The sequence below is a fragment of the Artemia sp. Qi Xiang Cuo genome, chromosome 10 (genome assembly GCF_049724085.1).
Source record: "Artemia sp. Qi Xiang Cuo chromosome 10, ASM4972408v1, whole genome shotgun sequence".
In the NCBI taxonomy this organism is placed as follows: domain Eukaryota; kingdom Metazoa; phylum Arthropoda; class Branchiopoda; order Anostraca; family Artemiidae; genus Artemia; species Artemia sp. Qi Xiang Cuo.
In genome coordinates this window covers 75,176,664-75,248,752 of record NC_142803.1, presented here as the reverse complement: position 1 = coordinate 75,248,752, position 72,089 = coordinate 75,176,664, and the positions used below count along the sequence as shown (strand labels likewise).

Genomic DNA, 72,089 nt, shown 5'->3' with positions numbered 1-72,089 from the left:
CCTCCCCCCCACGCCTATCATTCGCCCAAACACATCCAATAAAAATTTTGAGATATCCATTTTGTTCAGCGTATTTTGTTTCCAGATAGAAAATATGTTTTTGAGGAAGATAGTCCCCCAGAGCCCTAAGGGCAAGGGTTTTAAGTTATGCCCTGGGGGCATATAAGGTTTTTATAGAAGGGGTGTTGTAGAAACTTCAAAAAAATGCTCATTCGATTTGAAATACAAAGGGCTAGTGCCCTTTATAATAGTCGAACGTGATTAGTGATATTTTTTGTTGTTGTTGTTGTTTAGACTAGGGCACTTCGTATCGAAGGAGTTGTCGTGGGGACTTCGAAAGGGGTTCAGTTGATTGAAAATAGAAAGGGCTGATGCCCTTTTAATAGTCGAAAGTGATTGGAGGGCAACTAATCCCTCTTCCCCTCCCACCCTCCCACGCCCACCCTCCCATTTGCCCATTATGTTTAAAAAGTAAATGTTGCCTTATGATTAAATCAAAATGCACTGTGATAATGTTAATTCCCAATGAGGCATCTCAGCAGTATTCCTAGAACGACTGAGGGTATTATGTACAAACTTCTGGGGCTACTTCTGCTCTTGAAATTAAACCAAATCAAAATAGCGTAAGTGTATCCAAGCTATCAAAGAAAGTAAACAGATTTTTTTGTGAATGGTATCAAGTTTTCCATTTCAGGTCAACTAGAGGAGGTATGAATTTAAATTAAACCAAAAATGGAGCAAAACTGAAATCAAATAATTTGCCAAGCGTAAAACTACCACAAATCAGCATCGATAAATAAATGAAACCCAAAACGAACAGAAATTGCAATAAATAACTGAGTCAAACTCAAAACGAGCAGAAATTAACATGAGTTGGGCTCCAAATCTCTATGTCGTCCCAAGTCCAGAACATCATTTGCACTTTACTGAAAATATATAAATGATTTTTACTTTCATGACTTTAATACATCAAATAATATTAACATTTTGATTACTAAATATCAGTATATTAATATTAAACTGACAATGCACATTTATTTGAATTTTTTTCAGTAAAGTGCAAATTATGATCTGGCCATGGGAAGGCATAAGGGTTTTGCGGCCAACTTGTGTGAATTTCTGCTCGTTTTGAGTTTGACGCGGTTATTTAGTGTAATTTCTGTTCGTTTTGGATTTCATTCATTTATCAATGCTGATTTGTGGTAGTTTCACGATAGGTAGATTATTTGATTTTATTTTTGCTAATTTTTTGTTTAATGGAGTTCTTTACTTTTCTTTCAAAAATTTATTTTGTGGAAAAAGTTTTTTTAATTAATTATGGAGTAAAAATTGTTTCCTTAACATGACTCCTTATGTCCAGTACTGGTTCTAAATTTAGACCCCATATTTTCTTTTTCTTTTTTCTTCAATTTTAACAGTTCTTATATATGATTTAGTCAATTATTATGGGGCTATGAAGAACCTTTAGGGGGGTTGGAGCAGGAATTAATTGTCCGAAACACAAAAATTTGTTTCATCTTGTTCTAGCATGTCACCTTCTGAAGAGAAGCTATTCTAGATCTTACCTATTTTGAAAAAAATTAAGCAGGGACGGAGCAAAAATGTAAAGTTAAGGGAAGATTATGATTGTAATTTTAAATAGGATCTTCAGTAAAGATTAATCATTCTTTGGTAGTTAGTGTTTCTTTCTCAGTTGTCCAATCTTTATGTATTGAAGCTATTTTTTATGCCTAGCATAAACCTCAACCAAACTTTAAAATCCTAATTATTGAATTAGACAGCCTGTTGAAAATAAAACTAATATGTTCAATGTCTAAATAAACAAGTTTTACCTTTTCTAGGCTTAACCTTTCAGTAGATTGTAGGCTCGTTAGATCAAGCCATCTATTTTTTATTCTTAAGCGGCGTTCACTCTCGTGTCTAGCTAGAATCCCTAGTCTAGATACGTGTCTAGCCAGAGTTCAAAGTCTAGACAACGATCGTTCACAATTAAAATTCAGTGGTTAGCTAAAAATACAAGTTTAGTTTCAAATTGTCATCTCTAGCCAATCAAAGGAGCTTATGTGGGCAAAACTTTCAAAATTTTTATCCCCATTTTTACTGTCACAAGATAATGGATGAGATGAGCGTAACAATTGCCTAAAGTGGGGCTCCCATGACGTCAATAAAGTTAATAAAGCTGTCTTCAAAGTTAATAAACTATTTTCCTTGCATAACTTTGTTGACTTTATTGCAGTCGGAAAGACGTTAAACTCTATTTAACTTTCTCAAGAAATCCGCAAAGTTCAACCAATAGCAGAAGACAATTGTGAAAAATTTCAAATAAAAAACATACAAATTAGTTTCTACAAATATAATCGTGCATAGTTGTTTAAACATTTAGCTTGGTAAAAGAAACAAAAAATATTTTTATTTTCTGTTAAAATTGAAAAATGCATAGAAAGATGGTTTACTCAGCTCTGTGTCTTAGTATTTCAATTACTTTCTATGAAAAACTGCTGTAAGTCAAATAGATGAAATCCTTGCGTGAGCGGGCAAACTTTACGGTTCATACTTTCATGACAAACCTTATTAACGTTTTTGACGCCTTGAAAGTGCCGCATTAGTGTGCTTAACTATTATGTCTGCTGTTGTATATCTACTTAAAATGAAAAAAAAAATTAATGAGAAGACAAAAATTAAATTTCAGTTTAAAAAGTAACTTTAAATGATGAAAATAGGGGAACTTGAAACATCCTGTTTGGCTGTAATTGAAAGTCCTAGTCATTGAGTTCTAGAGTCTAGAACTCAATGTCTAGGCAAGTGTCTTGTCTAGCGTGTCTAGCCAAGCGCTGAATTTTACTTGTGAACAGTCGTAGCCTAGACATTAAGTTCTGGCTAGACATGTTTCGGGATTCTAACTTTATTTATTTGTGTTTTCAAGTTATAGAGAGTAAATCTTTTAAAACTACTTTAAACAAAGTTTTAATTTGGAATTTTAAAGGTGTATTGCAAAGTAAGTTTCCTTTTCCATTGCAGAATCCATAACTACATTAACGGTAAAATCATCAGTTGCTATTTTAGTAACGTTTGATAGAGAAAAACCAAGTTTTTTCAAGTGAAAGTAAGGAAGAGCATTAAAACATAAAACGAACGGAAATTATTACGTATATAAGGGAAGTTGTCCCCTCTTAAAAACCTTGCTCTTTACACTAAAGTTTGACATTTTGTTCTAAGTATTTATGAAGGACTCCTGAAACTCAGGAGCCGTTTAATTAGAGTAATAAGCTTTACTAAAGTTCAAAAAAGATCTTTAGCGTAAAGAGCGAGGTATTGTTGAGGGGACAATACCGAAATATACGTCATAATTTCTGTTTGTTTCAAATTTTAATATTCCTCGTTACTTGCAGTTGAAAAAAATATTTTTTAATAACTGATTACATTAAATAACACCCCAAAATCCAGCTTTCTCTCAATGGAGAATTCCCTTCCCCCAGGAAAAGTTCCTCCATGGAAAGATCCTATTACATAAACCTCCCATCCCATCCTCCAGAAAAAATCCACCAAAAAATATATGTAGACTTCCCAATAGCCTACACTATATGTAAATAATGGGAAAAGTTCATAGGTTGCAGCCCTTCTTCCGAGGCTGAGGGGAAACTGCTATCCTATAGATGTAGTTACTAGATCTTTCAACTATTTAACAAAATAGCTATTTCAAAATTCTGATCAGACGAATTGGGAAAAAAGGGGCGTGCGAGGTGGGTTAGCTGCCCTCCAGTATTTTGGTTACTTAAAAAGAGGACTAGAACTTTTGTTAAGATTACTTTGTTTTCTTGGTATTTCCCCTTTTTCAGGCTGGGTTCAAGCCATTTTTAAATCATTCAATTCAAGTATTTAAGCTAAAGTTTTTTTTTAGGCCACCCATATCCTACACGGAGTTCGACACTGACTATTGAAATTATAATCGTGTTTTCAGGCTCCAGATTTGAAACGTGTTTTGAGTGGGTTAAAAGTTCCCAGATGCTTGAAAGATCACCTGGGTCTTAGCTGCTTTAAAACCTTCCTACCCATCTGGTGGCCCCAAGTTTTACCGACCTATATCTGTTTTACCAGCTTTCACTGAAGTCCTTGAAAAGCTTATTTTGTCAAGAATTGAGAGGTTTGCTGAAATTAATAATTTATTTCCAAGTGAACAAACAGGCTTCAGAAAAGAACATAGCTCTGTGTTTAACATCGCTTGCCTTGAAATTGATGTTTTTAATTCTTTTAAAACCAGACAGGCCAGAATGGCAGTCCTGTTTGACTCGAAAGATTGTTAGTCCTGTTAAAGTCTTGTTAGAGTCCTGTTAGTCCATGATAAGTAAATTGATCTTTTAATTAACTTTGATATTTCATACTATTTCATAAGTTTCACAAAGTTCTTTTAAAGAGAGAGAATTTTGTATGTTCAAGTTTTTGAGTATAGGGGAGAGATAAACCCCATTACTAGAGGTTTTCATCAAGGATCAATTTTGATATCGCTTCCATTCAATTTGTATGTTTCAGAATTCCAACTATCTCACTCATTGTTTGGCCTTTACGCAGATTAATTGATTATTTGGAAGTCCGGAAAGGATGTTGCACTTCTTTATAGCCATATTACACAAGATATAAGATTAGTTAAGAGAATCACTTCAACTTTTGGCTTTCCAATTTCGAACAGTAAAACCAAAGCCGTTATATTTACTATTTGCTCAAGAGATCCTCCCAATCCACTTCACAGTATCTCTAGTGAAATTCCGTATTACAACTCAGTGAAGCTACTTGGCCTATGGATGGACTCTAAAATGCTGTAGCATTCACATATAAATTCTTTGAAATTCATGATCATTCGGAGACTCCATGTCCTAAAGAGACTAGTTGGAAGTAAATGGGGATGCCATACTAAAGTTATTATAGATTTTCATAAATATATATCCGATCTAATCTAGAATACGGTATTCAATTCTTCTGAATTTGTTCATCATCTGCATGTAAAACCCTGGAATCTTTACCGAATTCTGCTATTTGAATCTGCTATATACTGAAAATCTGCTATTTGCTCTGGGTTCGCACAGGTATACTCCTCTGTTTAAATTAAAACAACTAGCTGGTTTCTGAAAATTTTCCTTTATAGGATTTCCCTAGACTGGCATCAAAATTAACTACATTGTTTCTTCTCTCAAAATATCCTTGTACAGCCCTAGGTCACTTAGAAAATATTTCTGATTTCGATTTTTTTTATTGTGATTTCCAAAGAGTTGATTCTCAATGACAAACCATGTTGTTGAAAAAAAGTTCCAGTAAAATCAGCAAGTTATGAATAACAACCTGAAGTAAGGAGAGAGAAGGCTTTTAAATCGTGGCATATTTTAAATAGGATATGAATAACCAGTAACTGGACTTCATAAAATCCCATAAACATTTTGGCTAGTAACAACCATGGTTGGAAATAACTTAAAGTGGAAGAGCATTCACAATGGGAAAACTATACAGTTTCTGCATATTATGAAGAAAGAATTGTTTTCTTAATGATTCTTCTTCTTAATATTCTTAAGTCCATCCTTATAAACCAAAAATTACTATTTATAGGGTTTCAAGATCATTTCTGGTTGGACTAATTCCCGTAACCACCCCCTCCCCCCAAATAGTGCCTGAGAATGATGTTAAATAACAAAATATGGAGAGAGGGGAGAATAAATTTAATCTTTAAGTTCTAGGAGAGGAGTAAATTTGTCCTTTTAATTTTCTCATTAAATACACAAAAAGGAGTTTTAATAAAAGTATCCTTCGAAAAGATTTAATTTCAAAATCATAGGAGGTAGAGAACCAAGGGAGGGGGAGGGAGGTGGCCTGTTTTCCAATTTACATCATTAATACCATTATGCAGCCTTTTCTATATATGAAAATGAACTAAAATTATCTCGCTTTGACAGTTTTCACCATTTTGTCGTTAGCATATTTCTAACTAGCAGCTCTCCATAATGCCAACTAAAAACAATAAACTTTTAGCTGTCTAACGTATGACTGAATAATAGCCAAAATACCGTCTGAACTCTACAATGTAGGCCTGACGTCTAATAGTTTTCTTAGCATAAGAGAAAAATAAAGGAATGAAAATTTTAATATGTTACGTGTCTTCTCCTGTTGCACAGATGCTTGTCAATGAAACCGGAAATTGTTCTGTTTTTGTGAGGCAGCATATTGATAATGAGCGAGTTGGTTGCTTTAAAAATACTTATGCTTTTTAATGAAAAGGATTAAAAATACTATTTAAAAATAAAGCATTGAAAAAGTAATACTTTTATAGAAAGTATTAAAATAGAACTACTTTGATCAAAAGAATTAAAACAGTTCTCGGGTACGCCCTTAGGCAACCCTGTCTGTTAGCCATGCCATCTATATCCTATTTATTTGATGTATTTACATTATATTTGAGAAAGACATACCCCTCACAGTCTTCAGTGCAAGGGTTCTAAGTTATGCCCTTTGGGCATATAAGGTTTTACTCTGTCGTAAAAACTTGAAAAAGGGCTCATTCGATCGGAAATTCAAAGGTTTAGGGCCCTTTTTAATAGTCGAAAGTGATTTGATGGCAATTAAAACCCCTCTCACGCCCACCTTTTCCCCATACACATCCAATCAAAATTTTTAGATAGCCATTTTATTCAACGTAGTTGAAAGTCTAGGTAATTAGGTGTTTAAGAATGACAACCCCTCCCCTTCCACAGCCCTCAGGGCAAGGGTTGTAATTTATGCCCTGGGGGCATGTAAGTTGCTTATAGAAAGTAATGTTGTAGAAAATTCAAAAAGGGCTCATTTAATTGGAAATTGAAAGGGCTATTCCCTATTTATAGTCGAAAGTTATTGAAGGGCAACTAATCCTCCTCTCATGCCCACCATTTTCCAAAACACATCCAATCAAAATTTTGAGGTATCCATTTTATTCAACGTAGTTTAACGTTGTGGAAATTAGGTATTTTAGGATGATAACCCCCTCAGAGCCCTCAGTGCAAGGGTTGTAACTTATGCCCTGGAGGCATATAAGGTTTATATAGAAATTTGTTGTAGAAATTTGAAAAAGGGCTCATTTGACTGGAAATTGAAATTGTTCTTTTTAATAGTCGAAAGTGAACGGAGATTATTTAACTCCCCTCTCACGCCAATCATTTCCTGAAGAACATTGAATCAGAGTTTATAGATAGCCATTTTGTTCAACATAGTTGAAAGTTCTGGAAATTATGTATATAAGGATAACAAACCCACCAGACCTCCCAGGGCAGAGGTTGGAAGTTATGCCCTGGCGGCTTATAAGGTTTTTTATAGATAGAGTTGTTGTAAAAACTTCAAAAGGGGTTCATTCAATTTGAAATTGAGAGGGCTAGTCCCTTTTTAATAGTCGAAAGTTATTGGAGGGTAACTAACCCCCTTTTTACACCCACGATTCCCCCAAACACATCCAATCAAAATTTTTAGATAGCTTTTTGTTCGACGTAGTAGAAAAATCTGGAACTTAGATCTTTGAGGAGGGCACTTCCGCACACCCCTCAGGGCAAGGGTTGTAAGTTATGCCCTTGGGGCATATAAGTTTTTTTTGAAAGATTTGTCGTAGAAACTTTAAAAGGGTTTATTTGATTGGGAATTAAAAGGATTAGTGCCTTTTTTAATAGTTGAAAGTTATTGGAGAGTGACTAATGCCCCTCTCATGTCCACAATTTTCCCAAACACATCCAATCAATATTTTGAGATAGGTATTTTGTTCAATGTAGTTGAAAGTTCTGGAAATTAGGTCTTAGCGGATGACAACCACCAGAACAGCTCTTAGGGTGAGGGTTGTAATTTATGCCCTGGGGGCATTTAAGGTGTTTTTAGAAGGCGTTGTCGTAGAAACTCAAACAGGTCTCATTTTATTGGAAATTGAAAAGCCTAATGCCCTTTTTAATAGTCGAAAGTGATTGGAAGGCTTGACATTTTTATAGTAGAGATCGATATGGGTATAATGTATTATTTTTGTTGTTATTGTTGTTGTTTACGCCACGGCACTTCGTATCGAAAAAGTTGTCGTAGGAACTTCGAAAAGGGCTCATTCGATTGAAAATAGAAAGGGCTGATGCCCTTTTAAATAGTTGAAAGTAATTGGAGGGCAACTAATCCTCCTCCCAAGCCCACCCTCCCATTTTCCCATTATGTTTATAAACTAAATGTTGCCTTAAGATTCAATAAAAAATTTACTGTGTTAATGCTAATTCCCAATAAGGCATCTGAGCAGTACCCCAAGAACTACTAAGGGTATTCTATAACATGTGCATTGTGCTATGTGCAATACAGATGAATGAGTATTGTCAGTTTAATATACATACACTGATATTTAGTAATCAAAATGTTAATATTATTTGACTTATCAAAGTTATAAAATTAAAACCATTTACACTTTTTTCAGTTAAGTTCAAATTATGTTATGGGCTTGGGAAGGTATAAGGGTTTTGAGCCGAACTTATGTTAATTTCTGCTCGTTTTCAGTTTGACTCAACAATTTATTGTAATTTCTGTTCGTTTTGGGTTTCATTTATTTATGGATGCTGATTTTTGGTAGTTTCACGCTTGGTAGATTAATTGATTTTATTTTTGCTCATTTTTTGTTTAATGGAGTCTTTACTTTTCTTCGAAAAACACATTTTGTGGAAAAAGTTTTTTTAATTAATTCATAAGAATACTGGATATTTAAGTCCCATGTACAGTGACCGTCATTCGATAAATGCTGCTGATCAGCAGAAGGACATATCCCTCTTCAAACTTTTATTGATCGTCATGAAAAGCTGGTCTGGTCTTCGAAATTACCTAATGTGCAAAATCATATGAATAAATTTAAGTATTCAGATCAGAGCCATTTCGTATCTGGATTCCAGCTTCAAAATCTACACCAATCTATTTGTCGTTGTTTAGAATTTGCACTTGCTCAAGGGCACCCAAATGAAAAATTCCTCGTTTTACACCCTTAAACATCTCATCTTTTGATCTGTTTTAAATATACTCTTTCCCTGATTATAACATTGGCTAGTTTGCTTGTAATTCCATTTGAAATGTAAATGTTACGGTTGCAAGAGAATTTTACCTAGATTGTTTATTGCTATTATATATCGTGAAGAATCCACGAATTGAAGTTTCATTTATTGTATTTATTGTTCATTTAAGTCATATGGCACTGGTTCTTGCAATTTCCTGTATTTTCTTATTCATTAAATTGTGATTATTTTTTTGCTGAAAGATCATTGTGAATTTCGATTATGATTCTTATAGCTGCTTCTTTTGTGGCCTGACTGTGGTAGAAGAATGGCAAGAGTAGTGCAAATCTGTCTCTGACAAGTGCCTGCTATTTCGCTACATCTGTACTGCCTGTGATTGCGAACTGAACCGTTGAATTGTTTTGAATCCAATAGTTCATTTATGTCTCATAAAAAAGAGGCCTCTAAGACAAAATAAGGGTATATGATTCTTTATATTACAATTCAAAATGGATGCAGCTTTCATAGGTTTGTATTTGGTGAAATATATCCTTATAATCATGATTTTAGCAAGGATGTCTACTCTGGTCTTAATAATGCAATTGTTTCTCTCGGCTATTATATGTCATTGGGCAAAGCAGAGGTCCGAAAGTACGTAAAAAACTGTATAGTACGTTATCTTAGAAAGGTTAACTGTGAACGAATAATAGTGAAAAATCAAGATTATTTCGTGAAAATTTCATTTAATTTTGTATTTACTCAAAAATATTTTTGGTGTTTGAGGAATACGTAATTTTGTAACGAATGGTGACTGTTCCAGACTGCTGGTGTTCATGTTATGAAACGGTCTTAAACCGCTGATGCTCATGTTGTGAAAACCACAAATCCTTAAATACATCTTCAAAGTTACCTCTGGGTCTGTTTAATTTTGAATACTGAAAACACTGGCTGGTAACGTTGAACACTAGCTGGAGGAGTTTAAACTCATGTTCCATCAAACCTACAGTTTGAAAAAAAATGATACAAATACAACATTAGTTCTGAAATAAAAGGTTAAGAAAAGTCAAATTACTGAGGTGTCAGATGACTAAAGTTATGATCAATATGAGCGAGTCGAACGACTGGAAGATTTCCATCTGCATGGTCAGAAAGGATGGATGCTAAGTTTTTAATCTTGAAGAAATGAAGGATATATTCTTGTCTTTCTATTGGCATATCACGTTCAGCAACCCATTAGAAGAAGGAGAATTTACCTCCGAACCAGAAAATACTTATAAATACGACCTATGAAGAATTGTTTGACCAATGTCCTTCAACGCAAGCTGGTGGGTTATACAAAGACTACTTGGCTACTGCCCCGCTTGACAAGGGTAAGTGCTAGCCAACTCAATAACTTCCATTTCAGACTCACTCGCATCCTGATGTGTCAGTCAGTGCTGGACTCACCACTGGATTAAAGAATTTCAGCGTTTCCGTCTGTCTTAATTTTTTGGGTGTGGACTTTTTGTTTGTCAATTTTTTCTCTATATTTTATTTCAGTAAATCACAATCTTAGTGAGAGTGTGATGACATTTGACTATGAATAAAAACTCAGTGTGAATTATGCTACGAAGAATTGACGAAAACAAAACCCAAATCTCAAGTATGCTAGCATATTATAATCTGCTTTTAATAAATGTCTGTAGGAATATATGAAAATAAATATTTTAAAAAGGCATTTGAGTAATTATATTTTACTGCCCTTTTTAACCTTTTTAACTTTTAACTGCCCTTTTTTTGCCCTTTTTTGCTTTTTTTAACCTTTTTAAGCCCTTTCAGTACTGACTAGCTTTCTTTGTCTCAATTTTTAGTCTGGGAAACTCCAATCTAGGTTCATGATCATGAATACTCTTTGAGTATGCATATGGAGCCTTTGCGTGCTGGGATACAACCCTTTTTCGTATCCCTATGGATCCAAACCTTTTTTGCTTTCTGAAGAGGTAGACGCAACACTTTTGCATCCTTAAGAGGTGTCCTCTTAACCTCCCTCTGAACTACATGACTCCCTGTCTTGACATGTCCGTGACTCCTTGTCACACAAGGTCTACTTCTAACGGCTAACCTATCTCTACAAAACTACGGAAACTTGGCCTGTGCCTTCTGGGCCTGGCTCCTTAACCATCGCTCGGAGGCCACAGTACTTTCGGCAAAAATTGCCTAAAAATTTTTTGGGGTTGTTTCATAGGCGCTGGAGCTAAACAATATTTTGCTTTGCGTCCTGTTTCACCACAGCAGATACAGGTTGGAGGTTTTTTACAATCCGTTAGTCTATGTGGACCCCCGCAAGTCCAGCATTTCATGCGAGTGTTTTTTTCACTAAATTGATTCCTGAAATTATTGCCCCTAGTTGGTCTTGACATAACTATTCTAAAATAGCTAGACTCTCCACAGTTCAGACATTTCTTTGGGTGATTTATATATTTTCCTACGTTTTGAAATTCTACTCTGGAGTCATATCTTTGTTCTCCAGGGAAAATTTTGTCTCCTGAGTCAACCACCGTTGCTCCCAAATACATATCTGAGGAGTCCTTATACATTAAATCAATCGATTCAAATCCCATTACCGGCGATAATAAGTCATCTGTGTCATCTGTTTGCTTTAGTTTGTTCAAAACCTTTCCTTGCATTTGAAGGGAGCATACCACTTTTGAAAATACTAATAGTTTTGTCATCTTCTCTTGTACCAGGAGCATTTTTTTTTGCATACTCTAGTGTCTTTCTACTAATTCGGGAGTAAAATTGATATAACAACTCAGATGGCCTTTGTTTCTCGGATAGGAGTTCTTACAGTTTTTGTGTGGCTGGTTTTTCTTGTAAAAAGGCTTCTTTTAGAAGTGTTTCTAAATGGTCTAAGTCTCTGATTTTAGAATTGTCTATTCTCGTCGCAAATCTTTGGCTTTCTCCCCGTGTATAGCAAATAGCTTAATAATCATAACAATGTCATTTTTTCTAAACTCCTTTGTATTTGTTTAAAGGTCGTAATCCACGAATGGATTTCATTTAGATATGTTAAGAACGAGATAGGAGGGGCCTTTTCTACTAATCACAGGCCCTTTCTACGTCACAAGTAGATTTTCAAGCCTACTTGTGACGGTGGTATCTCTATATTGCCCTTCTATAGCATTTATTCTAGACTGTGCTTGTTATGTTGCAATTTCTAACTCTTTGATTTTGTTTTCATTTGAACTCATAATGGTTCAATCGTTATAAACTCTTAATATGGGAAACGTTTTGAACCTTTAAATTGTTTTAAATACCAAAATTAGATAGATTCTAAATTCCGTAAGAATTAGCTCAATATATCGATTTAACTTAACTCTCAAGGCTAATAGTATGAAGATGATTAACCTGTGACACTAGTATTGAATTTTTTTTTGAGAAAACTGCAGACGATACGGACACTGGAACCTGTAACAAAGAGAAAGAAAAAGAGAAGAAAGAAAGAGTTCTAGGAAGGTAAAGAGCTGTCTAAACTTCCTTTTAAGTCAAGTTATGTTGCTTAAATGAACACTTTTTCGAACTTTTCTGTCGCGGCTAGACTTGACTTTAATCTTCAGAAACTAAAAACACACCTTCTTGGGAGGAACCGAGGACTAAATTTCACCAAAATATATAGTTTTTATTAATCCTCCCCCCCCTTAAACGAAAGTTGCACCGAACTTGAGTAACACTTACACCAGTTGTAAAGTTGCCTCTTCATATAAGGGTTAAAAATTTGGTAGCGTGTTATCTTTGACGCATTCATTTCTTATCCTAATTTATAAAGCAAACACTTACTCATAATCCTTGGTTCCGAGGCAAAACTACCCCGATTTGTCTGTCATCCGCAAGTTTTATTCATTTTGCTACTTTATCCATTTGGTGACCTCCCCGGCTCTTCTAGCCAATCAACAACTTTTTGTTAAAAAGTAGTTGTTTTCCAGTATTTCAAGGCCTTGCATTCCTTTTTGTTTTATACCCACAACTGGTCTGAATTAGGTTTTCAAATATTTATCAAGGGTTGAAAGGTCGTTCGATTCTTGGACAAAGAAGTACCACTACAAGATTTATGACTAGCTACGCAAAGTGAAGCTATTTTCAAATGCAAGCTAAATTGAATTTTCGCTATATTTCTGATCTATTGAAGCGAAAGGGAATTCCAAGCTTTACTAAAATTGAGTTACCAAATTACACAAAATTAAGGCCTCCTTACACTATTCCCCTGATTGTAAAACCGGCTAGTTTGCTTGTAATTCCATAAGAAATGTAATAGATTACTTTTTACGCTTACAAGAACACACTTTTTGATTTATTTATTGCTAGAATCTATCTTGAATATATCCACAATTTGTAACTTCGATTTCACTGAGTTTTTTAATTTTTTAGTATTCTCTTATTTAATCAAATTGTGATAACCTTTTTTTTGTTAAAATCTTATTGTTGTTAAGCAAATATTGTGAATTTTCACTATGGGTCTTCTAGCTGCTCCAAAATAAATCCAGCTTTGTGACCTGAGCATGTCAGAACGATGACAAGAGCGCTGCAAACATATCTGCTGACAATGGCCTGCTAATCTGCTGCCTCTTCGCTATCTGGGATAGGGAACTAAACCATCAAATTCTTATAAATCCGATAATTTATTTTTGCCTCATTAAAATAGGCTTCCAGGACCAAAAGAGGCTTCTTGGTTCTTCAGATTGTAATTTAAGCTGGATGCAGCCTTCACATATCTGTGTTTAGAGAAATACATTCTTAGAATCAGGATTTTAGCTAGGATTTCTACTCTAGGGTGATGGGAGGGGGTTTATTTCCTTGGGCTAAGTACAGGTCCAAAAGCAAATAAAAAACTACATAGTACCATAGAAATGGGTAATTTTGAACTAAAAATCCAGATTATTAAGTGATATTTCCCTTTGAACTTGTATTTACTCAAAACTATTTTTGTCGTATGGGGAATACTTCATTTTGCATCGAATGGTAACTATGCCAAACTGGTGGTGTTCATATTGTGACAGCTGTACATATCCATCAAGTAATCCCTTAGAAGAAAATTGATTTTTGAGATAAATACAACATTACTTCTAACATAAAAAGGTTTAGGAGAGTAAAATTAATGAAGTATCAGATGACCAAAGTCATGATCAAATAACAATTTTGTGCCATGAGTGAGTCAACTGGCTCGAAGATCTCCCTTTACTTGGTCGGAACGGATGGATGCTGAGTCTTTCATATTGGAGAAATGATGAATCCATCCTTGTGTTTCTACAGGTGTACTACGCTCAGTAAACTCAGACATCATAAGACGAACATTGACCTCCAACGCTAGAAAAGACTTATAAATACAACCCATGAAGAACTTTGCAATGATGCAACGTCCACCAATGCCACCCATGGTTAATTTGAACACGTTTTAGCTGCTGTATCACTTGAAAGAATTGAAGGACAAGTGTTCAGCGACTCATTAGCTTATATTAATAAGACTCACTCTTGGATCCTGATTCATCAGTATTTTCGGACTCACAACTCGGATCTCCTGCATCCCCGTTGGTTATCTCTGATGCTAAGACGTTTTTGCGTGATATACCTAACGGATTTTTCGAAAATTTTGCTTTGCAGAACAATAAAAATGCTGATATCATCCACAACCCGTTGTGTAGTTAGTTGAGCTGGAATCGGGTAATTTTGGATGACTGCAGAGCAATAAGCACTTAATAAAATTATTCTTTAGATTTACTTTTCCATTTGATTCTATATTTTTTCAGGAGTTACTTGAGAATCTTTGGAAATTTGTCTTTTCTTACCACGGTTTCTTTTGGGTCATCGATTTTTCAGTCATTTAGCATTTTCCTCTGAAATTTTATTGAAGCAAGAAAAGCAACGTCAAGTCGTTGTAGTATTTGATGGAAGATATAAAAATCGAATGTTGTTTTTTCGGCAGACTTTCAATGCTTTTGCAAAAAAAGTGGGAAGACAAATTATCCCCCAACAAAACTCTCATCCCTGCTCTTTACTCTTTCAAGGTTTATATGATCATCCCTTCGAAAAAAAACTATAATTGTTAACAATGGACAACTAGCATAACTTATCGACCCTTTCGTTGAAGGCTGGAGGGCGTTTTCAAACCTGGAATTATAGTTATTTAGCATTTGGACTATTTTAAACAGAAAGCCTGTCTAAAAAATTTTGATCAGAAGCATTTGGCTAAAAATGGTGGGAGATAGGGGCTGGTTGCCGTGCGATCACTCTTGACTTTTAAAAAAAAAACTAGTTCTTTCAAATTGAAATCGGATGAGCCTTCTACGAGTTCTATACGACCACCCCTTCCACAAAAAACGTTATATGGTAAGAATGAGCAGTTTCTATAGCTTACAGTCATTACCATGGGAGCTGTAGGGGGGGGGGGTTCAACCTTGGAGGCACTTTTATTTTATCTTCGAACTACTTTAAACTTCATGGTTTTCTCAAAATTTTGATCGGATGAATTTGGAGAAAAGGGGGCGCGGGATACTGGCCCTTCTATCACTTTGACTCTTAAAAGGGGCACTAAAACTTACCATTTCAAATCAAACGAGCCCCCTCGGAAGTTTTTATGAACTCCTCATCCAGATAAAGTGCCTCTAAAAAAAAATGCAATAAAATATTGCAGCTATTTCAGATTTATTTATTGATTTAGATTCACGCCTGTTATCTTTTTGTTTGCTATGGTATTTAATTTCAATTTCTGTTCTTTTGGGGTTTCATTTATTCTGTAATAGTAATTTCTGGTTGTTCGGAGTTCGAACTAAAATAGAAATTAATATCTCCTATTCTTGAGTTCAATATGGTCAGGGGCGTCGTTTGGGGGTGGCAATGGTGGGCAGTTACCCCTCCCCCCCCCAATAATGTTTAAAAAATATTACACATCCCATGCCATTTGACTATCCAGATAAAGACCCCTCTTGCCCCCCCCCCCCAACAAAAATGCCGGAGATTCGCTCCTAAATATGGCCCTTTACTTTTCTTTGATTTTAGTATTATATTAAATAGATTTAAGCATTTAGAGGTAAAAGTGGCTTTTTTTAATGGTTTGATTCTTCTTAAAGAGGAAGTCAATAAAGGTTGTAATCGATAGTATAACCTCTAGTCCATATCTTGTGTATTGTGGTGTTCCGCAGGGTTCTGTGCTGCATCCGCTTTTAAATTTGGTTTATATAGATACAATGAGATTTTAACTTTGTGATTCGTGTCTTACATCTCTTGCAGATTACACTGTTATTTCTTTTTGTGGTGTTTCTGTGGATGAGTTAATTAATAATGCAAATACGGCATTCAAAGATTTAATAGTGTTTAAGCCTTTAAGTATGCTGGCGGTTAATATAAAAAAGACAAGTTTTATTTTTTTAGTCGAATGGGTAAGCCCATTGATCTCGGTGGGTGAATATTATTTCCTGGTAATTCTCTATAACAATTTAAATTGATGAGGTATCTTGGTTTTTACCTAGACTGCAATATGTCATGGAAACGTCACATTAATATTGTGGCATCAAAAGTTGCAAGAGGCCTTGGAATTACACGTCGACTGAAGCACTTTTTACCAGGTTGGATGATGTTGCTTCTTTATCATGCGATTACTATAAAACATAAAATCGCGAAGAAAAACGATGACAATTAACAGCGAGTAAAAAAAAATAAAATACTATGTAAATATTTCAGTCAAGACCTCCGCTTGACCTTCCTCGGTGCAGAATAAAACTTGTAAAAATACAAAAACCAAACCTTAAAATAAAAACACCAAACTAAAATTAGACGACCCTTTCTTATTAACGGTGAAAGGGTAACTCAACTAATCTTTCACCATTAGTAAGAAAGGGTCGTCCAATTTTAGTTTGGTGTTTTTATTTTAAGGTTTTGTTTTTATATTTTTATCAGTTTTCTTCTGCAGTGAGGACGGTCTAGCGGAGGTCTTGACTGAAATATTTGCATTGATTTTCGATTTTTTTTTCACTGACTGTTAATTGTCCTCGTTTTTCTTCGCGATTTTATGTTTTATCATGATTAGCCAGTGTGGTCTCAAAAATTATTCATGTGATTATTAGCCCCAATGTATCGTACGGTTGTGTTTTGAGCTAGCAAATTTTTAGTAATTTTAGGCGTGTAAATGTATTACAAAATAAGGCAGTCGGTTTGATAGGGGGATACGTAAAAGAAACTAATAATACAGTAGCTTGTTTAAGGAAATTAGAGGTGATGGATGTGGGACAAGTTCGTGACTACCAGGCTGTGGTTTTTACTTACCAGTCTTTTCCTGAAGTGTCTCCATCGGTGTTTTTCAATTTTTTTTGGGATAAAATAGTAATTTGTATGATAATTATACAAGGAATGCTAATAATCTGGTAATACAGTATAGGAGTGGAAGTCGTACTGGATTTCAGATCAAACATCTGGGCCAGGGGGTACGAAATTCCCTCCCAGATAGTGTTAAGGTGGCTAAACACCAGTATTTGTTTAAAAAAGTAAAGAATTTTTTGTTGGGGGAGGGGGGGGGTGAGGAACCAGGATCAGAGATTGAAAATTTATTTTGTTATCTATTTTCTTTTGTTATTATCGTTTTTTCCTCTTCTGTTGTGTTTTCTGTGAATGCTCATCAGTATGTGTTAAAATAAAGTTCAAAATTACTTAGAAATTTGAAAGTTATTTTTTAAGTATGTTGAATTAGTTTATGGTAACCACCTAGTGCCAGTGCATTTAGCTCTTCCCATGGGCCGTTATCTATGGATCATGTTTAATTAGGTCATTTTTGTAATAAATTTATCTAATCTAAAAAAATTAATCGTATTTGAAAAACTTTTTCTTGTGCAACGTTTCTTTTTAATTAATTATTGTTTCCTTTTTATTATCAAAGTTTTTATTGGTTTATAAAATGAAAATTTCCATAGTTTTTCAATTTTTAGACTTAATAATTAAAATTTAAGATTATAATTCATAGTTACCTGTTGAATTGTATAACAATAGGAACCTATTTCTGGTGGTCTAAAGTTTAATATGAGTTTACTTTTACTTGACAAACTTCTTTTTCAGAAAGTTTTTCTTAATTATTTTATCAGTTTTTGAATGCCAGTGTTTTTACTGATTAATATAATTATAGATGATATATAGCTTTTCATGTCTCTGGTGTATGAATGACGCCACCTAAACAGTTTTCCCTTAATAATTTTAGCATTTTGGAGAATCAGGATCAAAGAAGCCTTCTTTTCTTTATAACAAACTTTATATATAAACAATGGACAACTTATATAACGTACAATACTGAACCCTGGGGCTGTGGGGGTTTGGTCTTCCCCAGAGACATAGTTGAATGATCAAAAAGGTACTTAAAATCAATGAATCATCATAGGCTCTGGGACATTGACGCGTACCATTATTTGAAGACAGCATTGAGAGAATACTCAAAAAACTGGATAAGCACAAGATTTGAGAAAAAAAAATTTAGCAATTGAAAACTTATTTCATTATGGATTTTCATAGCAATCACATTATTATTGTTTTAAACAATTGAATTTAGGAAAAACTCAAATTAACTTTTTACTGTGTCCTTTTCTCATAATTTTATTACTGAAACCTTTAAATCAAATTATTTTGTAATACCATACAAAGGAATATTTCTCTCAAGAAAAATAACTATCGGGGAAGAAATTTGTAACAAGAAAACATTTTCATCGAAAGGATTCAATTTTATATTGCAAAGGAATATTTATATACTGCAAGTATTTAATCCCATTTGGGGAAAAGGGAAGATCTAGTTGCCGTGGAATCACTTTACTCTTGATAATTAAACAGGAACATTCAATTTCCAATCAAATGAACATTCTCCAAATTTCGCACGGCCATATTTTTTGTAAAAACCTTGTATTCTCGTGTGGTATATTCTTCAACGCTTGCCCTCAGGCTCAGGCGGTTGTCTCCACCCTGGAGACATTTTTTTTGTAATATATGGACTAGTTTTGAACAAAATGGCTTTCTTTAAATTTCTGTCCAATCCAAATGAGGAAAAGGGGCGTGAGGGGGGGGGGAGCTTGTTAGTGCCACCCGATCACTTTTTATTTGAAATGAACTAGAACTTTCAATTTCCAATCAAATAAGCCTGCTCCAAAATTTGTACACTCCCCACCCCTTTTATAAAAACTTGACATACCGTTGATGCATTACTCACAAGCCTTTTTGGGTTCTGAGGGATTGTCGATCAAAATTTCGATCAGATGCATTTGAGGAAAAGAAGGCATGGGGGGATGTTGCCCCTTAATTACTGCTGACTCTTAAAACGGGGAGCTAGAGTTTAAAATTTTAATTCAATTGAGGTTCCTCCTAAGTTTTAAGATCATCCCTGTAATGAAAACCCTCTATGTCCTTGGGGTGTAACTGACAACCTATATGCCCAGGCTCTCGGGGTCTGTGTCAACCCTAAAGTTTTATCAACCTAATCTTTAGAAAGTTTCGAGCAAAATTTATCTTGGAAGACGAGAGGGCGGGGGGGGGGCTAGCTGTCTTCAGATAACTTTTAGCTCTTAAAACGGAGCCAGAACTCTCAATTTTCAATCAAATGTGCCCCCTCCGAAATATATATGGCTAACCCTTCCATAAAAACCTTATATGACCCCGATTATAACTTACAATACTTCCCTCCGGATTCTTGGGAGGGATGTCTACCCAGAAATTTTTTTAAATTTTGTCTGGACAATTTTAAACAAAAAGGCTATCTCAAAATATTGATCGGGTACATTTGGGAAAAAAAGTCCCCTCTGAAGTTACACGACCAACCCTTCCATAAAAGCCTTATATGCCTTGGAAAAATAACTTACAACACTTGTCCCACGGGCTCTAGGGGGTTGTGTTCACCCTAGAGTTTTTGTCAACTGATGTTTGAAGCATGTTTTAACAAAATAGCTATTTCAAAATTTTGATTGAACTCATGCTAGAAAAGACGACGTGAGGGGAACATCTAGTTGTCCTCTGATCACTTTTAACATTTAAAATAGGCACTAGAACTTCCAATTTCCAATTGAAATAGCCCCTTTGAAGTTTGTACAACAACCCCAGCCATATGAATTGCCTCTTGGAAAGAAATTAATAATAAAATACTAAAACCTTATTATCTGTCCTATAGAAACGAAAAAGAAAATAAGAAATATATTATTAAGCAGGCATACTAGCTTATACTAAATAAGCTAGCATTTTGAATATTTTTCTTGGCTCAGGGAAGTGAACATAGAAGGTAATAAGTAATCGCATCAGTGTGAACCGCAGAAAATTCTGAAGTTTGAAATTTGTGGAAGAATTGAAGAAAACTTACATAAGGTTAATTTGAAGCTTTATTACACTAGTAGCCTAGCTGAATACAGTTTAGGCTAGGGGCTTTTCCTAAGCCTAGGCTGTAGCCTATTGAAAACTTTCATAGCTAGGTGAATTATACTGTGCCTGTTTCAAATGGACAGGCTTAAGACTAGGCCTAGAGCCATAGATATACTTAGGGCAGGGGTATTTGTCTGATTAGATTTCTAAAAGTGTCCTTTTTCAGCACTTTCATTGAATAACATCCTAGCCAATCCTTTTTAAAGGTTATCATTGAAAAAAAAAGTCGAATTCATCTCCCTAGATTTCAGAAAATACATAGATAAAAAGGTACTTTTTCTTATTTTGGAAAGAGTTATCCTAGGTTATGAAAATGAAAACTTTTAGAGATGGATTTACAGACAAAAGTACATCTAGGAAAGGTAGCCTATGATTGGTAAAATTCTACTTTTGGCTATCTTGGAAAGGGGTTAAGGTAGGAAAACAAAACTTTCAGGGATGGGTCTACAGGCTATAGTATGGCCCAGGAAGGTATTTTGAAGTACTTACCTCCACTACCTTCCCCTAAGGGGTCCTGAAATTTGTCTATATGACAGGTCTATACATATTGATATCTTGACAAAACAACATTTTACCCTAATTTTCAGTAATCAGTTTCTTTTCCTCTGGCTTTAGTTCTAAAAATGTAATTCCTGTTAATTAAGTAGAATTATAAGCCATATCAATGTTTTTTTCAAAATTTAGGAAATGTATATGCATATCTTTGAAACCTTATAAATTGGGACTGAGCAATAGGCTATTGTGAAGCTGAAAACAATTTTGTTGTACTTTGTTTAAGCAGAAGATCTGTTCTGCAAGGTTTTACTTTTATAACACACATATTTTTAAACATCAGGACCCTCTAGAGGGAGGAGTGGAGGTAGGTGCTTCAAAGTACCTTCCCAGGACATACTTTAGCCTGTAGACCCATCCCTGAAGGTGTCATTTTCCTAATTTAACCACTTTCTAAGATAGCCAAAAGTAGCTAAAGTAGAATTTTATCCTATGATCTTTGGACTAGGCTATCTTTAACAAAATATCAATGTAAAAATTTTGATTTTGAAAGGAGGGTAGGTTGGGGGTTTTAGTTGCCTTATGATCATTTTTTAATCTTAAAAATGTGCAAGAATGCAATTTCTGGTAATTTTCTTGTGATTCATATTATTGACTTATGAATAAAGTAAATTCTCAAACACACCAAGTATCCCTGTCAAAATTCCCCAATCAGTTTGTTTTTCCCAAACTTTTAGTTACTAATGCCAAAAGTCTTAATTTTGAAAAGCTTACTGAACTTGAGGTGCTTTCAGAATCAAATCTAATCAATATTATAGCTATTATGGAAGTACAGTCCCACGACCCAGGGTCTCTGTGCCTGACAAATTATTCAGAGTTTATTAAACTCTGTCCTTTAGACCACCCACTTGGAAAAAAAGGTGGCAGTGTTTTGTTCTTTACTAAGAGTAACCTTTACCCAAAGGTTATTCGAGTCCTTAGTTTATCCAAGTACAATGAAATCCTCTGGCTAAGTATTAGACCAAAAGTTCTCCCTTGTCCATTTAATATTATTGCAATAGCTGTTTTCGATTACTCCCCAAATCAAAATATCGAGTCAAAACGTAAATTCATCCAGCAATTGCAGACAAGTGTTGATTTTGTTATTTATAAATACCCCAAGGCGGGTCTTTTTTTATTGTACGGGCAAACCGACCTAAAATGGTTTACTTTTGACTCCTCACTAACAGTAAAGAAAATATTTGACGAATCTATAACTGGAGGAGATGACTCTCGTAAAGAAGCTTTAATTAACGTGCACTATTTTTGCTACCGTCTTTCCCATTAGCCTCCATTAGGTGGGAGTTACCATCTTTCGATTCTTTTATCCTCCTCCTCAAATTTTAATCATTCTCTCTCAATAACTTATAGCAGTTATTGTCCTCTTCAAAATTCTGGTCTTCTTTCTTTTGGTATGTGACTGAATACTGAAGATTGGTCTGATGTTTATAGTTTAAAAAATATTGATGAGAAAATGGCTTTGTTCCACAAAAAGCTAATTGACAAATATCAAATTTGCTTCCTGGAAAAATTTTTCAAAATTGCTCCAGTGACAAACCCTTTATTAACCAAACTATAAAAACACTAATTAGAACAAAATTGAAGCTTTTCAAAAATTGTAAACCAGATGAAGCCAATAAACTAAGAAAATCAATTAAAAGAGAAATTCACAAATTGGCACAATTGTACTACAAAAATAAGGTCAAAGTGTTGTTTACTAATAAACCCAAAAACTGGTATTCTGAGGTTAAAAAGCTGTGTGGCAGGAGGCTTGAACAGCTTAACTTCAATCTACCCAAGTCCCCTGATATTACTGCCAATAATCTCAATAAATTCCTCACTTCCATTGTCCAGAGTCTTCCACCACTGTCCAACCAATTACCATCAGGAGCCCTTTCCCCTTCTTTACCCACTGTTTCTCCATCTAAGAGAGAAAGAAGAATTCAAAAACTAAGAAAGACAAGTATTTGTCCTTTGGATATTCCCTTTCCTCTTATTAGTGCCTTTGGTGATTTCTTTTCTAAGCCCTTGTCTTTCCTGTTTAACAAGAATACTGAGTCTGGGCAAATTCCTACAATTTGGAAACAGGGTTTCATAACCCCTTTGAAAAAAAAAATGGAAAGCTTGGTTTTGAAGGCATCCAGCCTATTACTCTTACTCCTATTTTCTCAAAACTTTATGAAGGATTACTTGCAGATTGGCTAAAGGAAAAAATCCTACCTCTTACTGACTTGAAACAATTTGGGAACCTAAAATCCACCTCTACTTCCCATTACCTTGTTTTTCTTATTGATCACATTGGGAAAATCCTTGAAAAGCCTAATTCCTGGCTAAATTTAATTTCCATCAACCTTCAGAAAGCATTTGACCTTGTTAACCACAATATTTTAATTGAGAAACTTGTCAACAAGTTCAATATTGATCCCTTACTGGTGAAATTAGTTGCCTCCTTCTTAACAAATAGATTGCAAGTTGTCAAATACCAAAATCATTATTCAAATCCTCTCCCTGTCCACAACGGCATACCCCAAGGGACTCTCCTTGGCCCCCTCCTTTTTTCAGTAATGATCAACAGCATCACAAAGTAATTTCCTGACCAATGGAAATTTGTTGATGACCTAACGGTTGTTGAAACTTGCTTCAGAAATTTAATAAGTGACTCTATGAGTATCCTCAATGAAATTGGAGATGAGGTCTTAGACTTGGACATGACAGTAAACCCCTCTAAGTCCATGATAATGCCCATTTGTTTCCTCAAATCCTCGCCCTATTTTCTTAATCCTATCCCTCCTGAAATTTCTGTGTCCTCATTTAAACTACTTGGCGTCACAATTTCTTCAAATTTAAAGTGGGATATCCATGTTAATGACATCATCCATAGAGCTAATGTGTCTATCACCCTCCTTAAGCTCCTAAATAAATTCAGCGTCCCCCCTTCCCACTCCTTAAGAATTTACATGTCTTTTGTCTGCCCGCATCTAGAATATGCTTGTCCAGTTTGGCACCCTGGTATCTCTCACAAGGAATTGGAAAAAATCAAATCACTTCAAAAAAGGGCCTTGCAAATAATTTTCAAAGAAGGCAAGGTGCCATACTCTCTGCTCCTAAAAAAAGCTAGTCTGAAAACCCTGGAGCAAAGGAGGGTTTTGTTGTGCCTCCGTTTTGCAAAAAAATGCCATAACAAACCCTTGGACGGCAAGTATTTTCCCCAAACGTCACTCCCCATCCAGATTATGGCCGCCTCAAGCTGTTTCTGAGCCCATCCCTGCTTTGTCCCCCATTTGCTGCGTTACTTCCTGATACAAAAGAACTTTTATCCCCTTCATTACAGAAAAAATGAATAAAATGTCTCAATAGTTTCTCTTTTCTTTTCCCCTCTTTTTTGTTTATTAGCTGATGGTAATGCCCAGGTTCTTGCACTCTTTTGCTTGCCCCTTTCCTTTCTTGACCAGTTTTTATTGTTTTTAACTCTTTTATTGATTTACTGTAGTTTAATTGTTGACACTTTCTTACTATCCCTTTTAATTTAAATGCATTTATGTCTCGCTCTAAGTTTGGTTTGACCAGTTTTTAATGCATTTATGTCTTGCTCTAAGTTTAGTTTGACAAATTTTGTTTTTTAATTTTTTAATTGCCTTTTTACAGTTCTAATTATTGACTTTTAAATGATGTTCATTATGGTTCTCTCTATTTTGTTGTTGTTCTTTGCATTTTTAGTATAAGCATTTATATTGTTGACTCCAAAGTCTGAATTTGGCCCTTTGTGGGCTTGTGATAGCGATTTTTTTGAAATAAATATCTCATCTCATCTCACATACCACTAAATACCTTTTTTTATGCTCTTTCCAATTATAATAATCATTTTTGTCAGAAATGAATTTTACCCCCACACCTATATATACCACTTCAAGGTATATATTTACACATTAGGGGGGGGGGAATTATAAAATTACCTCTCATTTACATAAGAAATAAAATTTACCCCCATCCCCCTTAATGTGCAAAACAAAAAAATCCTGGATCCACCCCTGGCCACATTAAAACTTAAAATGAACAGAAATTATTATGTATATGAAGGGGGTTGCCTCCTCCTCAACACCTCACTCCTTAGGCTAAAGTTTTTTAGTACTTTTACAAAAGCTTCTTATTGTTCTAAATTATACCACTAGGCCTATTGTGTTTTAAGAGTCATTGTTAAAGAATTGGGACACAATTCAAACTTTAGTGTAAAGAGCAAGATGTTGGGGAGGAGGCAACCCCTTTTCCATGTGTCACAATTTCTGTTTGCTTCAAATTTTAGTGTTGCTTCTTACTTTTAACTTGTTATTTTAATTTAATTTTTGATTTCTTTTAATGGTTCCAGGAAATCTGGCCCCACCTCTTCAGAGAAATACCCTCCCTCAGAAATATCTTCTAGACACTTCAATTCTGGTGAAAATTTACACAGGACAATTACCCTTAACAACTCCACATATAAAAATGAGACAGAAAAGAGAGCAAGACATTTAAAAATAAATTTGTGAATTCTTGCAAATTCCCTGTGTGTATAATTTCCCCTGACAAATCCATCCCCTGGAAACTTCCCTTCTCATTGAAAACACCCCAACAGAAAATTTGTCTTCCCACCCAAAAATGTATGCATGCTTCCCAATAACAAATAACATGTGTAAACAATGGGCAAATTGGTACTTGTGTATTATAGCTAAACCAGTATACTATACATGAAAGAAGTCAAGTTTGGTTATGAAATGAAATAAACTAAAATAGGATGAAAATTAATAGTTTAGAAACAAATTTGGGCTATATATTTCCACATTAGGGGTTGGGGGAGGTAAAACATAGCATATATTAAATACATAACCTAATCCAAGCTAGGTACCTTCACTCCCCTCCTCCAACCAACAAACAACTGTTGAAATATTGTAATCTCAATGAGAAGCTACACTTTGTGATCCATTTATCTCTTGCAAATAGCAATTTGAGTAATATTGGGTCTGGTTTCCTTGTACAGTCTTTAGTGCTGGTTTAGTTATAATGCACAGAGTACTGGTAAATTTTATAACTTAAAAACCTTTCCCCTGGGGCTGTGGGGTTCATGTTATATCCAAAGATTTAGTTACTGGGCTTTTCATTTATGATGAAATGGCCATCTAAAAATTTTTATCAGACAATTTTGGGGAAAAAGAGGTGGGGGAGCCCTAGTTTCCCTCCAATCTGTTTGTTCACTTGAAAAGGGCACTAGAACTATTAATATATGTTCAAATGAGCCCTCTTATAATATTCTAGGACCACTAGGTTGATAAAAATCATCCCCTGGGAAAAAAAAACAAATAAACATGCATCTACAATCTTTCTTGTGGCTAAAAATACAAAATTCCACACTTTTACACATAGGAGCTTGAAACCTCCACAGTTGGATTTTCTTATCTGATGGTTTGATTTTCATTACGATTCTATGACTTTTAGGGAGTGATTCCCCCTTTTTATGGAAATCAGAAAATTTTCTGAGGCTTGTTGCTGTTAATGGGTAAGACAAAATCTGATGGAACTTATATATTTGAAATCAATATAATAAGCTAATTCTTTTGATATACTTGTTGGTGTCAAATTCCGTTTTTTAGAGTTTTGGTTACTATTGAGCCTGGTCGCTCCTCTCAGTTTGTTACCAGAAACCTTTCAGGGAGAGATCTACAGACTATAACATGTCCAGAAAGGTATTTTGAAGTAACAATCTTCACTCATTCTCCCTTTCGAGGGTACTGACCTTTGATAAACTTTTAAAAAATCTGTATGAGTGAAACCTTGCAAAATAGATTTTCTGCTTAAATGAAGTACAAGAAAAGTATTTTCAGCTTTGTAACTATTCAATAGCAATGCAAATACATTTCCTAAATTTAGAACAAAAAACCTACTGATATGGCTTAGAATTCTACTCAAAATAACAGGAATTGCATAGATGGTAAAATTTTAGAGGAAACTGAAAATTAAGGAATAATGCTGTTTTGTTAAAATTCCAATATGTGTATCTACTACTACTACTAACAACTCACTGCAGCACCAAGCTGCTTGAGGCCAACATAGCTATGCACACTCCTCCTCCATCCCAATCTATTCAAAGCCTCCCTTTTTACACCCCCACCATGAAGTTCCCATTTCCTTTGAATCAAAACAGTTTTTACAGTTTCAATTATTTACAACACATCAAAACCAGACATAGATCATTGAATTACTGACCTTTTTTCCTGTGCTAGTAAAAGCATAATGCTTATAAGGTTATACCATTTCATCAAAGATTCTCTTGTGACTTGTGGTAAAGTATTTGCAAAGAGGGTTAAAAATTTTTTTCCTTTTGCTACTCTGTTTAATTTTAAAAGGTCTGAAAACATAAGAGAGTTAGATTGAAAAAAATATTTTAAAATGAAAAAGAGAAAGCATGGTGCTTATACAGAGGGGGGGGACAGAATTTAGTGATAAATTTGGAGATATTTTCATCATCAAGCTATGAATAAGATGAACATACCACTTAAGACCTTTTTTTATGCTCTTTCAAAATATAACCGTCATTTTACTCAAATTAAATGGACCCTTTAAGATGATACCCTTTTCTCTTATTTTTTACAATTTAGTTTGAGTCTTTTTCTTGTATTTTCTGCAATTTTGTTTGAGTCTTATTTTCTTTTTCTTTAGGTTTTGGGCATTATATATTAATCTGAAATACATAGTAATTGAATGCATGATAGATTAAAGGGTACTTATGTATTATATCACAAACACTCTGCTCAAATTAGGACATTTGAATTTTTCTTGAATACCTAGGCCCACCTCCATAACTTCTAATGTTTGCGCAATTATTAACCGTGTATGAAGCCTAATCCTGAGATAAAAACAATAGAATTAAAAAAATTGTGGTAGAATTGGAATTGCCATTCAAAACTTTTCCTATATATAATCTTCTTACCGTAAAAATTGCAGCCCCTCCCCTCTGTCCCTCTTAATGAGACAAAATTAAGCTATAAATTATATTCAAATTTGGAGAATAGTTGATTAAAACAGAAGCAACCCCAAAACATGATTCATAGAAAATTGTAGGCTATATTATAACCAAAAGTAAAAATTTGATTATTATTTGCAGATTGTTTTCTTGTAAAGATAATTTTCTGATGTTATTTTTTCAAATGGTTGGTTGTTATTTCTTACTCTGCTACCTGTTATCTGTGCTTGAATATTGATCAAACAGTTTGTGGTATTGACTTGATCCAACAGGAACCAAAACTAAAAAAAGAGCAACTACAAAACAAAAAAGAGTTGTTTTCATTTTTGACCAGGTGGTGTATCTCTTCTGAAATTTTGAGTTTCAATGCTGCTATGTGAAAATTTATTTTTAAGTTGTTGTTATCCTTTGCCGTTGTGGAAAAGTTTTTACTTACTCCCTTCTCTTCAACTGAAAGTGAATATTTGTCCAAATCTTGCCCAAATAGCCAAATTATTGGAAAACAGTCTACTTGTCAGTTGAAAAAATCTTAAAAGGACTGGTTGCTATCAAGGTGTGCATACAGTGTACAAGCATTGGAGTCTACAACTCCATCCATAAAGTACTAGCAGCAAGGTATATACAATGTACTTCAGACTTTCAATACTCTACTCCACTAGCAGTATTAGGGTAAATATTATACAGTACTTTTGATAAAATGGTACATATAAAATTATGATGTATGATATTTATGGCTAGTATATGGCTTGCCACTGAATTAGATTGTACTGTTAATTGTGATTCAGAAACTATTGATATTCCTAGTTGCAAGCTATACAAATTTACATTTGTTACTTTTCTGAGAATTTTACATATAAAAACAGTTTTTGCTCAAATTAAAGCTGTCAAAACCCAAGTTGTGCTTCTAAAGTGTCAGCAGCTTTGGGAGTTCTGCTCATGGCAGCTTTGGAACTTTTTGCTCACCTGCCCCCTCCCTCCCATAAACACATTGCCCTTCACATTCGTTTTTTAGCACTTCAAAAAATGTCTTATTGTTCTAATCAAACCTTGTTTTTCAGGAGTTATTATTTAAGAATTTCAACAAAATTCAAACTTTAACATGAAGAGTAAGGTGTTGAGAAGAGGGCAACCCCATTCATTCGGTTGGTTTTAAGTTTCAATGTTGCTCCTTATTTTCAGTTGATAAAAACTTAAAAAATTGTAAAGGTCAAACAACAAAATGTCGTTTGTTGACAAAATGTCAACAAACAATTATTCAGATATACCTCAAATTACTGGAAAACTGAGTCATAGATTGGCCATGGCATTCAGTAAGATCCAATGAATCTAATTAAAAGAGCTAAATTAGGCCAGTAGCCTTGAGAAAACCAGAAATACCCAAGACAATGAACAAGTCCCAATTGGGGCCCTGGGGGTCTTCTAAGTTATTTCTGTGGTTTTCCAGGGAATTTGACTTAATTTTCTTCCATCTCCACTGTAAATGAAAAAAATAATTATCTCTTTGGCATCACAGCTTTCAATAAAAAAAGGTATCATCATTTAAAAATGATATATTCACTCCTATAGTATATGCATTCCTTTCAACTTAAGAATCAAAGTCTTGACTACGAATGATGTAAGAATCTTAAAACAATTGGGAAACTGCATTCGATATTGCTTTATCTCATTTCATAAAGATGATACTTTCATCAATATATGAAGAACCATGTATATTGCAAATTTGCAATTGTATCTGTCTGGTTCTTATGCAAATTTGCAATTGTATCTGTCTGGTTTTTATGCAAAGTAACACAAGAGACAAAAATTAATGAATAAGAGAGTAGTGAAGAATTATGGTATGTAAAGTAGTATTTGGCAAGGATAGTCACTAGTGATAAATCACTATGGGTGGTACCATGATTGGGTGATTTTTGGGGATTTGGGAACACAATTTTTTTTGGGATGACATATAGATTTTTGGGGAAATCTCCGAAAATTCTGGGATAGTGCAAGCCCTGCTTGATTTCTAATCAGGAAAATTGAAATATTTAACCACACGAGAAAAGAAAAGCTCTGACTTTGCCGTTGACGCAATTTAGAATTGCTGCAAAATTAATTCAAAGTCAGCCGAACGCCGCCGCCTCTACCGGTGGCGCTGCGCCGGCCACACTTAGACAACGGTCAACCAGGCCCCTGGTTGGCAGCGTTCGGTTGATGTGTCGGTGTGGTGCTGGGGTCCAAGTGTAACATTCACCCTAACCCAGCCAAAAAAGGGAACTTAAATAGTGCAAACATTTTATTTTGTCAATTACAGAATTTTCTGCCTATGTAGTATATTGGTTTGTACCAAAGTAATAAAGGCTCAACTCAGCCCTTAGTAACAAGATATCAAGGATATCTCCTAGAGAGACTAAGGGGGATTATTTAGCTTTTTTCTAGAAGGGAAGGAAGGAGTAGATGAAAAATCAAAAATTTAAATGTTAGGGGCAGGTTTTGGGTGTGGATGGGTCCTATACGAGGAGAAGATTCACCCCCCCCCCCACTCACTCACTCTTTTAGAGGATATGCATCCGTGTTAAAGTACTTCATTCTTACATTGTATTTAAGAACTTGTGTGTTGTGTCCTGCTGGTGCCACTCTATAAGAACATAGATAAAATAGACCTGAAGTTATTTTTCTTCAAGAAATAAAGGAAGCTAGGAATGGTATAAGTTGAATTTTGATTTAAAATGAATTCATTTTTGCAGGTTTAAGTGTGTGTTTTTGGTATTTTATTTTTACATATAGTATTTATTCTTAGTAAAACAAGAAATATTTGAATTTTGACTGTATTGAAGAATAAGTTTTTTTTGCATTTTGGGATGTTAGTTCTCTAAAGTATTCTTATTGAATGCTTGTTAAAGCAAGGGATATGGGCTAGGGATTTTGTAGTCCTAACTCTGATCCTGGTGATATAATTTAAGATTTGGACATTTTTAACCAATTCCTGTAAGATATGAGTATTTTTTGAAAAAAAGATGATTATGACATCAGGTAAAGTGAAATGAATACATATTAGGAAAAGCAACATCCTTAAATGCTCAAGGGAGTCTCTATCATCTCTTGGTTCACTTAATGGGCACCCCAGTTCAATGGAGTCTCTATCATCTCTTGGTTCACTTAATGGGCACCCCAGTTCAAGGGAGTCTCTATCATCTCTTGGTTCACTTAATGGGCACCCCATTTCAAGGGAGTCTCTATCATCTCTTGGTTCACTTAATGGGCACCCCAGTTCAAAGGAGTCTCTATCATCTCTTGGTTCACTTAATGGGCACCCCAGTTCAAGGGAGGCTCTATCATCTCTTGGTTCACTTAATGGGCACCCCAGTTCAAGGGAGGCTCTATCATCTCTTGGTTCACTTAATGGGCACCCCAGTTCAAGGGAGTCTCTATCATCTCTTGGTTCACTTAATGGGCACCCCAGTTCAAGGGAGGCTCTATCATCTCTTGGTTCACTTAATGGGCACCCCAGTTCAAGGGAGGCTCTATCATCTCTTGGTTCACTTAATGGGCACCCCAGTTCTTCTGTCAAATTCTTTTGAGAAATTTGTTGGGGTCCACATTTTATTTCACCTTTTTTATTTTAAAGACATGTTATTTTGTTTTTGAAATGTAGATTGATATTTCTCATCCTCTTATATCTTATGAACATCAAACACTGTATTTTACTGGTGTATTTTTGTATTACTGGTACATTGTATTTTACTGGTGGCCTTTAAGTGCCCTGAATCTTGTATCTGCAAGATATGGTTCAGTGACCTTATATCTCTCCCCAGAATCAAAAACACCGACTTACATTACCATAAGTTTTGGTTTAATTCCAAGAATTTTCCTGTAGGTTTGGGATGGGAACTTTTTTCTTACACTCTGATATACATTGCATTTGGGTTTTTTGCTAAAATATTTATCAGTTTTATTGTTAGAACCAAAATATTCGACTTTTCTATGTTCTTATAGTATGTGTGTATCCAACAGGTCACAATCCCGTCAATTCAGCTATGGAAGAAGAAACTAATAAGCAAAAGGCATTAGAAGAGCGCAAAGCACGTGAATTGGAAACCAAACATTCAATCCTGTCTCAAGTATTGGATCAAGAGGCACGTGCTCGTCTCAACACAATTTCAGTTGCTAAGCCTGAGAAGGCCTCTCAAATTGAAAATATGTTAATACAAATGGCTCAAACAGGGAGAATCCGAGGTCGTCTTAATGATAAAGAACTTCTTGGATTGTTAGAACAAGTTGGTGCAATGCAGCAGTCCAAACCTAGTGTGACTGTGAAATTTGACAGGAGAAGGGCCATGTTGGATGATAGTGATGATGATTATTAGTGAAAATACATTGTTTTTCACCCTGCCTCCTTTTTAATTTTTGTGACTATTCTCTTTTCTTGAATTGGCTTTCCATTTACTTCATTTTATACATTGAGTATAGTTTGTGTTCCAGGATTAACTCTCATCTGCTACTGATTAACTCTACTCAGTCCCATGAGAGCTTCAAGAGATACCTTCTTAACCAATATTGGGTGGAATGCTAGAATTATTTCAAAGTTACAAGCAGTAGTGTTAGCAAATAAATTGGAAAAAAAGGCCAGGATTGGAAAGAGATAAATAATTTGTCTCTAAGTTAGGCTTTTTGATTACCTATAGATTCCAAAATTAGAATTTTGTAGATAAGTTTTCAATATTCACTTTATTATTTGCAATTAAGATTAAAAAATGTTTCAAGCTAGGTTCGGTCAAGAGTTCAGAGTAATTGAGCTAGAAAAAAGAAAAATTGATAATTATTAATGTTCCTTTTTTATAGGAATTTGTTTTTTAATTTTTTTATGTTTTTCCTTTCTTTCACTCAAAACCTAATATTTCACGAAATTCGAGATTTAGACTTGCCAAATAAGATATATTTCAAGGCATGCTAAATCTTGGTCTAAAACAAAATTAAAAACTGATTTTTTCTTTCCTGTAAATATATATTTCTTTTTCTTTCTTTCAATCAAAACTTAAATGTTAAAAATTTGATACATGTACTAATCAAGGGGCATATTTCGAGGCTTAGTAAAATTCAGTTTTAAATACAGTAGCTAAAAAAAACTTTAGTTTCAGATATCTGAGTTAGATGGAATTTGGTCTTCCCAAAGCTGACCAGGTAATCATCTTAAACTAAAATTCCTTAAATTAGGTTTGCAAGTCCCTTTTGATAATTAATCCAAAGGCTAGGAAGTTCTCCAAGAGAAGCTAGCTCAATCAGTTGTTAGAAACATCGATACTTGCAAATAGTTAATAGTGGAGTTTAAAATAGAAAAAAAAACATGATCAGAAATTGACAAACCATCTCTGCTCAGTGTAAAATAATGCATATATTATTTACATATTCAACTTTCTTCTCTATGTTTAATAGTCAAAAATCAATTTTCCCATTTTGTTTCCTATCATTGGGTACTTCTTCCAATATAGGTTGATTGCTTACAATATTCTGTGTCATTGAAGTGCTTCCTCTATTGGGATTGAAAATATATGGGCCAGCCAGAACCAACTCAATTGCATAACTTTTCTCATTCATTTAGCTTTCTATATCTGTAATTGCCATGTTAATTCTAGCTTACTGGAATAGTCAAGACTTACTGAAAGTTTACTCCAGAACATGCCCATATATCTAACGATTATGCAAATAGGATTGTTATGTCTTAATATTGCCAAATAATAAACATGTTTGATGCTTTTTTGTAATGCACAATTTTTGTTGCAATTTATCTTTGCTTTTTAGAGTGAAAATGTTAGATTCACAACTTCCACTAGATATGGACAAGAGCTTAAAGAGATAGATGCAGCCTTTTCATCCAGCATTTCAAGATAGTTGAATTGAGTGGGAAGGGGTCATAAGAAGGGATGAAAAGAAATTGGAACTTCATGGGAGGAGATAGAGAGTTGTAGTTTGAACAGATTGGGGTGAAAAAGTAGACTGCATACCTCTGGTTGCTGAATCAGTTTCTACTCATTGAAATTGAATTGAGCTAACCTCTAGTACGTATCTCTAGAATGAAAATATTCTGCTCCAAATAAGTGTTGGTCTACATAAATTTCTACCCAAACGCTGGGATTAAATACCCCGTGTTGAATAAATAAGCTATTTTTAGCTGAAATGATATGTCTGTCCACACATGTAAAGGGGAATGGATTTATCAAGGAGGAACACTTGTGCCTCTATAAAGAGGCGACCCACCACAATGTTAAGCGATTTCCGGTCCTAGTGGTCGCAGAGAGACAGCGGTAATCGCATTTTGTAGCCCAAGCTCAAACTAAGAAACGTGCAAAATTTCACCCCCCTCCGACTTTATCTTTATGGGTAAAAGTGGGCCGGAAGTTTCGACCCTCCGACCACAGCCCCCCTTTAACGTTGTCCGATTGGGCTGAAATTTAGAGGTTAAGCTTTCCTAGGGCCCGGGAGCTTATCCTCGAAATTTCAGCTCAATCCGATCACTCCTTCCCTGTTTTCCAAAAACCAAATATAGCCACTTAAAGTTCATTTGTTTTCTTGTTAGCCACGCCTACAGGCCACAGTTGGCAACTGATCCGAGTGAATGAGGACTCATTCGAAGCAGAATTCGACCTGTTAGGGCCTTTTGATATTTTCAGACCGAAAAAATTATCCCCCGAATTTACATTTACGAAAAACCTCGTTTTCCTATAAGAGCCCATGTTAATTTTTCCCACTATAGCCCCCCTGTAACTCTGTCTGATCGGGCTGAAATTTAGAGGATAAGCTTTCCTGGGGCCTGGGAGCTTATCCTCGAAATTTCAGCTCAATCTGATCACTCCTTCCCTGTTTTCCAAAAACCAAATATCAAGTTTTGTTGGTATTTGCTTGCGTCAAAAATAAATTCCATATACTAAAAATACAATTTAAATTGTGTCTCTTTAGTACAGCGGTAGATACTCCTGACTGTCAGGCGGAAGACCCGGGTTCGATTCCCTGTCAGAGGAAATTTTTTATTTACTGAATTTAAAGTTTAAAAAAGAAACTCAGTTTCTTTTTTAAACTATTTGAAAAAAATTGCGTTTTCTAAAGAGTTAAAGAGGCTGAGTTATATTTCCAGAATGAAAATATTCATCATTGTCAGTTAAAACTAAAATTTCTATTAACGGTCCGTATGAGCGTTTATGTAGATAAATTTCTACTCAAAAGCCAGTATAGAATACCCCTATCAAACAGTTCGTGGTAACGAACTGTAAGTAAGGAGCGACCCAGCTCAATAGTTACCAAAACTCTAGAAAACGGAACTGTGATACCCGTAGATACATCAAAAGAATCGGATTTTTATGCTGATTTCAAATATTTAAGTTTCATCAAGTTTGATCTTACTAGTCAAAGGTTACGAGCCTGAAAATTTGCATTATTTTCGAAAAAAGGGAGAAACTCCCTTAAAAAGGATGGAATCTTAATGGAAGTCAAACCATCCTATTCAGCGTATAAGAGAAACCTAATGTAGAGGTTTCAAGCTCCTATGTGCAAAAATATGGAATTTTGCATTTTTTGCCAGATGGGAGATATCAGATGCGTGTTTATATGTTTTTTTTTTTCCAGGGTTGATCGTATCGATCCAGCGGTCATAAAATATCGTGAGAGGGCTCATTCGAGTGGAAATTAAAAGTTCTAGTGTACTTTTTAAGTGACCAATAAAATTGGAGGGCAACTAGGCCCCCTCCCACGCTCTTTTTTTCCCCAAAGTCACTCGATCAAAATTTTGAGATAGCCATTTTGTTCAGCATAGTCGAAAACCTAATAAATATGTTTTCGAGGATGACTTGATACCCCGCAGTCCCTGCGGGGAAGGGCTGCAAGTTATGAACTTTGCCCATTGTTTACACATAGTATTTGTTATTTGGAACTATGCAGACATTTTTAGGAGGAAATTTTTCTGGTAGCGAGGGGTCGGAGGAGGGGGCTACATGGGATGAGATTTCCATGGAGGATATTTTCATGGGGTAAGGGACATTATTATGAGAGGAAGGGGCGTCGGGTTTCCCATTTAAAAAAAAGATCAGAAAAAAAAAGAACATGTTTTTTCAATTGAAATTAAGGAGCAACATTAAAACTTAAAACAAACAGAAATTATTAGGTATATGAGGTCTTCTCCCCCTAGTCAGTACCTCGCTCTTTACGCTAAAGTTTGTTTAGTACTTTCAAAAAAGCGATTTATTCTAATTAAATTGCCTTTGTTATTCAGGGGTCATTTTTAAAGAATTGGAACACAATTCTAACTTTAGCGTAAAGAACGAGGCATTGACTAGGGGGAAAACCCCTCATTACGTAATAAAAATATACGAATATCGAAGTTCGTTACTTAAGTTATTTCGTAAGTTACGTCACATCAAAATTTCGAGAAAGCCATTTAGCCAAAAATAAGTAAAATTATTCTGCAAATTTCATTTTAATTATTCATGTACGGTGAGCCAAAATCAAAGCTGCATTAGTTCAAAAACGTTCAAAATTAATTTTAAAAAAACAAGTTTTTTTTTACTGAAAGTAAGGAGCGACATTAAAACTTAAAACGAACAGAAATTATTCCTTATATGAAAGGGGCTGTCCCCTCCTCAACGCCTTGCTCTTTACGCTAAAGCTTTTTATTGTTTTAAAGAACAGAGTTGTGAGAAAGAGTCAAACTTTAGCGTGAAGAGCAAGGCGTTGAGGAGGGGACAGACCCTTTCATATACGGAATAATTTCTGTTCGTTTTAAATTTTAATGTCGCTCCTGACTTTCAGTTGAAAAAACTTGTTTCTTCTTTATTTAATGTTGAATAAATAAGGTTATTTTTATCTAGAAAGACGCCATGTTTGTCCATTCATTTAAAGGGGAATGGATTCTTTTCATAGAGAGTGTTCAGTGCTAAGTCTTGGTAAGAAATAAAGATATCCAGTAATATTAACAGATTCTATTCATTTTCCTTTGTGCTGGAAGGGTGGGGGGGGGAAGAGACCAATCTTAGGGAGGAATTCTCCTTCTGTTTTTATTCACAAGGAAGAACAAATCGTTCTATTACCCTGTCAAATTGTTTACTTGAGAAGGTCAATACAAATTCTTCAATACAGTAATGCCTAACGATTTACTTCAAATTTTCGTACAACCAAATAACAATTCAGCAGAAATACAATATAGGACTATATGCAAGTATAAGTAGGTCATCCGAAATATATAACATAATGGCTGTAAATAGAATAAAACCTAGCACATCACATAAACTTTCTCCAACACCAAGTCCCAGTCAAATTTAAGAGAAGTGCTTGCTAAATATTGACATTTGTATTGGGGATTGCACTCTCTTTCAAGATCAAGCCGTTTGTGAGATAAATATTCTAGTCCTTTCTTTTGTCGAATTAAATAAAACAAAAAAGTTTGTTTTTCAACTGAATGTTAGGAGCAGCATTAAAATTTGAAACTAAAAGAAATTATTTCGTATATGAGTGGGCCTGCCCCTTCCTCAACCCCTGCTTTTTTGTTAAAGTCTCAAAGCTCTTTAGAAATTATTCTCATTCAAATTTAACGGCCCTTGTGTTTCAAAGAGTTGTTCTTAAAGAATCAGAACAAAAAAGCAAATTTTAAGGCTAAAAGCAATGGATGAGGAAGAGGCAGCTCTCCTCATGTACAGATGTGTGTGACATGTTTGTGCACACACATGTCACACACGCTCTCCTCATGTGTATGTGTGTGACAAATGCATAGTGTTAAAATCACAACTATGCCTCTATATAATGAAAAAACTGTCTGAAATAATGAAATTTTACTTTTTTGGGAGAAAAAATTGTTCGGAAAGAGTAGTTTCTGATGCAAAGCGGCACTAATTTTGAAATACATCACTAGAAAGTGTATATGCCTTGTGTTTGCCTCTTGGATGCACATTTTAGAGAAACAAATAGCTTAAAACCGAGCATTGTGCCTTGAAGGGTCCAATTTTTAAAAAAATCATTATTAGAAACTATCTGATGTTTTTCGTTTATTTATTAATAAACAGACTAGGTGAGCGATCCGAATTACCATTTTCTTGCATATAGTGCCTAAGAAATTATGGGATTTACCACTAGTTCATTCATTTTTCTTTGTATTTGCTTCTCAGAAATTTCTGAGAAGCATTGCAATTTCTTTCGTTTTAAGTTTTGATGTTGCTCCTCACTTTGAGTTAAAATAAACTTTTTTTGTTTAGTTTCTGTTTAATGAACTTGTGTGCTTAAATTCTCAAAACGAATCAAACTCAGTAGCATTGCTCAAGTGTAATTGCGCGAAGAAGCAGAAGGAACCTGAGAAATGAAATGGGAATGGTCCTTCCATACATTCTGAGATAATTTTTCTCCCTCTTTTGTGGTTGTATATGGGCTCTACAAAGGTAACGCTGCAATACCAAGCGAATAAGTACAGTTTCGTCCCCCATTCAACACTTCCCAAATATAATGGTTGCTTTCGTGACATTGTGCCCCATCCCCGCATATAGTGCCAGATTTAGCCTCAAACAATGTATTTATCTATTTTTTTTTCATTTCTATAATCATTGCGCATCTGTTTGCTAATGGGCATGTGTATTCTCACCCTGAGGAGTTGAATCACGCCACTGTGAAACAAACAGAACGGTTGGAAAAATATATTATTTTAAAATGATATGAACATGTGAATAAAAATGGAGGGAAACACGAAAAACTAGTTAACAAAACATTTTGCTTATTATAAGGTTTATTTTCATCATTGTTTTTTCTTGTAGTTTTGTATATAGCCTAAGGGTATATCTGGCCTGATTAAAACTATGCAAGAATATAACCCAAACATTTTGTTTCCAAATAGGAATTAAAAGGAAATGTGTATATCAATGAACATTAAAAAAAATCTAAACTATGCATTATTATGTTTATTATTAAAGTTTTTCAAAGCTAAACACTTCAATTTTATTAGTTAATTGACTTACCTACAGGAGAATATTTTCTAAAAGACCAATTAGGTTATCCTATTTTGCTGTACCTATCCGTTTAGTTGAGCATTGAAATATCAATATCGTCTTTTTTCTTCTGATTAAAAAAAAACAACATTCTTTTTTACTTAATGTGACATATACTCCCTACCTTATATTTGTTCAATAGCAAACGGATGTACGTATTGCTCGACTGGTTGTTGTAATCGTTGACTCTATCTCGGCTGTACAATCGTTCGGTTCCTCTTTTTGTGTAAACAGAAAAGTTCCCGCTTGTTGATCTTCACGATTCAGTGTCGCAATAAAGAAGAGAATTTGCACAATGAGAAAGTTGTTAATAGTTGTACAACAACTAAAATAAAAAACGTGGAAATCCCAGTTTATTGGTATGATACAGTCTAAGATGGAGCCAGGGGGGAAAATAGTGTTTTAATTTTGTTGTTATTGGTACGGTACTTCAAAAAGGAAAAAATGCTCATGAACAGAGTTTTCTCAGCTCCATGTCTGATTAAATTTAAGAGATTTACTATAAAAATTGCTGAATGGGAGAAACTTATGGAAAACTTTTAACTTTAATTACGCCATGGGAGCCGTGCATTAATATAAAGTGTAGAATATACATCAAAGGGCATAATTGGCCCTTTTATAAGCACGTGAAGCGCTAAATTTGTTGTTATCTGCCATTTTGGGCTGAAGGTAGTGACAAATAATTGATGATCCTTTTTGCTGGTTGAGTTCTGGCACACCTAATGTTTTCTCTTGAGTACGCTCGCACCTTGGACTTTGGTTGACTAAAGTGGAACAACCATCAACTACAAGCGATGGAGTCACCGTGTAGTCACACAAGGAGGTTTGGAATTTCACTTATGCATTTGAGTTTTTGACAAAGACGTTCTTAGTGCATTTGAAAAAAAAACTATTTAAGTCTTTGTGACAATTTTGAGAATTGATGTAAAATTATATGGCAATAAAGACAGATAATGATGCCAAATGTCTTTAATATAATTTCTTCTTTTATCCTGAAGCATCAGTAGGCAATCACTATAAACTGTCCAAGTGGTCCTAAAGCCAAGAAAAATGTTGCACTTGTGATCTAGTTAGTCTATATTCAGATTGTATACTCTGAATTCTTAGACGAAGGCCATGTTTTTAGCTTTCAAACATTGTGCTATACTGATGAAGATGCAAACCATTTACAATGGGACCTTGATAGAACTATCGTTTTCTTAACAATAGGTGACTACCACAGTTCAGGGTGTGAACGCACTCCAAGGTAATATGGAGCTTGTTTTTTTTTTTCTTCTATTAAGGAGTAAGTTTGATTGGCCCCTTCACTCCTGTTTTTTTTTTCCAAGGAACATGGTCTGACGTACCATATCCATGGTCCTATTGTAGACAGTTGGGCGTAATAACAGCGTTCATTTAGCGTATTGAAGGTGAAGTCATTAGATTAAAAAACGCAAGTTATAATTTTACATGCTTCTTCCTATCCTTAAAAGGAAGTTGGTGCAAACGGAACTACAAACTACCTAAATAAACATTTATTTAATCTACCAGATTATTTAAACATAGGCCTTAAACATGGAAAAATAAGTAGTTTGAAATAAATATCTTTAACGTTTATTTTCTCTATCAATTCAAACATGAGATGGCACTTGTCTCACCTTATATTCTATTGTCTCACTGTATATTTTATTACGTTGTCACATTATTTTCTACATTGACACAATTTTATTGGCACTCAAACCTTGTAGACTTTTAACAGGTTTTGTAGGGAGAGTTACGTTACCTTAGCTCCTCCTGTACTTCCAGAGGCACAAAGGGCGTCCGTTAACGGCCTCCAATCATCCTGCAAATGAGCTGCGGCGTAGATGTCCTCCCACTTTGGGATTAAGGATGCATGAAGGGCTCTCCTGTTCTGCTCATATGTACGCTTGTAGGGAGGCTAGGTTAGCTTAAAATGATGCATAATATATTCAGTTACGTCAATTGACGAAATTTTTGGAGGGATTAGGGGCGCAATATATTTTTCCAAATTTAGGGGGGCAATGTTTTTCTTTTTCAACGAATATACGAAAAAGGCATTTTTCAATGAAGATACAAAAACTGGTAAATGGTGCCCTTGAATGCATAATGATATTTGTATCTCCGCATCATTTTGTTTGTACCTCGAAGAGAAACATCCATTTTCTTATAACACAATCAAAGTATGTGTACATTCGTTAATAGTGTTTTTCCCAATTAGCTGAGGCGGGCTTAAAAATGTTAGAGAAGAGATATTTGATGACGGTCAGTTAGTTTATTTCATCAAAACTATTTACTGTTGCCGCCAAAAGAAGGTGTATAAATCCCAGACAGTTAAAACGAAAATAATTAGAAAAAGACAAGAACAATCGAGGTTAATTTTTAACCTAATGAAAGATCTTCGAACTGGCCAGCCATGACAAAAATCTAACAAAGAAAGAAAAATCTCAGTGAAAAAACGACAAACGAGATTGCGGCCAGTAGAGAAAAGATGAAAAACTAAAACATCGCGGATATTTCGCCTGTATGCAAACTAGGCGTCCTCAGCAGAAGATAAACAAATATAAAAAACCAAACTAAAATAAAAACAAATAAAACTACACCAATAATGTTGCTTTGGTGCTCTCATCGAAGTAACTCTAATAGCTTCTTTTCCCTACGTGGATCAATTGCGACAGTTGTATTTTAATAATATTGGTGGTGGTTTTATTGGTTTTAGTTTGGTTTTTTATCTTTGTTTTTCCTATCCCGAGGACCCCTGGTAGTGTGGAATATTCCACAAGGTAAAGGTAAAAAAAAAGGTTAAGAATACGGCATTGGACTTTACAGTCCCTACCAGAGGTGCTGATCTCTGTTTCTTGGCCCTTCAGCCAGGACGTGCATTCGGGGGGGGGGGGCAACCAACCTGTTCTTTCGCACACCCTTCCTGTTTACCTTCCCCAGATTTCTCCAGGTACCCATTTAAAGCTGGGTGGACTCCGGCTGAGCTTACAGTCACGCTACTGACCCCCATACCGAACCAAGTAATTGGATACACTAGAATTCGAACCCTCGCCCTCTCGGACACAATCCTATATTCCACAAAAATGGACATCAATATCTTATTACTGGTTTTATTAAGGCCTATTGCAGTCTTATTTTTACAAAAAAAAAAAAACGAAGTTGGATGCAATGCAGAGACGCCAGGTCATATATTGTTTTGCATGACATGGAATATCCTAAATCCCAATCTCCAATAATAGTCAACTGTTTTTATCTGAACCAAACGTTTACAGTTGTGTCTATCTGAACAAATATCTATAAATGACTGGAAAATCTTTCATTTCTGACACTATGTAAAAACTTGGAGGTAACAACAACAAATGTTTATTTGATAAGTAAAATTTAGGTCACTATAATAAAACAACTTATAATGGAAAACAACACGATGCCTTCAGTTGGTACTTGTGGGGATCTTAGCCTTGGGCCTGTGTTATCAAATGGGGGGGGGGCATGTAGCCCCTGCCTCTTGTTTGCCTCCTCCCCCCTAAATTTTGAAAAATACCAATTTTTAGGGCGTTTTCATTTGTAAATGCCTTGTTTTTGGTATTTTTGTTGAAAAAAATGACAAATTTGCCCCCTGGATTAAAAAAACAAAAAACAAAAAAAATACAATGCCCCTCCTCTCTAAATTTTTGGTGAATTGACACCACTGCCTAGTTTCAGAGTCTCTATAGTATCAAACAGTTCGTGGTAACGAACTGTAAGTAAGGAGCGACCCGGCTCAATGGTAACTGAAACTCTAGAAAACGGCATTTTGATACAAATAGATACATCAAAAGAATTACATTTTATGGCTGATTTCAAATATATAAGTTTCATCAAGTTTAATCCTACCCATCAAAAGTTAGGCGCCTGAGAAAATTTGGCTGATTTTCGAAAAAAGGGGGAAAGACCCTTTAAAAGTTATAGAACCTTAATGAAAATCCCACCATCATATTCTGCGTATCAGAGAACCCTATTTAGAGGTTTCAAGCTCCCATCTAGAAAAATGTGGAATTTTACATTTTTTGTCAGAAGAAAGATCACGGGTGCGTGTTTATTTGTTTGTTTGTTTTTTGTTTTTGTCCCCCAGGGGTGACTGTATCGAACAAGTTGTCCTAGAATACCGCGGGAGGGTTAATTGGAACAGAAACTGAAAGTTCGAGTGGCTTTATTAATTGACCAAAAAAATGGAGGGCAACTAGGCCTCCTCCTACGCTAATTTTTTTCCCAAAGTCACCTGATCCACAGTTTGAGATAGCCATTTTGTTCAGCATGTTCGAAAATATTATAAGTATGTCTTTTAGGATGACTTAATCCCCCTAAGTTCCCGGGGGGAGGGCTGAAAGTTATGAGCTTTTCCCAATGTTAACATATAGTATTGGTTATTTGGGAGCATACAGACGTTTTCAGGGGAGATTTTTCCTGGTAGTGGGGGTTGGGTGAGTCAGGGGTTATGCGGGAGGATCTTTCCATGAAGGAAGTTTTCATGGGGGAAGGGACATTGCTATGAAGAGGACGCCGGACTTCCCAGCATTATTTAAAAAAAGATCATAAATTTAATATAAAAAAAACAAGTATTTCAACTGCAACAGCAGCAACGTCGAAACTTTAAACGAACAGAAAATATTACATATATAATTGGGTTCACCCCGTAGTCAATGCCACGCTCTTTAAGCCAAAGATTTTTTAGTACTTTCATAAGAGCTATTTATTCTAATTAACGGCCTTTGTGATTAAGCAGTCATTTCTAAAGAATTGGAACAAGATTTGAACTTTCACTTAAAGAGCAAGGTATTGACTTGGGGGTGAACCCCCTGATAAACGTATTAAAAATATATGAATATAGAAGTTCGTTACTTAAGTTAATTCGTAAGTTACGTATATTTATTACTAATAAAAACGATCGTAAATAAAATTAAACAAGTTTCGAGAAAGCCATTTAACTAAATAAAAGTAAATTAATATGAAAATTTTGTTTTAATTATTCATGTACGGTGAGCCAAGATCAAAACCTGCATTTATTAAAAAACTTTCAAAAATTAAATAAAAAAAACAAGTTTTTTAAACTGAAAGTAAGGAGCGACATTAAAACTTAAAACGAACATAAATTATTATGTATATGAAGGAGACTGTCCCCTCATCAACTCCTCTCTCTTTACTCTAAAGTTTGACTCTTTCTCAAAACTTTATTTGTTAAAACAATAAAAAACTTTAGCGTAAAGAGCGAGGCGTTGAGGAGGGGACAGTCTCTTTCATATACAGAATAATTTCTGTTCGTTTTAAGTTTTAATGTCGCTCCTTACTTTCAGTTTAAAAAACTTGTTTTTTTTATTTAATCTCGTACAAAGGCAGACAAGGCCTTTTCCTTAGAAGAACTGGATTCAGGATTTTAACCAATAGAGAGGGGAGAGAGATTTAACTCGAGTAATGATGAATTTGGAAAGACAAAGCGCCTTAATGCCATTTCTTACAGCCTACAATAATGAGATTGCTTCATTATAAGTTGGTGTTTGTGTTTTCACCACCTTAGTGACCAGCCCTTTGATCTTTAATATTTTATATTATTTTGTGTTATACTGTCGGCGCTGGTCTGTGGATCGCTAAGGACGGCACAGCTAGTTTTCAGTCTACTACTACTAACAACTCGCTGCAGCTCCAAGCCGCCTGAGGCCATTACCGCTGCGCACGCTTCTACTCCATCTCAATTTATTCCAAGCCTCCCTCTACACCGTCCCAGCAAGTACCCATTTCCCTTAAATCTTTCCTTGCGACATCCTCCCGCCCAATTCGGGGATGACCTGCTTTTCATTTGGCCCTAGACGGTTGGCCAACAAGAGAAACCTGTCATTCTGTCAGTCTAATGTTTGTCCACTGGGAATCTTTCAGTCTGCCACCCAAAATGTGAAAATTTTTATAACAGTGATACTAATACTTTATTGGCAGAAAATAGAACAAGGTCCATGTTAAAAAGAACTAAAAATGAAGCAACACTTAACATGAAACACTTAAATACAATCTATCATTATCCTATAGAAAAGAGCTCTAAGATTCAGTCCTAGTCTAAGGAATTTCCACAGCTCTGGAAGTTTTCCCCAAAATCCTTCTTTCTCATTTTTTATCCAATTGTAGAAATTATTGTTACGGCTATGAAAATATATTTTGATCGAAACCTCTTACCCCCTTGCAAAGTGAGATTAAACCTCTATGGGTTACCCTCACTATATTGTAAGAACATATAATGCTGCCAATCACTAGATTGATATGTTTGCCAACAGAAGAAGCTTCTCGTATTCATAATTTCTCCCCGGATTTCTAAGGAATAAAATTGCAGTTAAGTCAAAGAAATCTGGATTGAATTACAAATTTTACTTGCTTTGCAAATATTCTCAAATGTACAGTTATGAAAATGTGTATAAAGAATATGTGTTCAGAAAAGTTTCAGCAAAACATGTCCAGAAGTACCAACCGGCATGCCTTAATCATCTGACAAACTGTTTTAAGCTAGACTTAGTAGAAACACTTTCTTGCAGCATGTCTATGTACTAAGCTTGATTGTGAAGGAACAAATAAAAAAAAACAAAAAAAACTTGAGGCTGAGGTGAAAAAAACTGTTTCTCAAGAAAAGCGTCATAAATTGAAGGTGAGTCATAAATTGACAGTTTAGAAATAGATTTACTTTTAGTTCTCAGCTTGAACCTCATTTCTGAGATTTTGCAATTTGTCACTATGGAGTGATTGCCTACGTAACCCAGAATCCACAGTCAAATGTACAATCATGGAGAATGTAAGGTGAAAATTATGCATTGAGAAGAGCTTCAGCCAGTTATATCCAGAAGTACCAACCACCACACCATACCCAATAACAGCATGATTTCATTTTCTGACCAGTTGATTTAGGCTAAGATCTAGCAGAAATACTCTCAGGAGCATATCTACGTAGCCTACTAAGCTAAATTATGAAGGCTAAGAAAAAAAAACTTAAGACTGAGATGACAAAAAAAAGAAGAAAAACTGTTTCTCAATAAAAACGTAGCTGACTTATAAATAGAAAGTTCAAAATAGATTTAGATCTAGTTCTGATATCGACCCAAATTTGAGATTTTTCAGTTTGTCACTATAGAGTGATCTGTTTAAATAACCCACAGTCCATAGCATGGGCACCCATAGGCTGAATTTTAGGGGGGTTACCTGGTATAATTGGCACTTCCGGTGCTGTATAACTGAAATCTCAAGACAAAATATGATAGGCAGCGCGATAGCGCTGCCTAAGTAAAGAGCGACGTAGGCACAATATATATTTTTTTAGGCCAGGGCACTTCTTATAGAAAGAAATTTCATAAGAACTTGAAAAGAGCTCATGGAGGGCAACCAGGTCCCCCTCCCCCACTTTAATCACTTCCACAAAGACATCCAATCAAAATTTTTAGATAGCCATGTTGTTCAGTGTAGTTTAAAGGTCCGCAAATTATGACTTTGAGAATGACAGCCCACCCCACAACCATTTGAGCAAGGGTTGCAAGTTATACCCTGTGGGGATATAAAGTTTCTTATAGGAAGGGTGGTCGCATAAACCTCAGAGGGGATTCATTTGATTGGTAATCAGAAGTTATACTGGCCTTTTTAACAGCCAAAAGTGATTGGAGGTCATCCAGCACCCCTCCCTTATACCAATCATTTCCCCAAACACATTCAATCATAATTTTTAGATAGCCATTTTGTTCAGTGTATTTGAAAGGTCCAGAAATTATTTCTTTGGGGATAACTCCCCCCCCCCCCATACAACCCTCAGGTCAAGGGTTGTGAGCTACGCCCTGGGGGCATATAAGGTTTTTTATAGAAATGTTGGTCGTATAAACTTCAAAGAGGGCGCATTGGATTGGTAATCAGAAGTTATTAGTGCTCGTTTTGAGAGTCAAAGTGATCAGAAGGCAAATAGACCCCCCCACACACACACGTCGTATTTTCCCAAAACGCATCTGATAGAAATTTTAAGATGGCCATTTGTTGTCGTAGAAACATCGAAAAGGGCTAAGTCGGTTGGTAACTGAAAGGGCTAGTGCCTTCTTTAATTGTCAAAAGTGATTGGAGGGCAACCACCCCCCACGCCCATAATTTCTCCAAACACTTCCCGTCAACATTTTGCGATATTTTATTTTGTTTGATGTAGTTCGAAAGGCATATAATATCATAGGCAGCACCACTCTTATAGCTAGAAATATCATTGAAATATTTAAAGAAGATAATCCGATTCAAAATTAAAAGGTCTAGGGTCCTTTCTAAGACTAAAAAAGATTGGAGGGCAATCAGTCGGTCTCAAGCCGATTTATTTCCCAAACACATCTAGTCAAAATTTTGAGACAACTATTTTGTTCAACATAGTAGAATGGTCCAGCAACTATATCTTTAGGGATATTGGGCATGTCAAACCCCCATAGTTATGTCAAACCCCCACAATTATGCCAAACTATGGATTCTTATAGACCAAAAAAAACTGAAAAGATATAAAAAAAATTTTGTTGTCAAAATGACTTTGTCAATAAAAAACGAACAGAAATTCATCTAAAAAAACTTTTTCCACAAAACAAGCTTTTCAAAGAAAATTAAAGGGCTCCATTAAGCAAAAAATGGGCAGAAATGAAGTCAAGTAATCATCCAAGCGTAAATCTACCACAAATCACAATCAATAAAAAATGAAACTCAAAATGAACAGAAAATAGAATAAATAGCGAAGTCAAACTCGAAACAAGCAAAAATTAACATTACTAGGGCTGATAACCCCCATGCCTTCTCAAGACCAGAACATAATTTGCGCTTTACTGAAAACAAAATATGTTTAAATGTTTTGAATTTTTTACTTTATGAGTAAAAAACTTTTCTACTCACTTTTTTACTCACTTTTTTGGAAAGAGGGCTGAGCGCCCCCTTCCCCCCCCCCCTTATGGGCGCCCATGTTCCATAGTCAAATGTACAGTCATGGAAAATGTAATATGAAAAATATATCTTGAGAAGAGCTTCAGCCAGTGATATCCAAAAGTACCAGCCAGCATGCCTTAAACACTGCCTTCACCACCTGCCTCACTGATTTGGGCTGAAAGCCAACAGAAACGCCTTCTCCACAAGCTCATCTGTGTGCATAATGAAGCTTTACAGATTTGCATCATTTTAAAGGTAGTTGTAATTGCCTATTGTAGAAAATGTCCTTGTTAGGAAATTTTCTACAAAAAACCTCTTTTCTCTGAAACAACCGAAAATGTAATTTGTGGGGATCGTGAATCCCCGGTAACACTTATTAAAACTTAAATGTCATGCCACATGAGGTCTGAACTGTGGTTTAATGTTTATAATTTTAATCCTTTCTTAATCCTTTTAGTTGTCGAAAATCATGAACCGCGTAGCTGTTGATAAAGCCATGATGGCTCTTACTACAAAGAAAGCCACTTTTGGAATGAGCTGATTTTGGTTCCCTGAGGCGCGCTTTGGCGCTGCCCCAGGGGTTATTCGCACCCGTGCCGGATTCTCAGGAGGCTCCAAGCTCAACCCAACATACAGAAGTTTGTAAGTAGTACGAAGATATTATATATTCTAATTCTCTAGTTTTATTCTAACGTCAATATTGTAGTAATATTTTACTAGGGTCCTTCAATAAGTAACAAGACAAATCGCTGTAGCTTAGAAACGATTTATTAAATCAATTTAAAACTTTCCTTACTTGTCAACACAGTCCTGAGCAACATTACTAGACTCGCTTTGCCATTGTTCTAATTTGTGTATGCCTCTATTACCAAATTCTCTAGATTGATGTCGAAGCCACTTTCGCACATAATTTTTAACTTCTTTGTTAGATGGAAAATGTTTTCCATTTAGATCCTCTAAACGATCCAAACAAATGGAAGTCTGAAAGGCAAGGCTAGGGCAGCGTGGGTATTTGGAGGAATCTCCCACACCAGTTTTTAAACAGTTTCTCGGTTTAGCGGTGCCACATGTGGACGCGCTGTGCCATGGAGAAACATCAAACCTTTGGTCAAGATTCCACGATGTTTTGTTCAACTGGTCATGCTTTGTTTGTTCAACAGGCCTTAAGGCATGCTTTCAGTATTCTGGAATTCACAGGAGCCTACGTATTGTGAATGATTTGAAGATCGACGAGCCAGTAACAACCCGTATCACAGTGAAATGCTCACTAAAAAGTTAACCTTTCCATCCGAAGGAAACGTCGTGCACTCGACTAAAAGTGTGACATTTCTCCATGAAAATGTGTACCGACATGTGTCACTGCTAAATGTAGAAACAGGTCAAATCTGGGGTGGGAGACCCTTCCAAAACACCCCTACTTTCCTGACCTCGTCCGTCCGACTTTCATTTGGTTGCACTCTTTTAAGAGGCTCTATGCAGAAAATATTTTCATTCCAATGGTTAAAAATCAGCTGCAAAAGTGGCTTCGATGTCAATCTGAAGAATTTGACGCCAGATGCATACACAAGTTAGAACAATGGCGAGACAAGTCTACAAATGCTAGTCAGGACTGTGTTGACGATTAGCCAAAGCTTTGGAATTATTAAGAAAATCGTTTATGAGCTACAGCGATTTGTCTCGTTACTTGTTGAATGAATAATAATATGGTTAATAACAAATTTCTAGCACAGTAGCATGTCAAACATCAGAAATAGAAAGAACCCGAATTCTTGGGGACGCGGTTTTTCAAAACTTCCAAAAATATTATTTTATTGCAACATTTTCGAAGGAACACCTTTAAATAAACTTGAGCTGCTCTTTTTTAATATAGAAGTTGGACGTTGCTTCAAAAGCTTTCTCTTTCTCTCTCCCCCCCTCTGTCTGTCTGTCTGTCTGTCTGCCTGTCTATCTGTCTGTCTGTCTGTCTGTCTCTCTTGTCTCTCTCTCTGTAATTCTGTTTTACTGTCTGTCTGTCTGCCTTGTCTGTCTGTCTGCCTTGTCTGCCTTTTCGTCTGTCTGTCTGTCTGTCTGTTTTGTTTCCATCCAGGAATTAAACAAATTAATTGCATTAAATTTTTTTTTGCTGGGAACTTGAGAGCGGAAGAAATTCAATTTAACAATTCTTGAAAAATTATACAACTGGAGACAAACTGTTTTAAGATCTTACAGAAATCACGCACATTTGCCGACTTTTTCAAAAATTCAGGCAAATTATTCCAAACATTTGTTCCAATATAATGTATTGAAAATAAAATATAGTTCTAACGACTTGGGACGCCTCACCTTATTAGCATATCGTGTAGGATAATTGTGTATTTCATGACCAAAAATGGATAAATTTAGGAAACACTTAGGAAAGAATATGGAATGATACTTATGTATGAATAATGCATGATATAGTTTTCCTAGACCAGACAGAGGGATAACATTTAAATATATAAATTGAGATCTAACTGATGTTTCTTTACTATCTCAGGTCAACACTCGGAGTTCCATGTTCTGCATCACGCATAGTTGCTTCAAGATTGAAAACGTACTAGACCATATACTCACACAATAAACCAAATACGGGTGGACTAAAGAGAAATAAATTAATCTCATCACATAATTCGGGAATAAGTTCTTTAACTTTCTCGTTATTCCAACATACCTTGCAATTTTGTACTAATAAAATATATATGGTTTTTAAAACTAAGGTATTCATCAACAATAACACCAAGATATCTCATATTATTGGTACGCTTGACTGCATAATTATCTATTTGCATATCAGTGATCCAAGGGTGATAAATAGAAGACCTACCATACATGAGAAACCCTGATTTATTATGATTCAACAAAAGTTTATTTACCCTCATCCACTTATCTACGCTCAGTATACCATTTTTCATTATTTCTATTAAATTAATCAAAAAAAACTCTTTGCACAAATTAAGTTTTTCAAAGAAAGAAAAGAACTCCATTAAACTAAAAATGAGCAAAATAAAGTAATTTACCGAGCGTGAAACTACCACAAATCAGCATCGATAAATAAATGAAACCCAAAACGAACAGAAATTACAATAAATAACCGAGTCAAACTCAGAACGAGCAGAAATTAACATGAGTAGGGCTCAAAACCCCTATGCCTTCCCAAGGCCAGAACATAATTTGCACTTTACTTAAAAAATATAATTTTTTTTACTTTTATAACTTTAATAAATCAAATAATATTAACATTTTGATTACTAAATATCAGTATATGTATATTAAACTGACAATGCACATTAATTTTTTCTTTTTAAGAATCTATTCTCCAAGAAAATATGTAAAACATTGTTAAGCTGGGTAGAATTCTGTCTACAATTTTTTTTTTCAAAGAAATGTTTATAGAAAAGTCTGCAATTTTGGTCAACAAATTGAAAGATGGCAAATTGATATAGATAATTGTTTTTGGCCATCCATTTGTGGCCAAACAAAAAGCAGGTCATTCCAGAATAGCTTGGAAGAGTTCGTAAAAGAATAATTTGAAGGAAAATGGAACCTCATGGGGGAGAGTAAAGAGTGAAGCTTTGAATTGACTGTAGTGGAAGAGGAGCCTGATTAGCTGCGTTGCCCTCTGGTGGCTTGGTGTGACAGTGACTTGCTAGTAGCAGTAGTGTTCATTGAAAAAGAAACTTAGCTTTAGATAGAAAAATCAGCATCATATAGGTCAGAATATCAAAAAGATGTCATTTGATAATTTTTTGTATTTTTATGCGATAAAACACCTTATTTATATTTTGATTTCAGTGATAAATCTAATAAACTTAATGTTCAAATTAATGATAAATCAGAATGGTTTATATAGGAATTTCATCTAATTATTTCGCAATAAGAGTTTAATGTCAATTAAACTCTATCTAAAACACACTTAAAATTAGTTACCTCTATAATCTTGTGGTGATAATTTTTATAAAATTTTATCAAAGGCTGTTAAAAAATGATTAGTACTGCAAATTTATATTTTTTTTTTATTTCACCTATAATTCTCTTCCAACGATTTTGCTCCCACGTCATCTATTCTAACAAAGAATTCTGTAAATAGATGGCGTATAAATTATTTCGAAGAATGAGCTAACGAGAATTTCTACCCTTTTAAATTTGCTATTGCGTTCGTATTTATAATATTTCAAATTGTCTTCAATATTGAAAATTGAAACCTTTGGAAAGTTTCAATAAAAATTGAAGCTTTTACGTTTTTTAGAGTTTTGGTCGCTGTCCAATATTAAAGGAAGAAAATAGTGTTTTCATTATTGTTTATAAATTTGACTTCTTATACATAGTGTAAGAGCCCACTTACGTATTCCTTGAACTTTTTAGACTTTTTCCAGCACTAACTTTTGCTACTTTTTAGAAGTGCTAGCTGACCTATGAAGCAGAAAATTGACGGGTAAAATGAGGCTCTTGACTGAGTGTAAGAGTCAGTAAGCACTGAGTGTAAGGGTATTGAACCCATTATTTAAATTTAAAATTTATTCTGCTTCATTTTCAAAGCAAACTTTTGCCATTAACCTATTTAGCGGTGCCTAGTAATTTTTAGCAAAAAAATATGTAAAAGGGATTTGCTACCTTATTTCTAGTGCTTCTTTGAAACTGGGCAATGTTGATATAATAGAAAGTGAAGATTCCATAATTTTTTTCATTTGAAAAGTTTTTTTTTATTGAAAAATGATTGTGATTTTTATCAAAATCTGATCTTGCGCTTCTAGCCTCTGGTTCCAAATTATTATGTATGATATTATTATTTACCATCCTTAAAAGTAGATCAACAAACTTGCTTCTCATGGTATCCATTTATACTGTCAATTATTTTTAAGCCACACACATCTTTGCCATTTTTGTGCAGATAATATTACAAAAAATGCTCTCAAGCGTAACCACGGAAATGGGAGGCCAGTACTCCAGCGGAATTTTTCTTTCTGGAGGGCCCTGGAGCCCCCTAAAACGGGAATTTATTAAAAATGGTCGCCCTTTCCTTCCAATATCGAACTTAACATAGTTAACGGGAACAGGGACGTGGACAGTAGATTCTATAGTTAAAATATATAGTTTCAAATTGTGTAGTATAATAAGTATATATATAAAGTAAATACGTAGAGTATAAAAGTTTTGTTAAAATTTAGTATAGTTTAAAATTATCAAAGTTTCAAGCTTTCCTTCTGACATAAATCTGTTTTAAAGTATTACAAGTCACCTTTTGATTTTGTTTTTGTTTAGAGGGGCCTCTAATTGTCTACCCCTGACCCCCGACCAAGTTGGCGTCCCTGATTAGAAATAAAACGTTTCTCATACTGATTAAAGGAACGCATAGCGAAGGTGCCGGACTACCAGTCTCCCGATTTTCTGCCATCTGCCGGGAGTGCAATACGTGGTGTGGGGTAAATCATCCGATGCTTCCCGTGACTGAGGGAATGATATAGTCACACAATCCCGTGACTGATTAATATAGGCTTCTATCATAGGCAGCGCAATCGCGCTGCCTAAGTAAAGAACGATGTTGGCACAATGTATTATTTATTTTATTTAATTTTTTTTTCCATACCAGGGCACATGGTATCAAAGGCGTTGTCGTAGAAACTTCGAAAAGGGCTCATTCGATTGGAAATTGGAGTGGCTAGTGCCCTTTTTAATAGTCGAAAGTGAGTGGAGGGCAACTAGCCCCCCCCCCCTCACGCCCATCATTCCCCCAAACACATCCAATCAAAATTTTGAAATAACCATTTTCTTCAGCGTAGTTGATTTCCAGATAGAAAACATGCTTTTGAGGAGGACATCCCCCCCCAATCCTCAGAGAAAGGGTTTTAAGTTATGCCCTAAAGGCATATAAGAACGATGTTGGCACAATCTATTATTTATTATTTTTTTCCTTTAGAGCAGGGCACTTTGTATCGAAAATTTGTCGTAGAAACTTCGAAAAGGGCTCATTCAATTGGAAATTGGAGTGGCTTGTACCCTTTTTAATAGTCGAAAGTGATTGGAAGGCAACTAACACCCCTTCCGAGGTGTTAAAACATTTTGTTTAACGTAGTTGAAAGTCCTGGAAATTATGTCTTAGAGGATGACAACCACCCTCACAGCCCTTAGGGTAAGGGTTGTAATTTATGCCCTGGGGGCAAATAAGGTGTTTATAGAAAGCTTTGTCGTAGAAACTCAAAAAGGGCTCATTCGATTGGAAATCGAAAGACTTAGTGCCCTCTTTAATAGTCGAAAGTGATTGGAAGGCTTGAAATTTTTATAGTAAAGATCGATGTGGGTATAATGTATGATTTTTTGGTTATTGTTGTTTAGACCAGGGCACTTCGTACTGAAGGAGTTGTCGTAGGGACTTCGAAAAGGGCTCATTTGATTGAAAATAGAAAGGGCTGATGCCATTTTTAATAGTCGAAAGTGATTGGAGGGCAACTAATCCCCCTTCCACGCTCACCCTCCCATTTGCCTTTTTGGGTAAAAACTAAATGTTGCCTTAATATTAAATCAAAATGCACTGTGTTAATGCTAATTCCCAATAAGGCATCTCGGCTGTTTCCCAAGAACGACTGAGGGTATTATGTTCACAGTTTCGGGGCTACTTCTGCTCTTAAAATGTAAGCAAGTCAAAATAGCGTAAGTGTATCCAAGCTATCAAAGAAAGTAAGCAGATTTTTTTGCGAATGGTATCAAGTTTTTCATTTCGGGTCAACTAGAGGAGGTATGAAACGAAATTAAACACTACTTTTTGTGTCCAGATTTTTAAAAAGATGAATGTTGTTAAAAATTGCTAAAAAAAAATTTCTCCAGCATTCAAATAGCAGACCAAACTATAAAGTCTTAAAAACACAAAAAGATTTTAAAGTATTATTTTCTTCTTCCCTGAAAAGACTGTGTCAATATAAAACGAACAGAAATTAATTTAAAAAAAACTTTCTGCAAATTAAGTTTTTCAAAGAAAAGTAAAGAACTCCATTAAACAAAAAATGAGCAAAATAAAATCAAATAATCTACGAAGCGTGAAACTACCGCAAATCAGCATCGATAAGTAAATGAAACCCAAAATGAACGGAAATTACAATAAATAACCGAGTCAAACTCAAAACGAGCAGAAATTAACATAAGTTGTGCTCAACACCTTTTTGCCTTCCCAAGGTCAGAATATAATTTGTACTTTACTGGAAAAATTCAAATGAATCTGCATTGTCAGTTTAATATACATATACTGATATTTAGTAATCAGAATGTTAATATTATTTGATTTATTAAAGTTATAAAAGTAGAAACATTTATATTTTTTTCAGTAAAGTGCAAATTATGTTATGGCCATGGGAAGGCATAGGGGTTTTGAGCACAACTTATGTTAATTTCTGTTCGTGTTGAGTTTGACTCGGTTATTTATTGTAATTTCCATTCGTTTTGGGTATCATTTATTTATCGATGCTGATTTGCGGTAGTTTCATTCTTCGTAGATTTTTTTATTTTATTTTTGCTCATTTTTTGTTTAATGGAGTTCTTTACTTTTCTTTGAAAAACTTATTTTGTGGAAAAAGTTTTCTTTAATTAAAATTTATAAAGAACAACTAATCATCAAAAGATCATTTGTGAAATGATGGATAAAAAGCAGCTAATTTTGTCTGACAAATCATAGAATAGAACGCCTAGAGGCAAAAAGGTCATCTCAATACCTCTCAAGCTCTAGCTAACTATCACCCCAGTATTTTACTACAGCAAGACCAGGGATGTAAAAAGAGACTATTTAGCGTAATTTGGGAAGCTTATAACTCGGAAGAGAAGAAGATGAACGAAACTGGGCTGGAAACTGGGCTGTTTCCAGCCCATTGAAGTATTGTAAACATTCTAGAAACTGGGCTGGGCTGTCGTTGCTGTCATGATTAAGTTTGGTTGAACTTCCATAGATTTTAAGGAATTCATATCTTATCTTGAGAAATTGCTTCAATATATCTTGAGAAATGGCTTCAATGGGCTGTTTCCAGCCCATTGAAGTATTGTAAACATTCTAGAAACTGGGCTGGGCTGTCGTTGCTGTCATGATTAAGTTTGGTTGAACTTCCATAGATTTTAAGGAATTCATATCTTATCTTGAGAAATTGGTGTGATATCATAAGGTGTTACGTGCCTGTCTCTGCTACTGAATTTAAAATATATGAGAAACGTTGTATATAAAGCGAGTTGTTACCTCTTTAGTGCTACTGTACTGCTGAAACTAACATAATATTTCCCTATTTATAGAGGAGATCACACTGAGACAGTCGAGGTACACTATGATGAAACCAAAACCAACTACTCGAAGCTTCTAGATGTATTTTGGAAGTATCATGATCCTACTTCGAAATGCTCCAGACAGGTAAGCTATTTTTTATTGACACAAGTTGAGGGATAGAGCTCCGTCTAATTTTTATCAAAGCTGTAGGGTTTATAAAGACAAAATGCATAAATTTATGAACAATTTTACATCTTTTTGAAGGATTGAAGCCAATTAATCCTGCCATTCCTAACATAGCCTCATTTAGCCCTGTTGAATAGGGCAACTCCCTTTTGTTCATTTTAACATCATCACTTTTGTTGTTTATGGTGTATATGTTTTTTAAGAATCAGATATTTTATAGCCCCCTTGGATACTCCCCCCTCCCACTGACCATGAAATCCCTTTTCTGTTCATCTTAACATCATCACTTATGCTGATTATGGCGTATACGTTTTGTAAGAACCAGAGATTCTTTTAGCCCCTTTAGATACCTCCCCCACTTATCGTTAATTGCATGTACGAGTTTTTTCCTTTTTATTAAGGTGTAAAAAAAAAAACCTAAGCAAAAAATGGAAAAGTAGTAATTAGTCTTGATAGAATAAAAAATGTCAATTAAACTTGAAATCTGTTGACTTTTTCTTCGCTTTTTCCACTTTTTATAAGAGAAGAAAGAAAATAGGGAATAAACTAGAATAAACTAGAATAAAATAAACTAGACTAGAATAAAATAAAATAGAATAAACTAGAATAAAATAAAATAGAAAATAGGGAATAATTCTTCTTTTAGAAGAATAAACGAGAAAAAACTGACAATTGATCTTAGAAGATTAAAATTTTGACACAACTATTCTAGTACTTACACAACTCTAAAAAGTTTGAAAGGGAAGTATAATCCTTATTTCAGCTACAATAATGTTTTTTTCAGTGATTAAGGTTTAAGTTATCTTTGTTTCAGTGTATTTGATTGATATTTTTTTCTTTTTAGTGTACTTTACTCCGCTTGTTTTGTATAAAAGTGGGTTATAATTAAATTATTTAAATATGACCTGAAATATCCAAAAGGTTACAGTTTTTGTACCGGGATGGGTCATGCTTACACTTATTGGTTTATCCAACATAATCGTAATTTTTGGGGGAGCAAAAACAAAACCTTTAGTATTTTCGTGGAAAAGGAAAGAACCTGCAAATATTACAGTCTGTAGCTGAGTAACATGATACGATTTTGTTGTCGTAATTCCTGAATATGAGTCCCAGCCCCCCCCTCCCCTCCTGCAGAATTAATGCATAATTGTCAAAACTGAGCCTGTACTGGGTCCTGAAAAATAACTCTTTTCATCCTGTTGGCAGTGGTGTATTGGTGATATTCTGCTCCTGGTGACCCTGAAAGTAATAGGTAAGAATACAGGTTCGCCTTCTTCTAATTTCGATCACCGTCCAGCCACTGGCTGTCCTGGCCACTTTCCGACGACGAGGTAGGTTATTTTGGGCAATATGGTGCTGAGATTGAAACCAATAATAATAGCTAAAATCATGGCCAGGCCGTCAATCCCCCTGGATATCTGAAGCTTGCTGACCGTGGCACAATATAAGATCCATTAAAGAGTCTATGGTTGGAGAAAGAAGTTCTCTTAATAGCATCGGCTCTAGAGATTAACTGCCGCTTGGCTACTGATGATTGGCAACTGCTCTCCTCGCTGGTATTGCCTGCCCAAGCCAGTCTGTAGCTGGCCGTTGGGGTTCTCAGGATGGGGGAAAACAAACATAATCTCAAATTACGACGCTCACAATAATAATAATCCTGTTAGCATTTTTGAACGATTGCACAGCAAGATTTTTCATGCACTTAGAATTTTACTGAACAACTATTAAAAAGACTATCTAGAGGGAAGTGCAGGGAAAAGAGTTTGAAAAGGAATATTGGGGTAATTTGGAGACGATTAGGGAGTTTCCCAATGCCCTTCTCTCAGTTGATAGACATAGTAGCAACTATCTTATAGGTTTGCTACCGTCATAACTTATTTCAATTAACACAAGCAATTTACAGTTTGAACGCACGATCCTCGTCAGATGTTTACATATGCCTGACATTTACAGTGAGGTTGGAATTTTCTCCTAGAATTATGTGTACTAGGGCATGAATACCCTTCCGTACCACCTGAGATCATGTAGTTCTTTTGGTTCCTTCCAAAAGTAAGCAGTACATAAAAGATAATAATATTTATTTGTATGAATTTATTACAATTATTGTTTTGAAGGTTATTTATATCAGTATTATCTCTTTATTTTAATTTAGATTCACACTTCAACAGACGTGATAAGGGAAGTTTTTATGTTAAATTAATTGTCTTTTAATTGGGGGCTCGGAATGGGAGCTGCATAAGCAGAGAACCTTAATGTGTTTAGATTCCGTATGGGCCCAAGCCTGCACCAATGTGCAAGGAGTTATATTAAAGTACCAAAGATGCTATTAAGTACCAAATATATATTATTAAAGTACAAAAAATATTAAAGTTATATTATACTAATATAAAGTATTATACTATAGTTAAAATATAGATATTAAATATATAGTTAATATTAAATATATAGTTAATAATTAGTTAATATTGAAGTTATATTATACTTAAAGTTAAAATATAAAGTGTTCATATAAAGTATTATACTATAGTTAAAAAATATAAAGTATTATAGTATAGCTAAAATATGAAGTACCAAAAATTATTAAAGTTATATTAAAGTACCAAAATAAATAAAATCTGATTGGTTGATACGGTTAAGTGGAAATTTACATAATAATATGTATCTTACAAAATTAGGAAAAATCAGGAATTCAATTTCTATTGAAAAAGATCTCCGCATGGAGTTATGTAGTTTTTGATAGTAGTGCGCCAAATTTAAGAACAAAGAAACAGGGACAAAAAAATTAGCAAAACATATGTGGCATTAACAGCCTAAGAAAGATGCAGCTTTTTGAGATGAGATATTTTGAGACGAGATATACATTTATTAAAAAAAAAAACAAACAAACCTTTTCTTTGAAGGTGTAGTTGCATGTGGGAATCAACGGACTGCTAATGTTTAAATTTTTACGGACGAAAAGTGTTGTCAAATGCAATGACTAAGAGTTTGGCTTATTTATTTCTATGGTTCAATGTGGCAACACTGAGAATAATATGTTTCTGGTCTAAAAATTTCATTGTTTTGAAACTACCAAACAAAATTTTTTATAAAATCATGGGTTTTCAGGTATGAACAGACCTGAGATGGGTCCAGAGGGTAAAAAATATTTTTATGTCCATGTCCGTGGTACTTTTTGTTTTGTTATATTTTCTTTTGTTAATTTACATCCCTTTTGAGCTGGAAATTTTTATTACATTATTAGGTCAGTCATATTCTACCTGTCAAATAAATAATTACGGACGAAAAGTGATGTCAAAGGCAGTAATGTAACCTGGCAACACTGACAATGATGTGGCAGTGCCCAAAATACTTCGTAATTTCAAAATTACCAAAAGAAAAATCTTAAAAAATCGTGGTTTCCAGTTATAAGTAGACCTAAGATGGGTCCAGAAGACAAAGAGTGTTCTTATGTTTATGTCCTTGGTACTCGTGTTTTATTATGTTTTACTTTAAATTCCTGTTGAGTTTCAAAACTTTATTACAGTATATGTCGGCCATATTCTACCATGATGCTGAGCAGAAAGAACTAGCTGAAAGATCAATGAAGGTTGTTGAAGCTACTTCCAAAAGAACCATTCAAACAAAGATTCTACCTGGCGGCACTTTTTATGATGCTGAGGAGTAAGTTGTCTACGTTTCTTGTTATTATTATTATTATTGTTATTATTATTGTTATTATTATGTTACTATGTTATATATGTTATTATTATGTTATTATTGTTATTGTTATTATTATGTTTATTATTATTGTTATTATATATTATTATTGTTATTATTGTCATTGTGTGTTGTTATAATGTGTTATATTATTGGCACTTTTTATGATGCTGAGGAGTAAGTTGTCTACGTTTCTTGTTATTTTTATTGTTATTATTGTTATTATTATTGTTATTATTATGTTATTATGTTATATATGTTATTATTATGTTATTATTGTTATTATTATTATTATGTTTATTATTATTGTTATTATATATTATTATTGTTATTATTGTCATTGTGTGTTGTTATAATGTGTTATATTATTGGCACTTTTTATGATGCTGAGGAGTAAGTTGTCTACGTTTCTTGTTATTATTGTCATTGTGTGTTGTTATTATTATTGTTATTATTATGTTATTATGTTATATATGTTATTATTATGTTATTATTGTTATTGTTATTATTACTATTATGTGTGTTGTTATAATATGTTATATTATTATTATTATTGGAGTAAGCTTTTATTATTTTTATTATATAAATCACCCTAAGTTTAAGGCAAGGAGTGCAGGTAACTGATTACACCAATTATTCTAAGAAAAAGCAAGAAAGTAATGTCATTCACTGTTGCCAGCATAATCATTTGATTATAAAAAAAAATCAGTTGCCTAAAGTATTTGTATTTTTTTCCTCTGTCTTTTGACTTTATTTTTATCTTTGGATGAAAACGAAAAAGCGTCTTTCCAAAAAGCAAAATAGGTATATATGTCCATAAAACAGAAAATCATGAAGAAAGGAAGAAAACGAGGACAATTCAACACGGACAATATTTGTCCATGTTTTAAAAACTATCCTACGTTATGCATGCTAACGTAGCCTCAACTTTTATGATAAAAAGAGCTAAAAAAAAGAACCTCAGGCATTTTCTGAGGAAGAACCTTTCTTAAATTTTCAGTCTTTTAGTACTTTAAAAAGAGCTTCTGATTCTAATTAAAGGGCCCTTGTGTTTTCAGGAGTAGTCCTTCAGAATTGGGACAAAAGGTCAAGCTTTAGGGTAAAAAGCGGGGTATTGAAGAGGGACAGCCTCCTTCATATACGGAATAATTTTGTTCGTTTTTAGTTTTAATGCTACTCCTTGTTTTCAGTTGAAAAACTTGTGTTTTTTTATTTATTTCCTGATCGTTTTTCAAATTGTGCCAGGAAATTCGCCTCCCCCTTCATGGGAAAACAACCCGTCCCCCACGAAAAAATCCCTCTATGGAAAATCCCCCTGCGGACTCCCCGCGGGCAACACTATAGCAGTGCCTATAGTACAGGTCGTACGGCTCCAATAATTTTTTTTTCCAAGAGGCACTTCATATGGAAGGAGTCATATGGAATGGAAATTGAAAGTTCTAATTCGGTTTTTAAGATTAAAAAGAGATCAAAGGGCCACTAGCCCTCCCCCACCCCCTTTTCCCCACATCCATCCGATAAAAATTTTGAGATAGGTATTTTGCTAAAAATGGGTCAAAGGTCAGATAAGAAAACTCTGGTGTCGATACACCCCCCCCCTCAGGGTCTGGGGGCAGGTGTTGTAAGTTATGCCCTTGGGGGCATGTATTATTGTTATGCAAGGGATGCTCGTATAAACTTCAGAGAGGGCTCATTTGATTGGAGATTGAAAGTTCTAGTTCAGTTTTTAAGAGTACAAAGAGATCGGAAGGCAACTAGCCCCCCCCCCCCCATGCCTTTTTTCCCCAAACCCATCCGATTGAAATTTTGAGATAGCTATTTTATTAAAAATAGTTCAAAGGTCAGATAAGAAAAACTTCAGTTTCGACGCAACCCCCCAGGGCCTGGGGGCAGCCATAAGTTATGCTCTGGGGGCATATATTGTTCTTATGGAAGGGATGCTCGTATAAACTTTGGAGAGGGATCATTTGACTAGAAATTGAAAGTTCTAGTTCACTTTTTAAGAGTAAAAAGATATCCAATGGCAACTAGCGCCCTCCTAGCCCTTGCTTTCCTCAAACCCATCCAATAAAAATTTTAAAATAGCCATTTTTTTTAAAATAGTTCAAACATCGGATAACAAAACTCTGGTGTCGACACAACCCCCCAGAGCCCGGAGACAAGTGTTTTAAGCTATGCCCCGGAGGGGTATAAAGTTTTATTTAAGGGATGGTCGTATAAACTTCGAAGGTGGCTCATTTGATTAGAAATTGAAAATTGTAGTTCACTTTTTTTAAGAGTCAGAAGAGATCCGAGCGCAATTTCTAGTGTCCTTCTCAAGAGTCAAAAGTGATCGGAGGGTAACTAGTCCCTTCCCCCATTTTGTTCAAAATTGCTTAAAGATCAAGTAACAAAAACTTCGGGTCGACACATCCCCCCAGAGCCCGGGGGCAAGTTTTGTAAGCTATGCCCCGAGGTTATATATGGTTTTATGTAAGGGGTGGTCGTATAAATTTCGGAAATGGCTCGTTTGATTGGAAAATGAAAATTATAGTTACATTTTAAAGGGTTATCAAAAGTGGTCAGAGAGTATCTACCCTCCCCCACGCTTTTTTCTCCAAATACATCCGACAAAAATTTCGAGATAGCTATTTTGTTCAAATTAGTCCACAAATTTAAATTACTATAAATTAGGGGTTTAGAAATCCTCCATAGCACCAGGGACAATAATTGTATTTTAAGTCAGTTGTAAGTTCTTAATAATCGAAATTGATCAAAAATTAACAAGCCCCCCCCCTCCCCTTGTGCCTTATTTTCCAAATGCATCTTATCAAAATTTTGAAATGGCCGTTTTGTCCGAAATAGTCCAAAATTCAAATTACTATAAATTAGGGGTTGAGAAATCTTCCCTCGGGATTGTCTTCTAGGATTATAACTTATGTAAGTTGCCCATTAGAATAGAAGGTTCTATGGAAGGGGTGGTCGTATTAACTTTGGAGGGGGCTCATTCGATCGGAAATTGAAACTTCTAGCTCTTTTTAAGTCAAAAGTTACCAATTTCCCAAAGGGCATCCCGTCTAAAAAAAACTCTGAAAAAGAAGTTTTCTAAAGAAAAGTAAAGGCTCTATTCAACTTAAGATCAGAAGAAATAGAAACCTATAATAACTCAAACTCAAAACAACCAGAAATTACTATAAAAGAATAAATAAAACCCATAACGAACAGAAATTAAATAAACAATCATAGCAAAAAATATGTCATAGGTACTAATATAAATGAATAAATAAGTCTCAAAACGAGTAAAGGTTAAGTTGAATATGCAAATCAAGTTTAAAACGAACCGAAATCTCTGCAAAGAAGAGTTTGGGTTTTGCCAACTTCTTTCACTGTAAAAGTCTAAAACCTACTGCGTCATTGGCGCTTTACTGAAAACTATGTGTCTTGAATAGTCTTGAAAAGTACAAACAAAATCAAACTGAATATTTGATGTATAATGCTATTAACTGGTGAAAAATCATTAGTTCATGATCTTACTTTGCTGTAATTTTATTTTCAATTTCAATGCTGCAATAACTGGAAAAGAAAATATTTGTAATATAATTCGTTTTCAGCGAAGCACCAATGACGAGGTGGGCTTTAGACTTTAACAGTAGACTTTAGAGAAGGGGGCAGTATCCAAACTCTTGTTTGTAGTGAAGCTATATTTGTCTTGAACAGTCTTGGAAGAACTAATAAAATTAAGCTAAATATTTGATATATAATGATATTAATTGCTGAAAGCTCATCGGCTCAAAATTTAATTTTACAGTGGAAAGAAGGAGGCAAAACCCAAATTCTTCTTTGTATAGATTTTGTTCGTTTCAAACTGGATTTGCATATTCGATTTAAGTTTCACTCGTTTTAAGATTTATTTACTCAATTATATTAGGACCATTGGTTCGATACGATGACGCTCCTTACTTACTCCGAGTCGCTCCTTACTCACAGTTTGTTACCGTGAACTGTTTGATGACTTTACGAATTAGCTAGGCTAGATTGCGTTGTTTGTTTTTTCTCAGACAAGCTTGAGTATTTGCTATTATCGGGTTCCCCCACACTTTGACTTCAGCATTTGACCTAATTAAACAAACCTTGTTATTTTACCGTTGCTTTAATTTAACGGCTTTCAGTTATAATTGTGTGATAATGTGATTGCCATGTTCAAAAAAAGAAAAAAGAGCAAGAAAGGCAAGATCTTCTTTCATGATAGATACCAAAACATGTGAATTTATAGTATTGCATGGCTCTGCATTTTCAGGGAAAGACATTGCCCCATAAGCCAATAAAACGCATAAGTCGGCACAATGTTCGAAGCAAAGCCGAGGTTAATCGTAAATATCGGATACGGAAAACAATAAAATAACAAAACAAACAATGCAACAGAATAGCCTACTTAAAGGAAATTGGCTGTTTATCTGAGTACATTTAGAATTTTAATTGAAATCCAAGTTTTATTGAATGAAAATTAGGCTTCTTTCGTATTTCGCGAGTTGCACTGGATGACGCTGCTCTACCAGTGGCGCTAGTGGTTTTTATTTTTATTTAAAACCTTGTTAAAGTAAAACAGATTTACTCGATTTCATTTGTAAAAAGGAGTTAAAAATCCTTGCACATATAAGAATTACATAGATAACTGAGGAATGGGCAGTGACTAGTCTAGTGTCACCTAATTAAAGTGGCTTTTTGTGTACCATTCCATAATTTAATTTTGTTACTAGCTTAGACTAAGTATCCTTCAGCTTTTGTGGAATTTCGGAAAATATGGTGGCGATATTAAGATCGATCCGGCAGTGAACAGAGTTGCCAGTGGAGGTTATGTCTGAAGCTGTCTGTGAATCTCTCACGTGGTCGGCCTTGGGGTTGCATGTCGTCTTTTTAATTTCTTGACATCTAATGAATTACTAATGATTACTTCATTAGTTTTTTACATTGTTAAATGAATATCTAATGAATCACGTCTAAAGATACACTAGTGATCACTTTATTAGTTCTTATTGTAAATTGATATAGGTTGTTAGCCATTAACTAGCTCAATAATAATCTTATTTAATCTAGCTTATTTTTTGAATTCATAATTGTAATATTGGTTTTAATTACGAATTTTCTTTGCAGTTATCATCAAAAATATATACTGCAACAGCACCCTTGGCTAGTGGATAAGATCGACTTGGATACAATGAATGTAGAAGAAATGAATAACTCTTATGTGGCTGCCCGTCTGAATGGCTACATTGCTGGCTATGGGACGCCTGCCAACTTTGAACAAGAGCTGCCATCTTTGAAGCTATCAGAAGAAGTTGCTAATTATGTTAGACGACAAGTTGCAAGTGGAAGACGTTATGATTGTTAATTAGACACGGTTATCTGCACACAAAGGAGTTGGTGGGAGTGGTATCTTCTCTAAGATTTGTCCAAAGACTCCTCCAAAAAAAAAAAATTGAGAAACCAGGGAAGAAATTGATTTTTTTTGTTTTCAACCTCTCCTCCGCCTCCCCCTGAAAGTTTGGGCGTGGGTGCTCCTTTCTAGGTAGAAATATCTTTTTGAGCTATTATAATTGGTAAAATTGTTTCTTATTGTTTGTACATGTTCAGGCACACAACAAATTGATAAAGCGATGAAAACTTTTTAATTAGTTAAGGAAACAGATCGTTTGTTGAAATGGTTTTCCCTTAGGATCCAAATGTTAAGCAAAACTGCAGAATTGTGAGAAACATAAGCGCAAAATACAAAACGTGGCAACAATGGTCATATACACATAAATTCAAAAGGTTAAGGTCATAGACGAATAAAGTCAAAATGTCATGAATAGTTGGAAAGCGGGAAAGTTGGTTATGGTATAAAACGATTATTATCTAAAAATTTTCTTGAATGACATGACTCTGAATTTTGGAATTTCTGCTTCTCCTTCAGGTTTTTTTGTTGTAGAGAACGAGTTAAATGTTTCCTTTCCATCAAGTAAGACATTCTTTAAGCTTTTCGGTATACAGGGATATGACTTAAGGTGCTTGAACTGGGCAACACATAGATCAATAAGAACCAATATAATGAGAAGGATTTTAGCTTTTATAAAGCAATGGATAATACAATTTGAAAAAAAGAGGTATTTTGCATTTTAGAGTAACCCTAGAACCCAATCTTACGTTTTATGCCAATTAAAGATGAATAAAATATTACTGCGAAATAAAGAAGAAATTTAGTATTTCACGTTGCATAGAGCTTTTGCTAAAAGCAATATTTAATTCAATTTTCAGGAAATATTGTTGAACACTCGTGGAAGGTTCCTTGTGGAAAATTCGTAGGATGTCTTTTTGTATTTTCTTAGGTTAGCTAGGGGGTTCTTCAAAACATTTATTGTCGTATTTTGTTATGTGAGTAGCAAAGTTGTGTCAGATATCATGCTTCATGAATCGTTTCATTCAAAACTCTTTTTTGCAAAGGTGAAATGCTGAGAATTGCTGTCAGAGGACTGACACAACACTCTATCTTTAAATGATAATGAATACTGTCTCCGTATGAGTCTAGCTAGTTTTTCTTTGTATGTTTGATCATGTGGTGAGCGTTTGAAAATGTTTGCCAAGTCTCCTGTTCAATGAAGTGTTTTATTCCAAAATGCTATTGCAAAGATAAAATGCTGATAATAGTGACAGAGGGCGGACGCAAACTATTGTTTGGAAGTGTTGTGTCTGAATAGATTAATTTGTCTTGTTTTGAACATTGTTGTTTATCCTTTACGAAGGGATGAAGTCTATTAGATGCTGCTCCAACTATCCAACACCTTTATTTTAAGTCACGTGCTCCATATTTGAAAATATATGCCAGATTTCTTGTTTAATGAAGCGTTTGATTCTAAAAAGGCATTGCAAAGATGAAATGCTGAAGATTAAGACGAAGTTGGACTGGTGCAGTGTGGGGTAGACCTGGTGCTTTGTCTATTAATGTTAATAAATATTGCGTAGAATAAATTTACGTTTGGTTTTATCCGGTTTTAGTTGTTTTCGTTTTCAGAAAGATTTTTTTTTCATTATTTTACTATATTTTTTTTTAATAAACAAGAAAGATTCTGTAAGAAAGAAAGGTTCAACGTGGAACGAATTTTGTTCCTGTTTTGTTTTCAGTAAGCATGAGAGTTTCAATGTGGAACGAACATTGCGGATGCTTTTGTTCCTTACTTGTTTCTTTGAGCTGCTGTGTTTTCAGCTTACAAAAGAACTTTTACTCTAAAATACACTTTGTACTATTACTACTGATAATTCATTGCAGCATCGACCCGCCTGAGCTGCATGCGCTCCTCTTCCACGCCATTCTAGTGGGAGGCTCATCTTTTATTTCTTTCCATAAAGTTCCAACTTCCTTTAAATATTTTCATATGGTTTTTCGGACCCCGTTGAAGGGAGTTCTGCTCTCTTGGGAGTTTTGCTGGATTCGTAATCGTCATTGCCAGTTTTTGTTTCGGTTTTTGTATCTTCTTGTAGGATACTTTTTATGTACAACACACCCTATTGAATTACTGCAACCCTTAACACAGTTTGGCCAATCCCCTAACCTGAGTTACTGCAATGCCAGCGACTAACACCAAAACATGCACTTTCTGTACGAGAATTAAATAATAAAAAAACAAGTATTTTTTAAATGAAAGTAAGGAGCGACGTTAAAACTTAAAACGAATAAGAATTATTCCGTATATGAAAGGGTCTGTCCCCTCCTCAACGCCTCGCTCTTAACGCTAAAGTTTTTTATTGTTTAAAAAAATGGAGTTGAAATTTTGTTTTTGTATTAATGCTGGTTTTGATTTTGAATCACTGTACATGAATAATTAAAACAAAATATGCATATTAATTTTACTTTTATTTGGTTAAATGGCTTTCTCGAAAGTTGTTTAATTTTATTTACGAACGTTTTTATTAGTAACAAATATACCTAACATACGAATTAACTTACGTAACGAACTTCTATATTCATACGTTTTTAAAATGTATATTAGGGGGGTTCGCCCCCTAGTCAATAACTCGCTCTTTACGCTAAAGTTCGAATTTTGTTCCAATTCTTTAAAAATTACTCCTTAATCACAAAGGCCGTTAATTAGAATAAATAGCTCTTATAAAAGTACTTCAAAATACTTATTTTTTGTTAAACCTTATTTAATTTTGAAAACAAGGTTTTTAAATATACTTTTTCTTAGTTATTTCGATTTTTCTAAAAATTTTGCTTGCATAAGTATATTTTTTAATGCTTATTTGAATTCTGCTCGTTATTACGAGTCAAACCATGTTGTTTTTTTTTAAATCTTAATTCTTGAGCAACTATTTATGTTTTCTAAATAATGTCATAGCTTTCAGAAATTAACCTACAATGACCAGGTTTTTTTTCATTTTTTTTAACTGTTAAAAAAAGATGAGAACGAATCAAACTGCACATCATTCGAACCATCCTAATGTCCTTTACACGTTGTTAATAAAAAGAAAAGTCGAGACTTGAATCTGCAAGAATATATAAGTATTTGAACAAGGAAATACCCCCCCCCCCCCCAAAAAAAGAAAATTTTCTGAATAGTGGCGTTTTACTCGAAATATTTTCAAGACAACCTATGATTTTTATCTCACAAAACGATATATCGCTCTTTCTTGAATCAAACCATGTATTTACATTCTATACAACTAATATTTTTAACCAGGAAAAAAAAAACAGATGCCTAATTCTGCAATCGCTTGTGCGAATTTAATATATTTTTTATACTTTATTTAAATGCTGCTCGTCATTACGAGTCAAACCATGTGCTTCTTCTCCAAAAAATCTTAATTCTTGAGCAACTATTTATTTTTTCTGTAGTAGTAGATACAATCTGGCTCACGTAGACTCATATACGAGTCTCAAGGTGGCGAATCCGTGTGAACGTGTAGTGCAGAGGTGATAAAGGCTGATTTAAGATACTATTGTCTTTAAAACCCAGCAAAGCAGGGGCCAATGATCCAATCGGTTAGATTTGGTCAGCGGCCAATGATGTAGTAAACGGTAAACGTCATGATCAGCTGAACGTAAAGTTTACACGACTGCATTAACAGTTTAATATCAAAACAAATAAAAAATTAAATATTTAAAACTGAACATGAAACGGTGGCTCAAATCTCCTTTTCTTCTTCGTCTTCGGACTCGTTCTGATTCACATCGGAAAGTGGGCATTTTTTGGGGTCAGCACCACACTTGCATCCGCTGTCACAGAAACCAATTTTGGAGCATTTGCAGTGCGCACCTCGTGTTGTCACAATTGCAAAAAGAAAGCGATGCTAGCCCATGCGGCATCGCAGAAACTAGGTCTGGCTTCAGTTCATGATCTTCAATTCTCCAGCCCATATCGGTGGCCTGAGGTAAATCAATACAGGGCTTGTGGCTTTGAATCCAAATCAGTGACTGGAACATGCACCTCTTTAAATGAAGCAGAAACGAGATTTCAGTTGGTGGTAAACGCCGCAAATCCTCCAATCTTGAGTACAAATGTGTTCAAAGATCATTCAGACTATTGAAGTTAGTCGCACTTCTGCCATACATTGTAACCACAAGCTGCTTACAGACTTTTACTAAACCATCACTTTGCACAGATGATGGCTTTTCTGCAAGGGCTCGAACTTCATCACCTAAAGATCTCAACAAAGTTTCCGAAGACTTCGCAGCTCGAAAAAAGCGGACCTTTCCAATTCCATACAAAAAGCTTGTAGTGTCACATCCACTCAAGCTATGGACAAGCGGCAAGGCGTTGCAAAATGTTACGCCTAGTTTCTGTGCTACCGTAGGAATAGGTATGCAGTAGCACGGAAGCTTAACCCAGAGCTGCTTGAGGTCAAGACTAGCAAGATACTGGAAGTAGTATGCAGCTAGTAAGACGATATCTATATTGTTGGCTTGTACTATCACAAGTGTCTGCTTCCTCATGGCAAGACGAGAGATTGTCATCAACAGATCTTCCATGGGGCGTAACGGTAACAGCTCTATGTCGACTCTCGAAACCTCCAGCAAGATGAACCCTCATACGGGTCGAAATTTTGTACTCCCAGACCTCGAAAAGAACTTTCAAGAGTCGACCTTTGGCTGAGCGACTACTGAGAATCCCATCCCAGAGTGTCGCAACTTTGCAGGAGGAAGTGAACGGGCTGGAAATATTTCTTCTTGGATCTCCTCTTCTTTCTCGACAGCCAGATGCTTCTTTGAGGTTGAACGAGTAGTCATCTCGGTTCTATCGTCACTAAGACCGTCATACCTGTCACCAACCAAATGTATAGACTGACAAGCTTCGGGTATGTTCCTAAGAATCCCATCGTAAACTCTTATTCTAAAATCTGCTAGCGTCTCATTTTGTTCTGGTCGATAACACCTTATGATACTCAGGGCATCAACTATATAGCCAGATCGAGGAGAGTCTTCAAAAAGCGTATGTGGAATCATTTTTGGCCATGACTGCAAGCCAGACTATTTGAGAATGTAGTTCAAGGCTGTTGACTTTGTACCAGTACGTACCTGAGGCTCCCTACGATTTGATGATAATGAGGCCGGATATGGCTGTAACTCGTACTTCAGCAGCTCACAGAGGGACGAAGTTTGTGTTGAATTTGCAAGACGCAGAGCTCGTTTAAGCAGCTCAGTTTCCCCAAAATATTTTTTGTGGCTCTTTCTTTTTTCCTTTTTTGGTAACAGAAGCGAAAGTGTGTACTAAGCCACCTTTTACATTCGTGGCTTCGAAGCCAATGTCTCGGAAATTCAGCAGACTATTTTCTACGGCTTTTGGAGCTCTATCCCCTGTCATAAAGTTGTACAACTCTGTTCTCATAGTCTTGAATGGGTTTCCGAGCAACTCTACCAAGTCTCGTAAACGCAGATTCGTAAATGCAGTGGTATCTTCATGATGCTTCATTGCCTCGTCATCCATATTCAGGTTTGCTTTCAGCATTCTAATGACTGCTGTGAGAAAGGGGAGAGTAGCCAGATATCAATCCCTGGCATTTTCATTCGTTGTCGCACCAACGATACCAGAAACTCCTCGATGACCTTTGATGTCCAGATTCAGGGTCGACTCTAAAGCCAGATCGCATGCAATGCTGCAAAACGGCATGGTTGTTTTCCTAACAATAAAATTGTCACTTACAAACTCTCTGTGAAATTATGGCGCTTTTTCAGGCAGGCGTAGCATTTATTCTAGATAGTTAAGTAGTTAGGCGTGTTTAAGGTTTCCAGATGCGAAGAAAATCGGAATCATCTCTTTTGTGGCTTTTATGTGTGATCCCTAGTCCGCAGCTGTTTCAGCATAAAGATAGGCGTTTCCGGTACGGATGAGATCTAATAGTTGATCCAGAGGCTATGATTCCTTATGGTAGATCTGGACTCGTATGGTAGATCTGTACTCCGAGAAAAGCGGAGCAATGCTATCCAACGCATCTCCTATCGGTTTGCATGCTTCAGAACTAGTTGTATCAACATGGTGTACCTCACGCAAGACAACTGACACCCCTTAAAATCGTTGTTGCCGGAATCCTTACCTTTAGCTAGATCAGATAAATATCCTAAATCCTTTCCTTTTATGCCGTAATTTTCAGTGCTTTATGCAATAGTCAGTGATCCAAGGCTTGCTATCGTTCAAAAAAGAGGAGTGAGTGGCTCACATCAGCCGCAGTTGGTTTGAGTATGGATGCCGGGGTAATCTAAGGTGCTTAAAACGGATATCGGGAATCACATGCTCGCACTAATGTAGAACTTGACGATTTTAGCCTATAAAGGAGAAATAAACCTTTTGTGGCTAAGTGCTTTATGGAACTAAAACCCAATATTTAAGATGCTCGGCTTTTTTTTATTGCTGTGGAAACCAAATTCACGCATGCGATCACAGAACGAGGCATCTGTTTTTTTTTTCTGGTTAAAAGTATTAGTTGTATAGAATGTCAATGAATTATTTGATTCAGAAAAGAGCGATCTATCGTTTGGTGAAATAAAACTTACAGGTTGTGTTGAAAATATTTAAAGTAAAACGCCACTATTCAGAAAAATTTCTTTTTTTGAGGGGGGGGGGGGATTTTCTTGTTCAAACGCTTATATATTCTTGCAG

The 72,089-nt window shown here is 35.1% G+C and overlaps 2 protein-coding genes across 5 annotated transcripts; both read left to right on the top strand.

Annotated features, from left to right (window-relative positions):
* The first annotated feature begins 20,311 nt into the window (after positions 1 to 20,311).
* Positions 20,312 to 33,687, top strand: PDCD-5 (programmed cell death 5). 4 transcript variants are annotated; one of them, XM_089095717.1, is made up of 3 exons: positions 20,441 to 20,455; positions 28,986 to 29,069; positions 31,921 to 33,687. In XM_089095717.1, the coding sequence occupies exons 2-3, from the start codon at positions 29,027 to 29,029 to the stop codon at positions 32,271 to 32,273; spliced, it is 396 nt and encodes a 131-aa protein (XP_088951843.1). In that variant the 5' UTR covers positions 20,441 to 20,455; positions 28,986 to 29,026; the 3' UTR covers positions 32,274 to 33,687. The 4 variants fall into 4 exon arrangements, with proteins under 4 accessions (XP_088951845.1, XP_088951844.1, XP_088951843.1 ...); XM_089095719.1 differs by lacking the exons at positions 20,441 to 20,455; positions 28,986 to 29,069 and adding an exon at positions 20,312 to 20,351; XM_089095718.1 differs by lacking the exon at positions 28,986 to 29,069 and having other exon boundaries at positions 20,380 to 20,455.
* A 14,622-nt stretch (positions 33,688 to 48,309) lies between these two features.
* Positions 48,310 to 66,998, top strand: MsrA (methionine sulfoxide reductase A). The gene is given in 4 exon segments (XM_089095715.1): positions 48,310 to 48,494; positions 56,133 to 56,247; positions 59,813 to 59,949; positions 65,116 to 66,998. Coding segments are annotated over 4 exon segments (663 nt in total). The 5' UTR covers positions 48,310 to 48,321; the 3' UTR covers positions 65,354 to 66,998.
* Positions 66,999 to 72,089: the final 5,091 nt, after the last annotated feature.

Coding starts and splice junctions, on each gene's coding strand:
- PDCD-5 (XM_089095717.1), top strand. CDS start 29,027: ATGAAGAGTAAGGTGTTGAGAAGAGGGCAACCCCATTCATTCG. Junction 29,070..31,920: donor AGGGCAACCCCATTCATTCG/GTTGGTTTTAAG, acceptor TGTATCCAACAG/GTCACAATCCCGTCAATTCA.